General features: G+C 37.3%; 1 protein-coding gene and 1 long non-coding RNA gene across 4 annotated transcripts; one reads left to right on the forward strand and one right to left on the reverse strand.

The window, feature by feature from the left end:
• Positions 1–3,805: 3,805 nt before the first annotated feature.
• On the reverse strand, positions 3,806–5,029 carry LOC129756960 (uncharacterized). Its single transcript, XR_008739578.1, has 3 exons — positions 4,604–5,029; positions 4,304–4,539; positions 3,806–4,241 (listed from the first exon to the last, which is right to left on the reverse strand). It is a non-coding gene; the product is annotated as an uncharacterized LOC129756960 (long non-coding RNA).
• Positions 5,030–27,613: 22,584 nt separating this feature from the next.
• Positions 27,614–47,493, forward strand: LOC129754856 (uncharacterized). 3 transcript variants are annotated; one of them, XM_055751093.1, is made up of 7 exons: positions 27,614–27,739; positions 39,899–40,646; positions 44,458–44,598; positions 44,672–44,869; positions 44,939–45,139; positions 45,201–45,976; positions 46,035–47,493. In XM_055751093.1, the coding sequence occupies exons 2-7, from the start codon at positions 40,539–40,541 to the stop codon at positions 46,708–46,710; spliced, it is 2,100 nt and encodes a 699-aa protein (XP_055607068.1). In that variant the 5' UTR covers positions 27,614–27,739; positions 39,899–40,538; the 3' UTR covers positions 46,711–47,493. The 3 variants fall into 3 exon arrangements, with proteins under 3 accessions (XP_055607068.1, XP_055607067.1, XP_055607069.1); XM_055751092.1 differs by having other exon boundaries at positions 27,642–27,739; positions 39,896–40,646; XM_055751094.1 differs by having other exon boundaries at positions 27,714–27,826.
• Positions 47,494–72,089: the final 24,596 nt, after the last annotated feature.

Below are 72,089 nucleotides of genomic sequence, written 5' to 3' on the forward strand. Positions count from 1 at the left end.
ACGGCAAAGGACTTAATTACACACTGAGTACCTACAACATTCAACTAGCAGAAGAATTGAAGAAAATAAAACAGTTGGATACCAATACGGCTATAGAAATTATTGACCATCCCGGATTGAACAAAACGCTGGGCATGGTTTATCTACAAGAATCCACAGATATATCAGAAGAGGAACTACTAAATCAACTGAAAAGTCAGGGTGTGACAGCGGTTCGAAAAATCACTAAATTTATCGAAAAACAAAAAGTGAATACGCCGATGATGGTCTTGACATTCGCTAGTACTAGATTGCCAAAAGAAATATATTTTGGATGGATTAAAGTGTCCGTACGAACATACTATGACAGTCCAATTTTTTGCAAAAACTGCCTCAATTATCGACACACTAAGAAACGATGTGATCAGCCCAGCCGATGCACACGTTGTGCTGGAGACCATTCGAATAAAGACAACAATTGCAATGAGGTTTTTCGCTGCCCGCATTGCCCTGAAGGTAGTAATGAGCATTCCGCGGCGGGACGTAAATGTCCATTATATCGCCATGAGGAAGCGGTCATCCGTTGCAAAACGGATGAGTCAATTTCCTGGGCTGAAGCTCGAAAGAGGATTGGCCCGCTAAATGCCAAACCCACTTACGCGTCGGTTACCGATGCTGACAGTGCTCAAAAAGACAAGATCATTGAAAATCTTATGGCAAACGTACAAAAACTTACTGCTCACATAGAACAACTGACTAAAGAAAACCGTAAAATGGCAATGGATCACAAAACATTCAAGGAAAAAGTACAAAACTATTTCCGAGAAAATAACTTGGCTGCATCAATGACGACACCCGCAAAAGATCGCAGTCGATCTGTTACCCCTATGAGCCGATCTGAAAACTCAACACCCACCACAAGTCAACAACAAGAACAAGAGAATGCTTCGTTTCAAGCACCAAAACCATTCACCAGGCAGTCAAGAAAAGCACAAGCTAATCCAACTGTAAGCCTACCAACAGAGAAAAAGAACACTGGAAAACGAGGACCACAATCTCCCCTGGCAGAAAAAGTATCCAATAAAAATGTGAAGCAAAGCAGAAACCAAGAAGAAGACAGTACAGAAGAAGTTCAACTCTCGTCCGATGAAGAAGCAGAAGAAAATACGAATAAAACCGCCAAAGGAAAATTTTTTCGTAGCCAATAGAAACGCAGAAATTACATCCCCTACCAGCCTTACCACCACACACAGTATATCGTCATCAAATATTACACCAACTGCCAAACAACCATCGACCAACAACAGCCAGGAGGAGATTCCACCCCACCTGAGGTTCGAGGGACTTGAGCATCAGTCCCTTGCTAATATGTGGAAAGAATCGGAAACCATCCAGGACGTTATCCTCATACCTGTTGAAGGTGATCCGACTTCCACTTCCTCGGTGGGGGCAACGTTGTCCCAAAGCCTTCGCCCCCCGTCGACTGCCCAACATGATCCTGGGACGCCAGATGTGCGTTGGAAGCATGTCGTACGGGGGCACCCGGGACACTTGCGGGTAAGTTCCTCAAACTCAACTTTCCGAACAGTTTCAAATGCGAATCAATTCCCCAGGTCATTCCCCACTCTGCTACGTCCACTGAACATAAACCAACCGACAGTACGACACATCCACACGACACCCAGATGGGATCCTGGCGAAGGTACGAGCCGAGGACCCGTTTCCAGAAACCCACCACCCACGCAAGTATCACGATCACGACCCGTTCGTTCCCGGGGACAGTTTCTTGTCCTCCAATGGAATGTTCGTGGTTTCTGGTGCAACGAGGCGGAACTAACACGGATGATCTGGGGTAAGTTGCCTATTTGCTTGATGCTACAGGAGACCATGACCGATTCTTACAACGCGCTGTTAACCAAGAACTACAACATTTACTCCTCGAAGTTCTATCCGGGAAGAAGAAAGGGTCCAGCTGTTATGGGTATTTTGAAGGAGGCTCCACACGATTTGATCGAAATCGAAACACAAATCCCAGCGGTAGCAGTCAGACTACTTTCCCCTGTGAAAGTAACTCTGATCTGTATTTACAATCATTTCAAGTCAGGCTATTACAACACAGCGGACAGGGCGTTGAGAGATCTGATGACCAACCTCTCCCCCCCATACCTTGTTGGAGGAGATTTTAATAGCAGACATTTCACTTGGGACAATTTCACCAACAACATGGGTGAAACTGTTGCCAAGTGGGCAGCTGATTTTGAAATGGCACCGCTAAATGACGGTTCTAAAACGAGATTCAGTCCCCATCAGAATAAACAGGACACCTCAATTGACGTCTCTTTCGCTTCAACCAACATCATAGGCAGGTTCAAATGGTCCACCGATTCAGATCCCAGCAACAGTGATCACATTCCTATCAAAATTGAGCTTGATAGTGCTTGCCCTTCCGTTCCTGTAGTAAAAAAGTGGAAACTGAAAGAAGCCGATTGGGAAAAATATTGCCGAGAAATAAGTGACGAACTTCTTTCCATTCCACATCCGAATGTAAACAACATTACATCAGCCATAGCCCAGACTGCTAAACGCTCCATTCCACGTACGACTGGGAAAACCGCACCAAAGTTTGCCTCATGGTGGACCGAAGAAATCGGCGAGCTCATTGAAAACCGGAAGAAAAAGTGGAAAATTTTACGAAGAACGAATAAATCAGCTAGTGAATGGGAAGAAGTAAATGACGATTTTCGCAAAGCCAGAGCCGAAGCAAGAACAGCTGTTGAGAAGGGAAAGAATCAATCCTGGAGTGATTTCTGCGAATCATTCAATCCTTGTACTTCGGTTTCTGAAATGTGGCAAAGGTTCGGTAAAATTACCGGAAGAAAAGCGATCCGAACAAGGAGGATGTCGATCGAAGGAAAATTTACCGATGACCCACAAAAAATAGCGAATCACCTTGCAGACACATTCGAAAAAAGCTTCAACTTAAGCGAATACCCTGATACGTTAGCTGGATATTCGCCTCCACCTTCAATTCCAGAGAACATTGATATGGATATAGATTTCTCAGGAATAGAACTGACCATAGCACTCAGCAAATGCTCCGGCAAATCAACGGGTTTAGACGAAATCACGTACAGCATGGTTAAAAATATGCCCCCAGAAGCAAAAAAAGTGATTCTGGAAACATTTAACAGCCTTTGGCAACGAGGTGAATATCCATTGGAATGGAGAAAAAGTATTATCGTTCCAATACCGAAACCAGGAGAAATTGGCAGTTTCCGACCAATTGCTTTAACATCCTGTCTAGCAAAAATTTACGAAAGAATAGTGAACCGAAGACTGCAACATTTTTTGGAGAAAAACAACATAATACATCCAAACCAACATGCCTTTCGAAGTGGCAGAGGTACTACCAGTCACCTTAGCCAACTCAAAGACGTACTTACCGAACATCGACATGCTAAATTACATTCCGAATTAGTCTCGCTGGATCTTTCAAAAGCTTTTGATCGGACATGGAGACCCGGTATCCTGAAAGCGCTTAAAAAAAGTTCAAGTAGGGAACCGAATATACCAAGTAGTCACAAATTTTCTTAGAGACAGAACATTTTGCGTATCAGTTGGTGGTACTTTTTCTACAGATCGGCCCCAAGAAACCGGAGTCCCGCAGGGATCAGTGCTATCTCCAACACTTTTTATTTTGGTAATGAATGCTGTGTTTCAATTCATTCCAAGAAACATATCGGTTCTAATCTATGCAGACGACATCCTGTTGGTTTGTGGCAGCAAATTTGTGGCAATTTGTCGAAAAAGACTACAAGTACACTGACCGAAATCGAGCTATAAGCTTTATTGGAAATTCTAGTGTTTTTGCACTAAAGGAAAATCCAATACTTTTTACTATTTGACGGTCGAAATCGGGGTGATTCATTTTATAGGAATTTTCAATGAATTTCAAAGTGCGCCAGGATGATTTGATTTATAATTTAAAAAAGTAAAATTAATAGTTCATAGATTCCATAAAATATGCCGTTGTTCAATTTATTCTGAAATTAATTTGTTTTTATTCACTGCAGCGTAAATGAGAAACATTATGGAGCTTGATTAAACATATTTATTGTTATAACTTTCCGAAACTTTCCGTTCCAATCAATTGGCCATGTACATTTGGTGAACATTCCGGACTCGGTTCTATTGTTCTCAGCAGTACTGTTCCAGTTTAAGGATTCCACACGTCATTCCAAGCTCCGTTAATATGTTGTCACCTGCAATCAATATTTATTGAAAATTACTATTCGTTGAGGAACCTTAATTTATTTAAACTTACCGATTAAAAACTTCTCATAATCGCGAAGATCTGTTCAACTAGAATCGGTGGCAGGTCCGGAAGTACTTCTGGTTCCTAAAGAGTCTCGCGGGCCGGAAATGGAATGAAGGAACAGCGAGCGGTATTCATCAGATTTTTCAAATTGTAGCTTAATAATTATTATTATTCTCAAGTTAATGTGTGTTAAATATGATGAACCTCCAGTGAGCTTTTTCCGGATCATAATCATGCATTAGCTGGAAAAAATAAATTCATTGAAAAAACAAATTATAATTTAATTTAGAAGCTATGTTTACTTACGACGAGTTTTAACATTCTTGAGGAAATTTTTTATCACTAGCTGTTTGATTATTCGCTGCATAAGGATTTTCCGATTCCGCACCACCCTGATGAACAAACTGGGGTCATAAATACACCAGACGTCCTGTTTAAATTCATTTTACGTTTGCCGGCTGCTGGTTTACTTACTCTGAGTCTGAACAGGTATCGAAAACTCAACGAACAAATCTACTGGATTTCCCAATACATTTCAAAAACTGTTGAAAGTTCTTAAGATTTATTGGATTTTCTAGTATCTTTCACCGGATACTGCCCGATATCGACGAACTGGTAGAAAGTATTAGATTTTGATATAATTTTCAATGAATTTACCGATAGTTTCTATTAGACATAGTATTGGTAATTTTTATTAAAATGATCTTATACATTTTATAGCCCGATTTGGTTCAGTGTAGGAATAAACCGCATTCTATCGTGGGCTGAGAAAAATGGGTTTGTCATTAACGCCAAAAAGAGCACCTTGTTGCACACTTGCCAAGGCACAAAAGGTCGACATCGTTTTGGAAAATTGAAGAAGTTGTCGGCTGATGGATTGGAGATATCGCAAACAAAGACAGCAAAAATTTTGGGAGTACATATGAATCAAAAAGGAAACGCTAATCACCATGTTAAAATACTCAAAAAAGAATGCAATGCACGAATCCGTTTCTTAAAAATTATTACTGGCCTAGGGAGCAGGGAAACCTTGTTGAAAATTGGGTTTTCCACAGTTATGTCAAAGCTGTTCTACGGGTGGGAAATATTTGATCCTGTCGATATCATGGGCTTGAAAACAACATATAACAATATGCTACGAATAGTGTCTGGCGCATTCTGCTCAACACCCGTAGAAGCTCTTTATGCAGAGAATGGCGTAGCTCCTTTTGAATATCTGGTAGCTGAAAACTGGGCAAGAAAGGCAATTTGGATTGCAGAAAGATCCAATCAATAGTGAAAATTTCTTACTAAACCGAGCTAATCAAGTACTTACAGCAATAATTAACCAACGTATTCCACCGATACATCGCCTCACTTCTGAAATAAACAAATATTGGAACGTCACTTCCATCTGTACCGTTGAGCCGTCAACACGTACGCCGGAGCATCGTATCGTTGCTGTGTATCTGCAGGAACATTTTTACATTATTTATTTTTTCCTTACCTGTTTTTCAATCAGCACTTTTCAGTGCTATAATTATTTTTATTTTCTTTTATTCATATTTTTCTCTTTTCTTTCCAGCATGGGGAAGTCTTCGGCCGGCTCAAGGGCCGGGAGAAAACGGATTGCCGAACCTAATTCAGGTCCATCGCCCAAAAAAGTTGAAATTTCCAATTCATTCGATGTCCTTCATAACATCGGTGATGAGGAAATATTCATATTTAATTCTGATAAGAGTACTAAGAAACCTTCTTCTTCTTATACTCTTAAAAACGAAAAGATTCCACCAATAACGGTCACGATTCCTGACTTCAATGCCTTTCGAAAAGAAATCGTCACTTCCGTCAAGGATGTGAAGATTTCTTTTCAGATCGGTCGAAGGGGAACTGCTCGTATATTGGCGGAATCTTTTAATGATTTTCAAAAGGTTTTAAATTATTTGAATAATAAAAAACACCAATTTTTTACGTACGACACTAGAAGTGATCGTCCTTTTAAAGTTGTACTTCGTGGTCTCACTGGCGATCAGACACCGGATGAGATCACAGCTGAATTAAATTCTTTGTTAGGTTTTTCTCCAATTCAAGTAATTCAAATGAGGAAAAGAACCAACACGAATAATACCAGTAGTGTTGGTTTTGCTCCTGAACTTTATTTGATCCATTTTAAAAAGGATCAGGTTAATAATTTGCAAATTCTTGAAAAGGCTCGTCTTATGTTTCATTGTCGAGTCAAATTCGAACCTTTTCGTAAATCTTCTACCAATTTTCTTCAAAATATTACGCAATGTCGTCGTTGTCAAGCTTTTTGTCATGGCACTAAAAATTGTAGAATGAATGCCAGATGCATGTTTTGCGGCTCATTCGATCATGAAAAATCTAAATGCCTTTTTGGTGGTGATAAGCCAAAAACAGAATTTTTTAAGTGTGCGAATTGCGCAGGTAATCATTCCTCGAATTCTCTAGACTGTCCCGTTAGGGCAAAAATTGTTGCTTCTAGGAAAAATCCCAAAGTTTCCAGAAAAGTTTCTTCTCCTCCTTCCTCTTTTTCGTCTTCACACGTCAGACCGGCAAACAACCTGCCTGTTCGCGGTCAGCCTCGGCCTACATTGGAATCACGGCTGGGTAATACCCGAAGTGATTTTAATGTTACCTGGGCTGATTCTGCGCCTCAGACTCGTTGTTTATCGTTCTCAGAGGTGGTTGAAAATGGGTTTCCCTCTTCAGGTTTAACTAATAAAAATGGGAAAAAACCGAGTCTCAACGTTCATGCGAAGGCTTGGGAAAATCCCAGAAATTCAAATACTTGTTCTTCTCCTTCATTTTCTGATCCTAACAATTTTGTTGATTTGGGTGAGATAACTGAGGAAAAATTAAAATTTTTGCATCAAAATTTAATGGAAATGATGCAACTTATGTTGAAAGCAAATTCAATGTTTGAAGCTTTCCAAACTACTTTTAATTATGCTAACAAAATTATTATGACTTTGCGATTCCCTCATGGATCTAAATAGATGTTTAAATATTATGAATTGGAACGCTAGATCTTTGCTGGCTAACCAAGATGAATTCTTTTTATTTTTGAAAACTCAAAACATACATATTGCTGCCATCACTGAAACTTTTTTAAAGCCAAACAATAACTTGAAAAGCAATGCTTTCTTTAAAATTTTACGAAATGATCGACTTGATCGACAAGGTGGGGGTGTAGCTATTGTCATCAATAGTCGTCTCAAATTTAGACTTCTTCCTTCTTTCAATACAAAAGTCTTAGAAACAATTGGAATTGAATTAGAAACTTCTATGGGGAAAATTATAATTGTTGCCGCATATTTGCCTTTCCAATGCAGCGGTGAACAGAAAAATTTTTTGAAGGGAGATTTACAAAAACTCACCAGAAATAAATCTAAATTTTTTATTATTGGTGACTTTAATGCCAAACACCGATCTTGGAATAATATTTCATCAAATTCTAATGGGAAAATTTTGTTTAATGATTGCTCTGCAGGTTATTATACTGTTGAATATCCTAATGGGCATACTTGTTTTTCTTCAATTAGAAATCCTTCCACAATTGATTTGGTTCTAACGGATTTAGGCGAGCATTGTAGTCAATTAGTTACTCATGCGGACCTCGATTCAGACCACCTTCCAGTAACTTTCTCTTTATCCCAAAGTCCCATTGAAAACCCTTTAAAATCATCTTTTAACTTTCAAAAGGCTAACTGGGAGCGATATATGAATTTTATTGAACGTAATTTAGATGTAAACGTTCCACTGAATTCAATAGAAGATATTGATTTGGCTGTAGAAAATTTGACAACTTCAATAGTCAATGCTAAAGCCGCCTCAATACCTAAAGTTAAACATAAATTTAATCAACCTTTAATTGATGATGATCTTCAGTTTTTGATACGACTGAAAAACATTCGTCGACGCCAATATCAACGTACTAGAGATCCTTATTTGAAATTTATTTATTGCGACCTTCAAAAAGAGATCAAACGTCGTTTAAATTTCATTCGTAATGAAAATTTTGCTAAAGCAGTAGAGGACATAAAACCCTACTCAAAGCCATTTTGGAAATTAACTAAAATTCTTAAAAAGCCCCAGAAGCCAATTCCTACTTTGAAAGATGGGGATAAACTTCTTTTAACTAATTCAGAAAAAGCTCAAAAATTAGCCCAACAATTTGAGTCTGCTCATGATTTTAATTTAAACGTTGTAAGTCCAATTGATGCTCAAATTTCCCTAGAATTTGATGATATTCTTTCTAAGCAAAATGTGTTTGAAAGTTCTTCTGAGACAAGTATTGATGAACTTAAATTGATTTTCAAAAAATTTAAAAATATGAAAGCTCCAGGGGAAGATGGGATTTTCTATATTCTTATTAAAAAGTTGCCTGAAAGCACTTTAAATTTTTTAGTTAAAATCTTCAACAAATGTTTTCACTTGGCTTATTTTCCCAATAAATGGAAAAATGCCAAAGTAACTCCAATTTTAAAACCTGGAAAAAGTGCTTCAGAGCCTTCAAGTTATCGACCAATTAGTTTGCTTCCTTCTTTAAGTAAACTATTTGAGAGAGTTATTTTGAATAGAATGATGATTCACATTAATCAGAATTCTATTTTCCCTGATGAACAATTTGGTTTTCGTCATGGACATTCTACTACACATCAACTTTTGAGTGTAACTAATATGATTAACGCTAGCAAATCTGAAGGTTATTCAACTGGTGTTGCTCTTCTTGATATTGAAAAAGCTTTTGACAGTGTTTGGCACAAAGGTTTAGTAGCTAAATTAGCTCGATTTGATTTTCCTGTATATCTCACCAAAATTATTCAAAATTATTTGACTAGCCGAACCTTACAAGTAAGCTATCAAAATTCATGCTCTGAAAGGACACCCATTAGAGCTGGTGTCCCTCAGGGTAGTATACTTGGGCCTATTTTATATAATATTTTTACTTCTGATCTTCCTGATGTACCAGAAGGAAAAGGTAGAAGATTATTTGCTGATGATACTTTGCTTTCAGCCAAAGGTCGAAATTTACGGGTGGTACGCAGTAGATTGCAACAAAATTTAAATTCCTTTTTGAATTACTTGAAAATGTGGAAAATTTCTCCTAACGCTTCCAAAACTCAACTTATTTTATTTCCCCATAAGCCAAGAGCAAATTTTTTAAAACCTAATGAAAATCATTCCATAACTTTTAATGGGGTTTCATTAGAATGGTCTGATCACGTGAAGTACTTGGGACTTACACTTGATCGGAATCTTACTTTTAAAAATCACATTGAAGATATTCAATCTAAATGTAATAAATACACTAAATCTCTTTATTCTCTCATCAACAGGAAATCCAGGTTGTGTCTGCGAAATAAGATGTTAATCTACAAACAGGTCTTTCGACCAGCGATAATGTATGCAGTTCCGATTTGGTCTAGCTGCTGCGCGACGAGGAAAAAAGCCATCCAGAGGATTCAGAACAAGGTTCTGAAAATGATTTTGCGGCTTCCACCTTGGCACAGCACCGAAGATCTTCATCGGATTGCGGGCATTGAATCGATCGGAGAGATGGCCAACAAAATTATCTCCAACTTCAGAGGCAAATCGATGCAGTCTTCCATCGCAGAGATTCGTTCTCTTTACAATTAAGTTAGTTTTTAGGATTTAGGATTAAGTTTATACATTTTTTTTTTTAACTCAACAGGATATTCTCCTGTAAATCAAATTATTTATTGCTAAAGCAAATTTAAATCAAATAAACAATGTTTAAAATTAACTGTATCAAAGAGTTGAACTGATCATAATTGATCTGAACACTTTAATTTAACTTTAATAATGTAACTTAAATGTAATGATTAAAAGACTAATAAAGACATATGTATTAAAAAAAAAAAATAAAAAAAAATAAAAAAAAAATATTGGAACGAAAATCCGCCAAAGATCGATTGGACAATCAAACAACATTTTAAAACAGGTGGCAATAAAAGATCTGCAGTTGCTATGTTTGCCAATCTAAAAGCCACAAAATACCAATTCAGAAGAGAAGTTTACACCGACGGTTCACTAGCAAGAAGAAAAGTAGGTTTTGGCATTTACAACCCAACGGAAGAAAGCATGTTCAAAAACCTACCGGAAAAATTATCAATCTTTTCGGCGGAAGCTGTAGCTATCAATATAGCAATCGAACGAGCTAATTCACCCACGGTTATATATACGGATTCCGCCAGTGTGTTATCTGCCTTGGAATCTGGAACAAAACATCCGATCATCCAAAACATACTGCACAGCAAAAATCTTCAGAACATCACATTGGTCTGGATTCCAAGTCACGTGGGTATTTCTGGTAATGAAGAAGCTGATCGACTTGCAAATCTAGGTAGAAATGGAGAAAGGCACACAACAAAAATTCCAAAAGCGGACGCGCTGAAATGGATGAAGATGGAACTGAAAATGCAACACCAACAGAACTGGCGTAACCAGCAGAATATTAAACTTAAAGAGGTAAAACTAACAACGGAGAAATGGAATGATGTGAAAAACAAGAGAGAGCAGAAGGTCCTTACCCGCTTAAGGAACGGCCACACATGGATAACGCATAAACATCTGATAGAGGGAACTGAAACACCAATATGTGAAACCTGTGGTACCGAGCTGACAGTGAAACATATTATATTAGAATGCCGAAAATTCGATAAACAGAGACGAGATCTACTACCAGAAGGCAGCCTTGCAGATAAACTGGAGAACAACCGAGAAAAGGAAAAACAAGTGATTCGTTTTTTAAAACAGTGTGATCTATTTAATGTAATTTAAACTACCACTTTTCTTGAGGGTGAAAACGACAGGTTAATCCCTCGTTAAATAAAGCGTACAAAAAAAAAAAAAAAAAAAAGATTTAAGATTTCGGATTTCAGATTCAGATTTCAGATTCAGATTCAGATTTCAGATTCAGATTTCAGATTCAGATTTCAGATTCAGATTTCAGATTCAGATTTCAGATTCAGATTTCAGATTCAGATTTCAGATTCAGATTTCAGATTCAGATTTCAGATTCAGATTTCAGATTCAGATTTCAGATTCAGATTTCAGATTCAGATTTCAGATTCAGATTTCAGATTCAGATTTCAGATTCAGATTCAGATTTCAGATTCAGATTTCAGATTCAGATTTCAGATTCAGATTCAGATTTCATATTCAGATTTCATATTCAGATTTCAGATTCAGATTTAAGATTCAGATTTCAGATTCAGATTTCAGATTCAGATTTCAGATTCAGATTTCAGATTCAGATTTCAGATTCAGATTTCAGATTCAGATTTCAGATTCAGATTTCAGATTCAGATTTCAGATTCAGATTTCAGATTCAGATTTCAGATTCAGATTTCAGATTCAGATTTCAGATTCAGATTTCAGATTCAGATTTCAGATTCAGATTTCAGATTCAGATTTCAGATTCAGATTTCAGATTCAGATTTCAGATTCAGATTTCAGATTCAGATTTCAGATTCAGATTTCAGATTCAGATTTCAGATTCAGATTCAGATTTCAGATTCAGATTTCAGATTCAGATTTCAGATTCAGATTTCAGATTCAGATTTCAGATTCAGATTTCAGATTCAGATTCAGATTTCAGATTCAGATTTCAGATTCAGATTTCAGATTCAGATTTCAGATTCAGATTTCAGATTCAGATTCAGATTTCAGATTCAGATTTCAGATTCAGATTTCAGATTCAGATTTCAGATTCAGATTTCAGATTCAGATTTCAGATTCAGATTTCAGATTCAGATTTCAGATTCAGATTCAGATTTCAGATTCAGATTTCAGATTCAGATTTCAGATATAGATTTAAGATTCAGATTTCAGATTCAGATTTCAGATTCAGATTTCAGATTCAGATTTCAGATTCAGATTTCAGATTCAGATTTCAGATTCAGATTTCAGATTCAGATTTCAGATTCAGATTTCAGATTCAGATTTCAGATTCAGATTTCAGATTCAGATTTCAGATTCAGATTTCAGATTCTGATTTCAGATTCAGATTTCAGATTCAGATTTCAGATTCAGATTTCAGATTCAGATTTCAGATTCAGATTTCAGATTCAGATTTCTGATTCAGATTTCAGATTCAGATTTCAGATTCAGATTTCAGATTCAGATTTCAGATTCAGATTTCAGATTCAGATTTCTGATTCAGATTTCAGATTCAGATTTCAGATTCAGATTTCAGATTCAGATTTCAGATTCAGATTTCAGATTCAGATTTCAGATTCAGATTTCAGATTCAGATTCAGATTTCAGATTCAGATTTCAGATTCAGATTTCAGATTCAGATTTCAGATTCAGATTTCAGATTCAGATTTCAGATTCAGATTTCAGATTCAGATTTCAGATTCAGATTTCAGATTCAGATTTCAGATTCAGATTTCAGATTCAGATTTCAGATTCAGATTTCAGATTCAGATTTCAGATTCAGATTTCAGATTCAGATTTCAGATTCAGATTTCAGATTCAGATTTCAGATTCAGATTTCAGATTCAGATTTCAGATTCAGATTTCAGATTCAGATTTCAGATTCAGATTTCAGATTCAGATTTCAGATTCAGATTTCAGATTCAGATTTCAGATTCAGATTTCAGATTCAGATTTCAGATTCAGATTTCAGATTCAGATTCAGATTTCAGATTCAGGTTTCAGATTCAGATTTCAGATTCAGATTTCAGATATAGATTTAAGATTCAGATTTTAGATTTAAGATTCAGATTTCAGATTCAGATTTCAGATTCAGATTTCAGATTCAGATTTCGGATTCAGATTTCAGATTCAGATTTCAGATTCAGATTTCAGATTCAGATTTCAGATTCAGATTTCAGATTCAGATTTCAGATTCAGATTTCAGATTCAGATTTCAGATTCAGATTTCAGATTCAGATTTCAGATTCAGATTTCAGATTCAGATTTCAGATTCAGATTTCAGATTCAGATTTCAGATTCAGATTTCAGATTCAGATTTCAGATTCAGATTTCAGATTCAGATTTCAGATTCAGATTTCAGATTCAGATTTCAGATTCAGATTTCAGATTCAGATTTCAGATTCAGATTTCAGATTCAGATTTCAGATTCAGATTTCAGATTCAGATTTCAGATTCAGATTTCAGATTCAGATTTCAGATTCAGATTTCAGATTCAGATTTCAGATTCAGATTTCAGATTCAGATTTCAGATTCAGATTTCAGATTCAGATTTCAGATTCAGATTTCAGATTCAGATTTCAGATTCAGATTTCAGATTCAGATTTCAGATTCAGATTCAGATTTCAGATTCAGATTTCAGATTCAGATTTCAGATTCAGATTTCAGATATAGATTTAAGATTCAGATTTTAGATTTAAGATTCAGATTTCAGATTCAGATTTCAGATTCAGATTTCAGATTCAGATTTCAGATTCAGATTTCAGATTCAGATTTCAGATTCAGATTTCAGATTCAGATTTCAGATTCAGATTTCAGATTCAGATTTCAGATTCAGATTTCAGATTCAGATTTCAGATTCAGATTTCAGATTCAGATTTCAGATTCAGATTTCAGATTCAGATTTCAGATTCAGATTTCAGATTCAGATTTCAGATTCAGATTTCAGATTCAGATTTCAGATTCAGATTTCAGATTCAGATTTCAGATTCAGATTTCAGATTCAGATTTCAGATTCAGATTTCAGATTCAGATTTCAGATTCAGATTTCAGATTCAGATTTCAGATTCAGATTTCAGATTCAGATTTCAGATTCAGATTTCAGATTCAGATTTCAGATTCAGATTTCAGATTCAGATTTCAGATTCAGATTTCAGATTCAGATTTCAGATTCAGATTTCAGATTCAGATTTCAGATTCAGATTTCAGATTCAGATTTCAGATTCAGATTTCAGATTCAGATTTCAGATTCAAATTTCAGATTCAGATTTCAGATTCAGATTTCAGATTCAGATTTCAGATTCAGATTTCAGATTCAGATTTCAGATTCAGATTTCAGATTCAGATTTCAGATTCAGATTTCAGATTCAGATTTCAGATTCAGATTTCAGATTCAGATTTCAGATTCAGATTTCAGATTCAGATTTCAGATTCAGATTTCAGATTCAGATTTCAGATTCAGATTTCAGATTCAGATTCAGATTTCAGATTCAGATTTCAGATTCAGATTTCAGATTCAGATTTCAGATTCAGATTTCAGATTCAGATTTCAGATATAGATTTAAGATTCAGATTTCAGATTCAGATTTCAGATTCAGATTTCAGATTCAGATTTCAGATTCAGATTTCAGATTCAGATTTCAGATTCAGATTTCAGATTCAGATTTCAGATTCAGATTTCAGATTCAGATTTCAGATTCAGATTTCAGATTCAGATTTCAGATTCAGATTTCAGATTCAGATTTCAGATTCAGATTTCAGATTCAGATTTCAGATTCAGATTTCAGATTCAGATTCAGATTTCAGATTCAGATTTCAGATTCAGATTTCAGATTCAGATTTCAGATTCAGATTTCAGATTCAGATTTCTGATTCAGATTTCAGATTCAGATTTCAGATTCAGATTTCAGATTCAGATTTCAGATTTCAGATTCAGATTTCAGATTCAGATTCAGATTTCAGATTCAGATTTCAGATTCAGATTTCAGATTCAGATTTCAGATTCAGATTTCAGATTCAGATTTCAGATTCAGATTTCAGATTCAGATTTCAGATTCAGATTTCAGATTCAGATTTCAGATTCAGATTTCAGATTCAGATTTCAGATTCAGATTTCAGATTCAGATTTCAGCTTCAGATTTCAGATTCAGATTTCAGATTCAGATTTCAGATTCAGATTTCAGATTCAGATTTCAGATTCAGATTTCAGATTCAGATTTCAGATTCAGATTTCAGATTCAGATTTCAGATTCAGATTTCAGATTCAGATTTCAGATTCAGATTTCAGATTTCAGATTCAGATTTCAGATTCAGATTTCAGATTCAGATTTCAGATTCAGATTTCAGATTCAGATTTCAGATTCAGATTTCAGATTCAGATTTCAGATTCAGATTTCAGATTCAGATTTCAGATTCAGATTTCAGATTCAGATTTCAGATTCAGATTTCAGATTCAGATTTCAGATTCAGATTTCAGATTCAGATTTCAGATTCAGATTTCAGATTCAGATTTCAGATTCAGATTTCAGATTCAGATTTCAGATTCAGATTTCAGATTCAGATTTCAGATTCAGATTTCAGATTCAGATTTCAGATTCAGATTTCAGATTCAGATTTCAGATTCAGATTTCAGATTCAGATTTCAGATTCAGATTTCAGATTCAGATTTCAGATTCAGATTTCAGATTCAGATTTCAGATTCAGATTTCAGATTCAGATTTCAGATTCAGATTTCAGATTCAGATTTCAGATTCAGATTTCAGATTCAGATTTCAGATTCAGATTTCAGATTCAGATTTCAGATTCAGATTTCAGATTCAGATTTCAGATTCAGATTTCAGATTCAGATTTCAGATTCAGATTTCAGATTCAGATTTCAGATTCAGATTTCAGATTCAGATTTCAGATTCAGATTTCAGATTCAGATTTCAGATTCAGATTTCAGATTCAGATTTCAGATTCAGATTTCAGATTCAGATTTCAGATTCAGATTTCAGATTCAGATTTCAGATTCAGATTTCAGATTCAGATATCAGATTCAGATTTCAGATTCAGATTTCAGATTCAGATTTCAGATTCGTAAGTTATCTTTCGGCATATCGGTGAAATGTATATTCTTGGAGAAAGAATATCAGAAATGAAATTTTGATATTCTTTCTCCAAGAATATACATTTCACCGATATGCCGAAAAATAATTTACAAAACTTAATTAACGGTGGTTAACTTATCTAAAAAGATTTCAGATTCAGATTTCAGATTCAGATTTCAGATTCAGATTTCAGATTCAGATTTCAGATTTAGATTTCAGATTCAGATTTCAGATTCAGATTTCAGATTCAGATTTCAGATTCAGATTTCAGATTCAGATTTCAGATTCAGATTTCAGATTCAGATTTCAGATTCAGATTTCAGATTCAGATTTCAGATTCAGATTTCAGATTCAGATTTCAGATTCAGATTTCAGATTCAGATTTCAGATTCAGATTTCAGATTCAGATTTCAGATTCAGATTTCAGATTCAGATTTCAGATTCAGATTTCAGATTCAGATTTCAGATTCAGATTTCAGATTCAGATTTCAGATTCAGATTTCAGATTCAGATTTCAGATTCAGATTTCAGATTCAGATTTCAGATTCAGATTTCAGATTCAGATTTCAGATTCAGATTTCAGATTCAGATTTCAGATTTCAGATTCAGATTTCAGATTCAGATTTCAGATTCAGATTTCAGATTCAGATTTCAGATTCAGATTTCAGATTCAGATTTCAGATTCAGATTTCAGATTCAGATTTCAGATTCAGATTTCAGATTCAGATTTCAGATTCAGATTTCAGATTCAGATTTCAGATTCAGATTTCAGATTCAGATTTCAGATTCAGATTTCAGATTCAGATTTCAGATTCAGATTTCAGATTCAGATTTCAGATTCAGATTTCAGATTCAGATTTCAGATTCAGATTTCAGATTCAGATTTCAGATTCAGATTTCAGATTCAGATTTCAGATTCAGATTTCAGATTCAGATTTCAGATTCAGATTTCAGATTCAGATTTCAGATTCAGATTTCAGATTCAGATTTCAGATTCAGATTTCAGATTCAGATTTCAGATTCAGATTAAGATTTCAGATTCAGATTTCAGATTCAGATTTCAGATTCAGATTTCAGATTCAGAATTCAGATTCAGAATTCAGATTCAGATTTCAGATTCAGATTTCAGATTCAGATTTCAGATTCAGATTTCAGATTCAGATTTCAGATTCAGATTTCAGATTCAGATTTCAGATTCAGATAAGATTTCAGATTCAGATTTCAGATTAAGATTTCAGATTTCAGATTTCAGATTCAGATTTCAGATTCAGATTTCAGATTCAGATTTCAGATTCAGATTTCAGATTCAGATTTCAGATTCAGATTTCAGATTCAGATTTCAGATTCAGATTTCAGATTCAGATTTCAGATTCAGATTTCAGATTCAGATTTCAGATTCAGATTTCAGATTCAGATTTCAGATTCAGATTTCAGATTCAGATTTCAGATTCAGATTTCAGATTCAGATTTCAGATTCAGATTTCAGATTTAGATTTCAGATTCAGATTTCAGATTTCAGATTTCAGATTTCAGATTTCAGATTTCAGATTTAGATTTCAGATTTCAGATTCAGATTTCAGATTCAGATTTCAGATTCAGATTTCAGATTCAGATTTCAGATTCAGATTTCAGATTCAGATTTCAGATTCAGATTTCAGATTCAGATTTCAGATTCAGATTTCAGATTCAGATTTCAGATTCAGATTTCAGATTCAGATTTCAGATTCAGATTTCAGATTCAGATTTCAGATTCAGATTTCAGATTCAGATTTCAGATTCAGATTTCAGATTCAGATTTCAGATTCAGATTTCAGATTCAGATATCAGATTCAGATTTCAGATTCAGATTTCAGATTCAGATTTCAGATTCAGATTTCAGATTCGTAAGTTATCTTTCGGCATATCGGTGAAATGTATATTCTTGGAGAAAGAATATCAGAAATGAAATTTTAATATTCTTTCTCCAAGAATATACATTTCACCGATATGCCGAAAAATAATTTACAAAACTTAATTAACGGTGGTTAACTTATCTTAAAAGATTTCAGATTCAGATTTCAGATTCAGATTTCAGATTCAGATTTCAGATTTAGATTTCAGATTCAGATTTCAGATTCAGATTTCAGATTCAGATTTCAGATTCAGATTTCAGATTCAGATTTCAGATTCAGATTTCAGATTCAGATTTCAGATTCAGATTTCAGATTCAGATTTCAGATTCAGATTTCAGATTCAGATTTCAGATTCAGATTTCAGATTCAGATTTCAGATTCAGATTTCAGATTCAGATTTCAGATTCAGATTTCAGATTCAGATTTCAGATTCAGATTTCAGATTCAGATTTCAGATTCAGATTTCAGATTCAGATTTCAGATTCAGATTTCAGATTCAGATTTCAGATTCAGATTTCAGATTCAGATTTCAGATTCAGATTTCAGATTCAGATTTCAGATTTCAGATTCAGATTTCAGATTCAGATTTCAGATTCAGATTTCAGATTCAGATTTCAGATTCAGATTTCAGATTCAGATTTCAGATTCAGATTTCAGATTCAGATTTCAGATTCAGATTTCAGATTCAGATTTCAGATTCAGATTTCAGATTCAGATTTCAGATTCAGATTTCAGATTCAGATTTCAGATTCAGATTAAGATTTCAGATTCAGATTTCAGATTCAGATTTCAGATTCAGATTTCAGATTCAGATTTCAGATTCAGAATTCAGATTCAGAATTCAGATTCAGATTTCAGATTCAGATTTCAGATTCAGATTTCAGATTCAGATTTCAGATTCAGATAAGATTTCAGATTCAGATTTCAGATTAAGATTTCAGATTTCAGATTTCAGATTCAGATTTCAGATTCAGATTTCAGATTCAGATTTCAGATTCAGATTTCAGATTCAGATTTCAGATTCAGATTTCAGATTCAGATTTCAGATTCAGATTTCAGATTCAGATTTCAGATTCAGATTTCAGATTCAGATTTCAGATTCAGATTTCAGATTCAGATTTCAGATTCAGATTTCAGATTTAGATTTCAGATTCAGATTTCAGATTTCAGATTTCAGATTTCAGATTTCAGATTTAGATTTCAGATTTCAGATTCAGATTTCAGATTCAGATTTCAGATTCAGATTTCAGATTCAGATTTCAGATTCAGATTTCAGATTCAGATTTCAGATTCAGATTTCAGATTCAGATTTCAGATTCAGATTTCAGATTCAGATTTCAGATTCAGATTTCAGATTCAGATTTCAGATTCAGATTTCAGATTCAGATTTCAGATTCAGATTTCAGATTCAGATTTCAGATTCAGATTTCAGATTCAGATTTCAGATTCAGATTTCAGATTCAGATTTCAGATTCAGATTTCAGATTCAGATTTCAGATTCAGATTTCAGATTCAGATTTCAGATTCAGATATCAGATTCAGATTTCAGATTCAGATTTCAGATTCAGATTTCAGATTCGTAAGTTATCTTTCGGCATATCGGTGAAATGTATATTCTTGGAGAAAGAATATCAGAAATGAAATTTTAATATTCTTTCTCCAAGAATATACATTTCACCGATATGCCGAAAAATAATTTACAAAACTTAATTAACGGTGGTTAACTTATCTAAAAAGATTTCAGATTCAGATTTCAGATTCAGATTTCAGATTCAGATTTCAGATTCAGATTTCAGATTTAGATTTCAGATTCAGATTTCAGATTCAGATTTCAGATTCAGATTTCAGATTCAGATTTCAGATTCAGATTTCAGATTCAGATTTCAGATTCAGATTTCAGATTCAGATTTCAGATTCAGATTTCAGATTCAGATTTCAGATTCAGATTTCAGATTCAGATTTCAGATTCAGATTTCAGATTCAGATTTCAGATTCAGATTTCAGATTCAGATTTCAGATTCAGATTTCAGATTCAGATTTCAGATTCAGATTTCAGATTCAGATTTCAGATTCAGATTTCAGATTCAGATTTCAGATTCAGATTTCAGATTCAGATTTCAGATTCAGATTTCAGATTCAGATTTCAGATTCAGATTTCAGATTTCAGATTCAGATTTCAGATTCAGATTTCAGATTCAGATTTCAGATGCAGATTTCAGATTCAGATTTCAGATTCAGATTTCAGATTCAGATTTCAGATTCAGATTTCAGATTCAGATTTCAGATTCAGATTTCAGATTCAGATTTCAGATTCAGATTTCAGATTCAGATTTCAGATTCAGATTTCAGATTCAGATTTCAGATTCAGATTTCAGATTCAGATTTCAGATTCAGATTTCAGATTCAGATTTCAGATTCAGATTTCAGATTCAGATTTCAGATTCAGATTTCAGATTCAGATTTCAGATTCAGATTTCAGATTCAGATTTCAGATTCAGATTTCAGATTCAGATTTCAGATTCAGATTTCAGATTCAGATTTCAGATTCAGATTTCAGATTCAGATTTCAGATTCAGATTAAGATTTCAGATTCAGATTTCAGATTCAGATTTCAGATTCAGATTTCAGATTCAGATTTCAGATTCAGATTTCAGATTCAGATTTCAGATTCAGATTTCAGATTCAGATTTCAGATTCAGATTTCAGATTCAGATTTCAGATTCAGATAAGATTTCAGATTCAGATTTCAGATTAAGATTTCAGATTTCAGATTTCAGATTCAGATTTCAGATTCAGATTTCAGATTCAGATTTCAGATTCAGATTTCAGATTCAGATTTCAGATTCAGATTTCAGATTCAGATTTCAGATTCAGATTTCAGATTCAGATTTCAGATTCAGATTTCAGATTCAGATTTCAGATTTAGATTTCAGATTCAGATTTCAGATTTCAGATTTCAGATTTCAGATTTCAGATTTAGATTTCAGATTTCAGATTCAGATTTCAGATTCAGATTTCAGATTCAGATTTCAGATTCAGATTTCAGATTCAGATTTCAGATTCAGATTTCAGATTCAGATTTCAGATTCAGATTTCAGATTCAGATTTCAGATTCAGATTTCAGATTCAGATTTCAGATTCAGATTTCAGATTCAGATTTCAGATTCAGATTTCAGATTCAGATTTCAGATTCAGATTTCAGATTCAGATTTCAGATTCAGATTTCAGATTCAGATTTCAGATTCAGATTTCAGATTCAGATTTCAGATTCAGATTTCAGATTCAGATTTCAGATTCAGATTTCAGATTCAGATTTCAGATTCAGATTTCAGATTCAGATTTCAGATTCAGATTTCAGATTCAGATTTCAGATTCAGATTTCAGATTTCAGATTCAGATTTCAGATTCAGATTTCAGATTCAGATTTCAGATTCAGATTTCAGATTCAGATTTCAGATTCAGATTTCAGATTCAGATTTCAGATTCAGATTTCAGATTCAGATTTCAGATTCAGATTTCAGATTCAGATTTCAGATTCAGATTTCAGATTCAGATTTCAGATTCAGATTTCAGATTCAGATTTCAGATTCAGATTTCAGATTCAGAATTCAGATTCAGATTTCAGATTCAGATTCAGATTTCAGACTCAGATTTCAGATTCAGATTTCAGATTCAGATTTCAGATTCAGATTTCAGATTCAGATTTCAGATTCAGATTTCAGATTCAGATTTCAGATTCAGATTTCAGATTCAGATTTCAGATTCAGATTTCAGATTCAGATTTCAGATTCAGATTTCAGATTCAGATTTCAGATTCAGATTTCAGATTCAGATTTCAGATTCAGATTTCAGATTCAGATTTCAGATTCAGATTTCAGATTCAGATTTCAGATTCAGATTTCAGATTCAGATTTCAGATTCAGATTTCAGATTCAGAATTCAGATTCAGATTTCAGATTCAGATTCAGATTTCAGACTCAGATTTCAGATTCAGATTTCAGATTCAGATTTCAGATTCAGATTTCAGATTCAGATTTCAGATTCAGATTTCAGATTCAGATTTCAGATTCAGATTTCAGATTCAGATTTCAGATTCAGATTTCAGATTCAGATTTCAGATTCAGATTTCAGATTCAGATTCAGATTCAGATTCAGATTTCAGATTCAGATTTCAGATTTCAGATTCAGATTTCAGATTTCAGATTCAGATTTCAGATTCAGATTTCAGATTCAGATTTCAAATTCAGATTTCAGATTCAGATTTCAGATTCAGATTTCAGATTCAGATTTCAGATTCAGATTTCAGATTCAGATTTCAGATTCAGATTTCAGATTCAGATTTCAGATTCAGATTTCAGATTCAGATTTCAGATTCAGATTTCAGATTCAGATTTCCGATTCAGATTTCAGATTCAGATTTCAGATTCAGATTTCAGATTCAGATTTCAGATTCAGATTTCAGATTCAGATTTCAGATTCAGATTTCAGATTCAGATTTCAGATTCAGATTTCAGATTCAGATTTCAGATTCAGATTTCAGATTCAGATTTCAGATTCAGATTTCAGATTCAGATTTCAGATTCAGATTTCAGATTCAGATTTCAGATTCAGATTTCAGATTCAGATTTCAGATTCAGATTTCAGATTCAGATTTCAGATTCAGATTTCAGATTCAGATTTCAGATTCAGATTTCAGATTCAGATTTCAGATTCAGATTTCAGATTCAGATTTCAGATTCAGATTTCAGATTCAGATTTCAGATTCAGATTTCAGATTCAGATTTCAGATTCAGATTTCAGATTCAGATTTCAGATTCAGATTTCAGATTCAGATTTCAGATTCAGATTTCAGATTCAGATTTCAGATTCAGATTTCAGATTCAGATTTCAGATTCAGATTTCAGATTCAGATTTCAGATTCAGATTTCAGATTCAGATTTCAGATTCAGTATCAGATTCAGATTTCAGATTCAGATTTCAGATTCAGATTTCAGATTCAGATTTCAGATTCAGATTTCAGATTCAGATTTCAGATTCAGATTTCAGATTCAGATTTCAGATTCAGATTTCAGATTCAGATTTCAGATTCAGATTTCAGATTCAGATTTCAGATTCAGATTTCAGATTCAGATTTCAGATTCAGATTTCAGATTCAGATTTCAGATTCAGATTTCAGATTCAGATTTCAGATTCAGATTTCAGATTCAGATTTCAGATTTCAGATTCAGATTTCAGATTCAGATTTCAGATTCAGATTTCAGATTCAGATTTCAGATTCAGATTTCAGATTCAGATTTCAGATTCAGATTTCAGATTCAGATTTCAGATTCAGATTTCAGATTCAGATTTCAGATTCAGATTTCAGATTCAGATTTCAGATTCAGATTTCAGATTCAGATTTCAGATTTCAGATTCAGATTTCAGATTCAGATTTCAGATTCAGATTTCAGATTCAGATTTCAGATTCAGATTTCAGATTTCAGATTCAGATTTCAGATTCAGATTTCAGATTCAGATTTCAGATTCAGATTTCAGATTCAGATTTCAGATTCAGATTTCAGATTCAGATTTCAGATTCCGATTTCAGATTCAGATTTCAGATTTCAGATTCAGATTTCAGATTCAGATTTCAGATTCAGATTTCAGATTCAGATTTCAGATTCAGATTTCAGATTCAGATTTCAGATTCAGATTTCAGATTCAGATTTCAGATTCAGATTTCAGATTCAGATTTCAGATTCAGATTTCAGATTCAGATTTCAGATTCAGATTTCAGATTTCAGATTCAGATTTCAGATTCAGATTTCAGATTCAGATTTCAGATTCAGATTTCAGATTCAGATTTCAGATTTCAGATTCAGATTTCAGATTCAGATTTCAGATTCAGATTTCAGATTCAGATTTCAGATTCAGATTTCAGATTCAGATTTCAGATTCAGATTTCAGATTCAGATTTTAGATTCTGATTTCAGATTCAGATTCAGATTTCAGATTCAGATTTCAGATTTCAGATTCAGATTTCAGATTCAGATTTCAGATTCAGATTTCAGATTCAGATTTCAGATTCAGATTTCAGATTCAGATTTCAGATTCAGATTTCAGATTCAGATTTCAGATTCAGATTTCAGATTCAGATTTCAGATTCAGATTTCAGATTCAGATTTCAGATTCAGATTTCAGATTCAGATTTCAGATTCAGATTTCAGATTCAGATTTCAGATTCAGATTTCAGATTCAGATTTCAGATTCAGATTTCAGATTCAGATTTCAGATTCAGATTTCAGATTCAGATTTCAGATTCAGATTTCAGATTCAGATTTCAGATTCAGATTTCAGATTCAGATTTCAGATTCAGATTTCAGATTCAGATTTCAGATTCAGATTTCAGATTCAGATTTCAGATTCAGATTTCAGATTCAGATTTCAGATTCAGATTTCAGATTCAGATTTCAGATTCAGATTTCAGATTCAGATTTCAGATTCAGATTTCAGATTCAGATTTCAGATTTCAGATTCAGATTTCAGATTCAGATTTCAGATTCAGATTTCAGATTCAGATTTCAGATTCAGATTTCAGATTCAGATTTCAGATTCAGATTTCAGATTCAGATTTCAGATTCAGATTTCAGATTCAGATTTCAGATTCAGATTTCAGATTCAGATTTCAGATTCAGATTTCAGATTCAGATTTCAGATTCAGATTTCAGATTCAGATTTCAGATTCAGATTTCAGATTCAGATTTCAGATTCAGATTTCAGATTCAGATTTCAGATTCAGATTTCAGATTCAGATTTCAGATTTCAGATTCAGATTTCAGATTCAGATTTCAGATTCAGATTTCAGATTCAGATTTCAGATTCAGATTTCAGATTCAGATTTCAGATTCAGATTTCAGATTCAGATTTCAGATTCAGATTTCAGATTTCAGATTCAGATTTCAGATTCAGATTTCAGATTCAGATTTCAGATTCAGATTTCAGATTCAGATTTCAGATTTCAGATTCAGATTTCAGATTCAGATTTCAGATTCAGATTTCAGATTCAGATTTCAGATTCAGATTTCAGATTCAGATTTCAGATTCAGATTTCAGATTCAGATTTCAGATTCTGATTTCAGATTCAGATTCAGATTTCAGATTCAGATTTCAGATTTCAGATTCAGATTTCAGATTCAGATTTCAGATTCAGATTTCAGATTCAGATTTCAGATTCAGATTTCAGATTCAGATTTCAGATTCAGATCTCAGATTCAGATTTCAGATTCAGATTCAGATTTCAGATTCAGATTCAGATTTCAGATTCAGATTTCAGATTCAGATTTCAGATTCAGATTTCAGATTCAGATTTCAGATTCAGATTTCAGATTCAGATTTCAGATTCAGATTTCAGATTCAGATTTCAGATTCAGATTTCAGATTCAGATTTCAGATTCAGATTTCAGATTCAGATTTCAGATTCAGATTTCAGATTCAGATTTCAGATTCAGATTTCAGATTCAGATTTCAGATTCAGATTTCAGATTCAGATTTCAGATTTAGATTTCAGATTCAGATTTCAGATTCAGATTTCAGATTCAGATTCCAGATTCAGATTTCAGATTCAGATTTCAGATTCAGATTTCAGATTCAGATTTCAGATTCAGATTTCAGATTCAGATTTCAGATTTCAGATTCAGATTTCAGATTCAGATTTCAGATTCAGATTTCAGATTCAGATTTCAGATTCAGATTTCAGATTCAGATTTCAGATTCAGATTTCAGATTCAGATTTCAGATTCAGATTTCAGATTCAGATTTCAGATTCAGATTTCAGATTCAGATTTCAGATTCAGATTTCAGATTCAGATTTCAGATTCAGATTTCAGATTCAGATTTCAGATTTCAGATTCAGATTTCAGATTCAGATTTCAGATTCAGATTTCAGATTCAGATTTCAGATTCAGATTTCAGATTCAGATTTCAGATTCAGATTTCAGATTCAGATTTCAGATTCAGATTTCAGATTCAGATTTCAGATTCAGATTTCAGATTCAGATTTCAGATTCAGATTTCAGATTCAGATTTCAGATTCAGATTTCAGATTCAGATTTCAGATTCAGATTTCAGATTCAGATTTCAGATTCAGATTTCAGATTCAGATTTCAGATTCAGATTTCAGATTCAGATTTCAGATTCAGATTTCAGATTCAGATTTCAGATTCAGATTTCAGATTCAGATTTCAGATTCAGATTTCAGATTCAGATTTCAGATTCAGATTTCAGATTCAGATTTCAGATTCAGATTTCAGATTCAGATTTCAGATTCAGATTTCAGATTCAGATTTCAGATTCAGATTCAGATTTCAGATTTCAGATTCAGATTTCAGATTCAGATTTCAGATTCAGATTTCAGATTCAGATTTCAGATTCAGATTTCAGATTCAGATTTCAGATTCAGATTTCAGATTCAGATTTCAGATTCAGATTTCAGATTCAGATTTCAGATTCAGATTTCAGATTCAGATTTCAGATTCAGATTTCAGATTCAGATTTCAGATTCAGATTTCAGATTCAGATTTCAGATTCAGATTTCAGATTCAGATTTCAGATTCAGATTTCAGATTCAGATTTCAGATTCAGATTTCAGATTCAGATTTCAGATTCAGATTTCAGATTCAGATTTCAGATTCAGATTTCAGATTCAGATTTCAGATTCAGATTTCAGATTCAGATTACAGATTCAGATTTCAGATTCAGATTGCAGTTTTATATTTTTTTTTACTCTGTTTGTTTGAAGTTTATTTCATTTTTTTAGTTTTTTTTTGTCTTGATAACATTTTTTTCTAACAATTTGTTAAGTTTATTTTATCGCTTCTCAGATTGAGCTTCGTATGAAATTCAGAATTGGTATTCAAATTTTAATATGAAATTTTTTCTTTGAATCTAAATAGAGGATTAGTTTTTTGTACTTTATGTTGAAACCAGATTTTTTCACATACATTCATTTCACAGATAGATAAATAATCTTAGTACCAAAAGAAGCAAAAGGTTTTTTTTTAAATAACGATCTGATTGAAATCTGATGGTCAACGAAATTTTTTTCAAGATTATAGATATCGTGTCTTTTGAAAATATTGCTTTCTTTCACATGTTTGTTTATGGATATTCCTCATTGCTATTTTTTAAATTTGACCCACAGGCGCATGTCGTTTTTACATTTTTCTTGTTGATTTTTCCTCAGTGTAAAAGTTGAACTTAAAGCTTTCCAAGATGCGAGCTTTCAGAAATCGTTTAAAGCATGCAGGTGTTGGGTTCAATTTGGGCTGTCTTTTCTAACGGGATTGGAAAGAGTGAACTTTATATTTGGTTCGCAAGTTCGAATCATTTTCTGACAGCACTCTGTTCAACTTTGCCGTTTGTCGGGCTCGTTGTTGAGCAAATAGTTTGCTGTAGAATGAAACGTCAAAAGATTTCTTAGATAGGTTTTCGAAAGGGGCAAAACGTGATTTCATTTTTTTAATATGGGAAAGTATTTTACGTTAATCGAATGTATGAAAGATTTTTCTTTGTTTGTTATCCATTGTCCTCTCACAAACCTTGGAAATGTAAAAATATAATTCGCTCTTTTGAAATTTTACCAACCATTCAATAAACACGTTGTCGATGTGTGAGTGCCAGCGTGTCTGCGAGGCGCTTTCGGAATGTCAGTTTTGTGAGTCAAAATAAAAAAAAGTGTCGAGTTCTTGTATGGCAAATGAACGCGAATACGGAGAAGCCTTCAGTAAATTGCATTATTATTGGTAAATATCGTTACTGTTTGTTGCCGGAGTGTTGTTAAAAGTTGCACCGGATTACCGGGAATCCGTTTCGGGTGGAAGTGACCTCGGGTGGGTTGAGTGCGGTGACAAAAATACGAATTATTCCACTTCCGTTCTAGTGCTGCCACAGTCTGTGTCGACCGTGTTCGATTTTGCCTTGAGAAAATGAGAAAATATGAAGCAAAAGACGGAAGCGGAATGTCCCGTTTGCTGAGCTGATTGGCTTAGCCTGTGTGCTCAAAATGGAGAAATAAGTCGGTGGATTGCTCGTGTGCTTTGTGTGTGAGCCGCAGGGTTATGGTTCGTGGAAGAATCATTTCATTCGCTAATATGTGATGAGGCGATGAATTCCAGCGCTCCGGAAGTGGAAAATCCTTGAACTGTGACTGCTCTCGGTTGCTACAAATTAGGTTATAATTGATGTTAAGTGAAGCCCTACAATGAGTCATACGGGAACGAATTGAACCAGTTCGACTAATTTTACGTTCAAATCCGGAATGACAGATTGTGCAAAGGGTAAAAGTTCCTGCCACTGAATCTGGTCATTGCTCTTTCTCCACATTCGAACTCCAGCCAAAGACCAAAGCAAAGGGAATAAGTTCAATTCGACCTACTACCTACCACAAGAAATGAAACTAGCTGAAAGTACATCATCAAGCAAAGCACGGAAGAGCGTAGCAGAAAAGAAGTGAACTGAAACCGGTTTTCCGGTTTGGGGATGTTTTCCCCCTTGCGCGTTGGTTCTGCCGCCAGCAGCAGCAGCAGAAGCACCAATCTCAATCCTCGTTCATGCAACGTTGGTTCCTGGCTGGCAGTTTGATTTCCAGCCGTCTTCCCGCCGAGAAACTGATTTCCGTTTCTTTTTCTTTTTGCTCGCGCACACTCCCGGGCGCCCGGTCTCAAGTTATGTTATGGTGCTCATCTTTTTCTGCACTCGGGCCAGGGGTTCCCAAAGGGCTTCCAAACAGATTCAGGCCCGCATATTTGCATCGATGCAATTTTCTTTCTTTATTTTGATGCTGTGCTCGTAGAACCCTAATCATTTTTGTTTTTACTTTGTGGTTCTTAATCGGATTTTAATTTTTCTGATTACAATTCGGCCTCTAAATAAGTTTTGATATTTTATACTTAGGACTTTAAGCTATTAAGATTCCATGACAATGGCCAATAGTTCATCCTAATTGATTGTTTGGATCAATCGAAAACTGAGGTTGATCATTATAAGGTTTCTACCCCCTATAATCTGAATTATTTTTTTATTGGGCTCTATTTAATATTCGACACGAGTCGATACAAGATACACAGTAAGTAGTATGAAATAGAGGAAAGGTTTATATGTAGAACAATGACAGGTGTAGATAAGTTTCTTGCAAACCACTAATTATTCCCCAGTAAGAATGCATATTTAAAAAAATTAAATATTCGATATCTCAGAAACCGCTGGATCAAATTTGATGAAATTAGTACTTATAAGTTACCGAAAATGTAGTGTTGAACTTTGTCTGATATAGTTTCATTATTAAATTTATAGCATTTAAGTTATGCTTCTAGATATAGCACACTAGGGCGAGCGGAAGAAGGAGATATCTCGTATTTGGTTCTCAATGTGTTAATAATATTTTGACACTATGAAAATAAAGTAAATAGCAGCCTGATATGGTTTTTGTTTGGTAATTCAATCTGTAAAGGATTTAGAATTTTTTCATGTATGTTGAGAACAAAGTTATGAAAGTGTTTTAGTGTTATGAACTTTGGTGTTTAATATATTTTATTATTTTGAAATCCCCAACAGTATTAATATATTATCCTATGGTTATTAAGTACAGTTTTATAACTCGTTTACTGCCGTTCTACGCAAGAATGTCCCATGTGACTTTTGGGTCATTTTTACTTTTTTGCTGGAAACGGTCTCTTTTAGTGTTAACTTTCGAATAAAAACACAAACAAGTATACTTTGTTCTGAACTTATACGAAATTTTCTTCAAGGTGGTTGTCTCTATGTTCATAGTTCTACGCAAGAACGTCACACTAGAGAAAATTCTATGAAAAATGCAAATTTTATCAAAAAATTGTCTTAAGATGAGTTCAAACTGTTGAATTTAATGTTATTCACTGAAAAGAATACTAAAATAGAGGGCAGAGGAGGAGCGAGAATTATTCAGAGAAATTTTCACTAACACTTTTCAGTAGGCACTACTACAAGATCCATACTCAACTATACATTTTTATAAACAAAGAGGAACGTATTTCTCAAATTACGGTTTAGCATGAGTTTTTGGCAAAAAAATAAACTACGCAAGCTTTTAAAATGATAGAAAAATTGTAGCCGTGTGACAGTTTTTCGTAGAACTAGCATCGGCATGCGTTCTGATTCTACGCAAAAGTGTCACACGGAGCATTTTTGGCTCTAATTTGCTGTTTTTTTTTGTAGGAAATGTAATTTTTTTTGGCAGAAAACATTGTAAAATGATCAACTTGAACTGTTCACTACGAAAAAACTGTCGGTGAATTTTTAGTTTGAGAGAAAAATTGGAAATATAGCTGATATTTCAATCGCGTTTTTCTCGTATGCACGTTTTTCCGCATGGGACAATCTTGCTTAGAACGGCAGTTTACTTATCAGTAAAGTGCATATACAATACCCTCGAGTGCTATGCTGCATCATATTAGAATAATATACCACTCTTTTAAAATGCAACTTGCATTTTATCAGCATTGCACAATGCTTTCGAAAAGCAGCATAACTCTGAATCAGAATAACAAATGACATCATACAAGCTTACTTTAATGCTTTTTAGCACTATGTTAGCACTACAGTGGTATTATGCCAAAGCAAATTAGCATTGATTGATGCTGAATTAACGCAAATTTAGGGCACGTGTTGCCAGACATTTGATTCAAATAGGGCTTTTTTCCAAAGATTTAACGCGAACCTGAAAGTGGATCATAGAGTCACTGAAAATGTCCGAGCCATATAGATGTCATGAGTTCGATTCCAGGCCATCTCCAGCGGATAAATAAACAAAATCATGTAAGAAATTCAACCCGATAGAGCGGATATTCACAAAAGACAAATTCAATATCATAGCATAAAAATGAAGCCAAACAAAAATCGTCGTATCTCATTTGAACGCCAATCGCATTTTCGCAGCATTTTTCCCGCCAACGCTATAGTATCAACCAACGCTAATACAGTGCTTTTATAGGGTTACTAGCTGACCCGGTGTGCTTTGCTACACCTTTCAAAAGTAAACGAATTTTGATTGTTTTGTTAGCGCTGTTTCAAATCGAATTACAATATAAATCAAAAACAGTGCAGCTGGAGTTTCAAACTGGAATACAAAGAAGACTTAAACTAATTTTCTGAAACTTCATATCTTAATTTGTTTTCAAGATTTGAAATTTTAAATCTATTTTTATAAGCTTCATAAGTTCTTTGATTAACTATTTGATATAAATTTTCCACCCTCTCCCCCTTCCAATGCGAGAAGGGCTCACAAACTATACTATAGAAATATTTCGAGTATTTGAAAAACGGCACATGCCACATTTCTCTCCATTTGTTTGATAAGAGTTTTGCCAAATAAAATATGAATAAACCCTGCCTTCTTCCCGACCCCACTCTGAAAAAGGATGGCCTCAAATTGTTCATACGCAAACAACCTAACTTATAAAATATGGTCCTATTGCTTGATATGTTTTCGACTTATCCCCCACTGCTGGAATGAAGTCGGGGTCTCAAATAATCATACCCATTATTTTCGTACCCTGAAACTCTCTCATTCAAAATTTAATCCCATTGGTTGATAAATTTTAAGCTTGACATCGAAATTTACACTGAGGTTTTTTTACGCGGTTTTTTTACACGGTATTTTTTACGCGGTTTTTTTTACGCGGATTTTCGAATTAACGCGGTTTTTGAGAGAAAATATTCTAAGACTTTTTTAAAGGAAAAAACTCAGAATCTTTTTGTAGTTGGGAAAACCTTAGCTCTGAGACTAAGGCTGATGTCAAGCTGAGGCGACAAGCATCGCTTTGCGTTATTAATTCCTATAAGAAAGCAATGCAACGCATTGGTATGTCATGTTGGCGCGCCATGGCGCTTTCAAAATTCACTACAAATTATCACTTCTCTTCATCTGATAATGCTTGGAATCGTCTCCTTTCTTTAGGGAGCAATTAAAAACTCATCAGATCATCATCCGGATTGCGAAAATGCCGAAATTTCAACCGACAAAATTCTTTGTTTTTTGCCGGAACTACGAATTTATGAAAATTTTCTCGTCGATTCAGATATTATTTAGCTTATTATCACAAATTTGGACGGATCTCCCTACTATTGTGCTTTTAACCGAGAAAAAACAATATTCCCATTGGATTTTCTACTTGTCGCGCTTCAAAACACCCTGGCATCAGCTTTGTCGCGCTTTCCAATGCGCTCAGCTTGACAGGTCTGCGCTTTTTCCATGGAGATCAAATGAGATCAGGTATGTCGTGTGAACGTGTTGCGCTGCTTGTCGCCTCAGCTTGACATCAACCTAAGAACGCGATACATGAGATCTGAGACCTGAGACTTGAGACCTGAGACATGAGACCTAAGACTTGAGACCTGAGACCTGAGACATGAGACCTGAGACATGAGACCTGAAATATGAGACACGAGACATGAGACCTGAGACTTGAGACCTGAGACATAAGACATGAGACATGAGACCTGAGACATGAGACATGAGATCTGAGACATGGGACATAAAACATGAGACATGAGACGATCTGAATTCCACACTGTCAAATAAGCCTCACTATATTCTACAATTCTATTAATCTAATTGATTTTGTTTTTTATCTTTAAAATAAACTATCATTGTACGCATATTTAAAAAAAATCATGGTTCTTACGCGTTTTTGAGTAACGTGCTTTTTTGCGCGAATTTTTTAATTAAAATGGATTTTTTACGTGGATTTTAGAATTACGGGGTTTATTACGCGGATTTTCGAATCAACAAGGTTGTTTTTACGCGGATTTTCGAATTAATGCGGTTTTTTTACGCGGATTTTCGAATTAACGCGGTTTTTTTATGCGGTACGAAACCCCGCGTAAAAAAAACCCCAGGGAAACCGTTCCTTTCCTTCCTTTTCCACACTGCAAGGCGTAGGGATCTATAACAATCGTACTCAAATACCTTTCTATGCCACAGTTGATTCCATTTGCTGACTTTCTCAACATAAGTTGAGAACTAATGCTTACAAAATTGTATTGGGCCATCCTCCTCTCTTCCTATGTTCCTGCTCACTCAAGAAGGGTGAGAGGGAGGGGGCCCAAAACATTATAGGAACCGTCCCCGGTACCAAGGTGTGTATATATCCAGGAGGTGTTACCGAATATCGAATTCCCGATTCAGCCATTTTGGCTATGTAGGCTATGCAACTATGCGGAACTCATGAAGTTTGTTTACCAACAAACCACCGAAAAGCTGAGCGAAAAATAAGCAAACTTTGAGAGTCCCGCTCACTCCTCGCCTACTTACTTTGAAAGTCGGAGAACCTAGTGTATCAAAAGACCTTGCCCGGTTCCAAAACCCTTCACCTGCCAAGTTTCACGTAAATCGGTTCAGTAGTTTTCGAGTCTATAGAGGGAACAGACAGACAGACGGACAGAAATTCAGCTAATATGATGCACAGAATCAAGCTCTATATAACTGACGTGACTTTAGTGCAGAATTGGTGCTAGTTTTTGGAGCTTATGGTTACTTCACAGATAAAGTTACTTGGGTAGTCCAGATTTGAATTTGGCAACCTTATCGAGCACGGGATGTTTTTCTATTACCGGTGTGTAAAAATTTAATTTAGAAGTGAAATAATGAAAGTTTGTTCGTTGCCTGTAATGGAAAGGTCTCTCAAAATTTTATTGCAAGCGTGTTAAGTGAAGTTTCGTTTAATTAACAATTTTTGTTCGACATATGTGTGATTGAAGTACTAGCACTGATCACACTGACATGACACTTATTACAATAACACAATTTACCGTTCATAATGTTATAGATAAGAGAAGATTCATTCAATTTAAGCGCTGATGTGGTCTAGTGGATAGGCTGGCGCGAGTCTGGTAACCCAGGCGTACTGGGTTCGATTTCCGGTATCGGCAAGAAAAACTTTTGGGTTCGAATCCTATAAGTTGCCGACAGGTGAGATGTTTGGGGAGTAAGTAGAGGCCAGTCTCGAACCCACCCTTGTCCTTCCTCCAACTGGTATCAGGAGGGGTTGGTTTATTATCTTGAACTGCATTCTGTCCATATCCAGCCGGAATGGATATACATAACTGTTTTTACCGTACTTTGAAGGTATTGGGATTTCGGGGGTAATTAATTTCACATTCATTGGCTGGACAAGACTTATATTCAAAATCGCGCTGATAAACAAAATACGACGACCAAAACGCGATCCCGGAGGCTGTACATGACGATGCTGACGAAGTTTGACTGCGTGGTAATGGACGACGAAACCTACGCCAAAGCCGACTACAAGCAGCTTCCGGGTTAGGAGTTTTATACGGCAAAAGGAAGGGGAAAGGTAGCAGATATTTTCAAGCACATGAAACTGTCAAAGTTCGCGAAGAAATATCTGGTGTGGCAAGCCATCTGTACCTGTGGCTTGAAAAGAAGCTTGTCAACCAAGAAATTTACGTGAAAGAGTATTTGAATAAACGTCTGCTGCCTTCCTGAAGAAACACGGTTGTTCCGCAATGTTTTGGCCGGATTTGGCATCTTGCCATAATGGTTAAAAGGCCATGGAGTGGTACGCCGCCAACAACGTGCAGGTGGTTCCCAAGGACAAGAACCCTCCCAACCCCAACACGCCAGAGCTCCGCCCAATTGAGAAATACTTTATTGTCAAGCGGAACCTAAAGAAGACAAAAAAAAACTGCTAAGTACGAGCAGCAGTTCAAGGCAAACTGGCTTTCTGCGGCGAAGAAGGTGGACAAGGTGGTTGTACGAAATCTGATGGCAGGGGTAAGCGTAAGGCCCGGCAATCCGGATTTGGAAAAGTGGAAGCCTGACTGAATATTTCTCCTGAATTTTATACTAATTAAACTTGAAAAAGTTATTTATTTTTTTATTTTAAATAAACGATTTAACCGATTTACACGCGTTTTCCCTTGACCAAATTTTGACCGTATCACCCTTTACCTTGTGCTCTCTCACTTTTTTTTAAATCGGAATTTAGATTTTATATTGTTTATTCGATTGTGGAAATTTATTGAAGATTATTGTAACCATGAACATGCTATGTCCTTAAAACTTAATGTTATCTATAATCGTTTAAGACATTTCATCTGTTGTTTTGTATAAATTATGCTTTTCAAATGCAGTTTTTAAGTTTTACTTAAAAAGGGCTCTGCTTTGCAGCATGGATGACACATTTTTAATATTTTCAAGCTGGTTTTAAAAAAAAAACGTGTCAATTTCTTATAGAATTAAAAACGTAAGATCTTACTAGGGGAGGGGGGAGGGGTTTCGAAAAATCTTACTTTGTCTTACCAGGGGGAGGGAGGGTTGAAAATTTTCAAAATCGTGCTTACGTAAATAGTGAACGGCCCCCAAGGAATACAATTTAAAATTACAGGTTTTGTTAATTACAGGTGATTTATTTTAAAGGTTGCAGTTTTCAGTGACACGTAATAGTCAAAAAAAAAATTTCTGTGTAGTCTTTTTCCGAAGCATGTTATTTTCAGAGTTTTTTTCCTCGACTTTGAATAATTTAAAAATGAATTGTTGTAGCTCAATATTGTCTGAGAAACATATGTGTGTTACATGATGATTTTACGGTTTCAAAAACTTTAAATTCTGTACAGATCGGTTGAAAATTTAAAAACAAGAGAAATATTATGATTTTTGTTAGGAGTGTCAAATTGACACTCCAGGAACTCCAGGTAAAATGTAAGTTAGTTTTTGGAAGAATAAATTATCTAAATTCTTATAACAAGTTGGTGTTTTTTTCTCTTGAAATGACTGCGGAACAATTTGGTAAAGGATTTACAAATATGCTTGAAGCATCGCGATTGCAGAGCATTCATTTCCCGTGTCAAAAACCTCTTACAATCGGTTGCACATATGGGGAATAAAGGGTGATACGGTCAAAATTTGGTCAATATCAACTTGACGTATTTCTTTCAATTTTGCATTTAAAAAAACCTGAACACCCCTCATTTTGAAGGTGTGTGTGTGTGTGTAGAATGTTGTTCCTATTTTGATTTTGGAATTCACTCTTCAGTTGTCAAAATGCCGTCCAAGGAAGAAGAGCAGCGTATCAAAATTTTGCTAGCGCATCGCGAAAATCCGAGCTTACAAGAAGGTGGTGACTCCAAATCGCGATGATAAACAAAATACGACGACCAAAGCGCGATCCCGGAGGCTGTGCTGACGAAGTTTGACTGCGTGGTAATGGACGACGAAACCTACGTCAAAGCCGAATACAAGCAGCTTCCGGGACAGGAGTTTTATGCGGCAAAAGGAAGGGGAAAGGACAGATATTTTCAAGCACATGAAACTGTCAAAAGTCGCGAAGAAATATTTGGTTTGGCAAGCCATCTATACTGCCGCTATTCGCAAGACTGTCCCATTTGCATTTTCGTCATTTTTCAGTTTATCTCAAAAATCGTTCAAATACAGTTAGTTCTTCAATTTAGACTAAAAACTTTCATAACTTTGTTCTCAACATATATGAAAAAATACCAAGTCATGTCTGTCCCATATGAAATATACCCGCAAAGCTGTCGCATATGTCTATTTTTACAGAACGCTTCAAAATTGCTCATCTAATAACGTTAATTTTACAAATATTCATACAATGTGTGCGACAAAATAAGCATTCATTGAAATTACGAAAGTTAGACTAGATAAAACAGTACAGTAAAGTCAAAAATAACAATTTCCATAATTTTTACAAGCTATGATTAGCCTATAGGCTAATTATAATGGGTAAATTCCGCACAATTGTTTTTTTTTTATCTCGCATGAGGTTTATTGAATTGTTCGTTATAAAACATGGAAATAGTCAGCTTCAAAGCCATATTTTTAAGGTTTTTGTCATGCTGTTTCTTGCTGCTTGGACTTCCATAAAATCTATGAACCAAAATACGCGTACCTGGTAGCACACGCGTAAGTCATATTGTATTGATTTTTCTCATTATATATTTGCAGCCAAAATGCTTTGCTGTTTCTGATTCAGCATTAATTTAATTTGTTGGTTTTTATAGTCTTTCTTAAAGATAATCGACAGAGAAACTTTCCAAAAGATGAAGGTACAGGTTTTTTCATTCATGGAACGTTGATATTGATTTTATTTTGGACCTACTCAATTCTTACGATAAACTTAAGTAATCTTTATCTAAATATGTTATAAAATCATTTTAAACTTATTTTCATCAGTAAACAACCACTAATGTGAATAATACAGCGCAGATTGAGAGAATAACATGATCAACTGACAAAAGAAAAGCCAAATATGGGACAGCTTTGCGGGTACATTTAATACGCATGCGAAATATACTCGCAAGGCTGTCCCATTAGACTGAGTCGATTTGGGGTCATTTTCGAATTTCTCAAACCCTGGGGTCTCGAAAGCTTCGTTTTGGTCCAAAACTCATCCATGATTTTTTGCAGAATTTTTAAGTAACGTTTACATGAGTAAATTTGGACTTTTAGGTTTGTATGGGAAAATTGAATATTTTGTACTGAAAAATCAACATCATTTTTGTTTCTTCTGTGCAACCGATCCAGCTGGTGGTTTTTGTGCCAATTTATAAAATTCCTAAAGGAAATTTTTCGCCGAACAACTTTGTCGAAGACCGTAAATTCGTATCTTATTAGACAAAAAAGTTATTAGCTGTTCAAAAGAGGTATGACTTTTGGCATTGATAAACAATAAATTCAATTGACAACACTGCTTGTGCCCCGCGAAGTATTGCATGAAAAGTAGTTATGCAATACCTCGCAAGGCACATAACAGTGGTGTCTATTGAATTTATTGTTTATCAATGCCAAAAGACATACCTCTGTTGAACAGCTAATAACTTTTTTGTCTAATAAGATACGAATTTACGGTCTTCGACAAAGTTGTTCAGCGGAAAATTTTCTTTAGGAATTTTATAAATTGGCACAAAAACCACCAGCTGGATCGGTTGCACAGAAGAAACAAAAATGATGTTGATTTTTCAGTACAAAATTATTAATTTTCCCATACAAACCTAAAAGTCCAAATTTACTCATGTAAACGTTACTTAAAAATTCTGCAAAAAATCATGGATGAGTTTTGGACCAAAACGAAGCTTTCGAGACCCCAGGGTTTGAGAAATTCGAAAATGACCCCAAATCGACTCAGTCTACTGTCCCATCATTATTTTCTCCTCTGCATCAACAACTTCCAAAGCAAAAAAACATTGGACGAAATTCTACAACGATTATCTTAATATCTGTGAAGAAAGAAATAGAAAAGGTAAAGTTTCAACCGAGAAATCCATGAAAGTTTATAAAAATCTTTAAAGCCGTTTTTCTCGGTTCGTTGTTTTTACATATGGGACAGACTTGCCGGCAGCGGCAGTATACCTGTAGCTTAAAAAGCAGCATTTTCATAGCTTCCGGGACTGTCAACCAAGAAATTTACGTGAATGAGTGTTTGAATAAACGTCTGCTGCCTTCATGAAGAAACACGGTTGTTCCGCAATGTTTTGGCCGGATTTGGCTTCTTGCCATTAGGGTAAAAAGGCCATGGAGTGGTACGCCGCCAACAACGTGCAGATGGTTGCCAAGGACAAGAACCCTCCCAACACGCCAGAGCTCCGCCCAATTGAGAAATACTGGGCTATTGTCAAGCGGAACCTAAAGAAGACCAAAAAACTGCTAAGGACAAGCAGCTGTTCAAGGCAAGGAGCTGGCTTTCTGCGGCGAAGAAGGTGGACAAGGTGGTTGTACAAAATCTGATGGCGGGGTTAAGCGTAAGGCCCGGCAATTCGGATTTGGAAAAGCGGAAGCCTAACTGAATATTTTTCCTGAATTTTATACTAATTAAACTTGAACAAGAAATTTAATTTGATTTCTTAAATAAACGATTTCACCGATTTACACGCGTTTTCCCTTGACCAAATTTTGACCGTATCACGCTTTGAATGAAGGTACGTAGTGACAACATATTTGAAGACTCAGCATAATCGCTGTCGCCCATTCGTCATTCGGCTGAAGCAGAACTCTGTTTAAGCTGACCACAGCGTTTCTCTCAAACATATCGCGCTGCACGTTCTGCAACGTAATGAACTCGGTCGAACTGTTCGCCATGTAAAACGATATTCGAAACAGAAAGATCCTAGAACGAAAGGTTCCAAAAAGACCATTCGAGTTCTGAACCTTTAAGGGAAGACATACTGTGTGATAAGTGATTCCAATAAACTGAAAAGTATTCAATTTAAAACGTGGCAAAAGATTTTCATTGTGGCACCTGAAGGTTTACGATTTGAACATGTCTGCAACGGATTATTCTGATGTTTCGGTGAAATACGAGGGGCATCCTCTCAGAAAATATTGTGAGTGTTGCGCATTCAACGTTTAAGATAAAAATCTGATAAATATATTACGGGGAATTGTTGGACTTCTTATTTCAGAAAAAAAAATTGGGATAATACACTTTGGGTCATATAAACCCTAACTCAGCAGGACAAATAGAATTCTTCTAATAATCATCTAAACTTTTTTCTTAGGGTAATCTAAGTGCAAAAGAAAATATCGTTACAAAAAGTATATTTCGTGTTAAATACGGTTATCGAAAAAAAATCTAATACTGTATAAAGTTTGAAGACGCCGATGATAGAATTTAATTTTCTATTTTTTCTGAATACGATAACTTTGCTGATCATCATGATGGTTGTTACAATTTGAATCGTATCAGGTCTAGCTAGCTCATAGACTTGGATCATAATTGATATAGCATCGTGATGCACTTTTTGCCCAACCGAAACACTCCAAACCTTACTCCGGTCGGTGGTTAATCTCGCTGCAACTATCCTTTAGTACCTATACTATATTCAATGTAAACGCCAGTTGCAATAACAAAAATCTTTCTCTTTATTGCAAATTTCTTTCGTTCCAGCAGCCACAATCAAGGGTTTGGTTTCGCAAATTCCATCTTCACCACAACAGCAGCAACAAGTCTCCAGCGGAGCAAAACCTCCAACTCTATCGGCAGTGAAAGCATCATCATCATCATCAAAAGCAACAACAACGACGAAGCGATCAACGACTGTTATTATTGTTGTTGGAAGTAGGAGTTGGACAAGAAGTAGTACCAGCAACAACAATTGCTACGGTGCTGCTGCCCTTGAGGGGAAAGTTGTGAAGGGGGAGGAAACAGCCAAAGTAGTCGAAGAAGTCAGGGAGCGGAAACGGCAAAAGGCATCGTCGAGTGAGAAACCGGTGCGCAAAACAAACCTACCAAATACGATCAAGACGAACGCGATCGGCTCGGTTAACATCTCACAGATCTGCGAGGGGTTTGCTGGTTGCCTCGTCTTCGTCGGTGCGCAGGAGCGGAAATTGTCAAGGGGCCAACAGCAGCAGCAGCAGGAAGCTGGTGGGTACCGAGGCGGTGGGGTCTGGTTGCGGAGACAGTCTTCAACGGAAGCGGTTGTAGTTGAAGAAACAGCCGAAAGCCAACAACAGCAGCGACGGCTTCGAAGGGGACGGCGGCGCTGTCGACGACGACGACGACCACGACGATCAGTGCCGTGGAGAAAATGTTCGCCGCCGAGAAGCTGCTCGCCAACGTCGTCAAGGCGGATATGATGATAGCCAACAGTGGCGATGCAGAGGATCTGCTGGAGAAACTGGTACCGGTTGGGATGGTGAGTTTTTAGCTTAGTGTTAAGTTCGCTCGATAGACTTGATCTTGGGACGGTTTTTTCATGAACTCGTTCTCTTTATATCTGCCTCTGGTAGGCAGTAGGTATTATGGTTGTTTTTTTTTCGTTGCGCGATTCGTGTTGCTTGCGGCCAACCGAGCATGTGTTGGTGCGTTTCGCTCATTTCCTGCGCGCGATCTGTGTTCTCCTCTGTTGGCTGGGGGATTTTATATGTTTCCGCTTTTTTCTCTCCTATTCGTCGTTGTCGATGATGCTGCCGATGATGATGATGGGTCCACGACTTTGGATGCAGTTGGACAATTGAGCACCTTCGCATCAGTTTAGTTGGTAGTTCGGAAAAATCGCTATTAGTTTATTTAGTGTTTTACTCGTCTCAGTTCTATGGATAATGCCATATTGGTTAATTAAGTTGCGTTATATAGTTCGTCTATTAAGTTTGAAGATAGTGAAGGTCAAGATTCAGAGGTTTGTTATGACATTGTTTATACCGTCTGTGGTAAGGAAAGTGTTGAGGTGTAATCGAGGGTTTTTTCTCCTGTTGACAGATGCTTAAGGAAGCAGTTTGACCGACCAAATTATTTAAAACCCGTTTTAGGAAAATATATTCCTGAAGCTAAGAATTTCACTCCGACTTCGTCTGTGTTTGGTAAGATCGTCAAGTTGATCATCTCTGTACCTTGTTGGGAGAGTAAAACAAAATCAAGATCTTTTATCTAAAGTTGTTTATGTGGGCTTAGTAATTAATCCGCAAAACGCTGATATTAAAGTCCAGATTATATGCTACAAGTACTTAATGCAAAAATTGTTTTTTTTTGAGAATTTAATGGGAGCTGTCACTTATCTCTCTATAAAGCAAAAGTTTGGTTGAAGCACGGTCTGTTATTTATTACTGTTTAAAATCATGATTTGCTTAATTCGCGTGTTGACGATCGCTGAAGGCTGAATAAAATAATCTTCCACTGAAACCTGCGTTTTCGACAGGTTTTAAGTCCAGACTCGTCCGGTAGGAACTACCAGCGCAGAGGAAGCAGCCAACGCAAATATTTGCGGTTAGCACAAAAGGTACAGCACCAGCCAGCATAGAGATTATGCTCAGGCGACCACCAGCGTGAATGAGTGCCAGTGCAAAGGTCACGAGACGATCCAGTTCAGCTAGAAGGTGCCAACTGGAGTTCGAAGTCGGGAAAACGGGTTCGAAAGCGTTACTCTTGATGCCGTCACAAGCTACGCTGTGGTTAGTAGCATGAGTTCATTTCCGGATCGATCAGCGCAGTGGTCGAATGTGCTAGCTGGAAGATAAGCCCAGAGCGGAGCTTGCGTTTAATTTTTATATTTATTTGGGGGAATTCTTCACACGCCAAATCGCGCTCCACTTGGTCGCAAACTCAACTCCGCCTATAAAAAAGCCAGTCAACGTAGCTATCAAAACCATCTTAGTCGAATTCAGCAAAACCGCAAGACTATATTGCCATCGGAAATCTCGCGCGTTTAGGATTTTGTGGATCTCTTATTGGCAGGTTCCGCAGTTACCTTCCTGGTCATAAATTGACAGTTCGTACGGGTAACTGTTTTTCCAGGCAGTTCTCAGCTTCATCAGGCGTGCCTCAGGGAAGTCATTTAGGGCCTTTTGTATTCCTAATCTACTTCAATGACGTGCTGCAACTTCTCGATGGACCAAAATCAGCGTATGCCGACGACTTGAAACTGCAATACTCTATCAATGGCCCCGAAGATGTGAACTTCCTGCAGAACCAGTTTAACCTCTTTGCCCCCTGGTGTGATGCCAATCGCCTACCTTTAAACCGTAGTAAATGCGTAGTAATATCATTTTCCCGCAAACGACGCCCCTTCTCAGCCGTTTATTTCCTTGGAAACGTTGCAATCTCTCGAGCTTAACACGTGGAAGATCTTGGTGTGATCCTTGACGTGCGGCTGGATTTTAAGAATCACACCAACTCTATCGTTGGCAAGGCCTCCAGGAGCCTGGATCTTCTTTTCCGCATGTCGAAGGACTGCCTGAAGAGTCTTTACTGTAGTCTGGTTCGATCGATCCTTGAATATGCTTCTGCTGTTTGGTGCCCATTTTATCAAAACGGTTCTGATCGCATTGAAGCTATCCAACGACGTTTTTTGAGGTATGCCCTTCGACACTTAAACTGGCAAGACCTTTTCGACTTCCCAGCTACGAAAGCGGCTGCCACCTGATCGACATCGACACGCTGCAAGCCCGCAGGACCGCCACTCGTGCGTCTTTCGTCGCTGATCTGCTTTCATCAAGAATCGACTCTCCCGCACTTTTGGAAGTTCTTCCACTTAGTGTCCGACCTCGTGGTTTGAGGAATCGGGATCTTCAGCTCTTCGTTCCTGTTAGACCATACAATTATGGGGCCAACTTTGCAATAATTGGCGTCATCAAGACTTTTAACCGCTTAGAGCATTCGGATTTTGACTTTTCGAAGGTTGTATCCCGAAGAAGAATTCTTAGTGTTCAAAGTTCAGTGTAGATTTGTATTTGTAGTTAGTCTCTTAATTTTTAAATATCATGTGGATCAATATATGACCTCGCTCTTTGCGCCTCTGCTCGTCTCGTTCCTATTGGATTGGCAGTGAACACCTGTTTTGCAGGACAATTGTCCGGCATACTTGCAACATGTCCTGCCCAGCGTATCCTTCCAGCCTTCACCATCTTCTGGATACTGGGTTAGCCGTAGAGTCGCGCGAGCTCGTGATTCATCCTTGGTTGGTTCTTAACACTCGTCGCTATATCGAATACTCCGAGTGTGTGCAGGTCCTCCTCGAGCAATATCCACGTCTCGTGCCCGTAGAGGACAACCGGTCTAATGAGCGTCATATACAGGTTACACTTCGTGCGAGGGCTTCCCTTCCGCCTCGACGCCATTCCTAAGCCTGACGCTTCTAAGTAGTAGTCCAGCTCAAAACCTTTACTTGGCTTTCCAGTCCGATGATTTTTCATCTTCAATTGCTTCCTGTCCATCAACCTACCAGCGATTCTGTTCCGCTCCTAATGGCTCCAACCCAACGACCTCCCAGTGGCTTCGGTCCGACGACCTTGTTTGGTTCCGGCTCTACGCTCTTATTTTGGACCGATGCCTTACCAATACCGATGCCGACCTTCACTGGCTCCCGGCTCGCCGACTTTCCAATGGATTCTGGTCCGCTGCCAATGGATCCGACCCTGTCCGACGTACCTGTCTTACGACTTACGACCTCCCATGATTCCTGGTTTGTCGATCTTAACCTGACTTCCCACGACCTTCCAGTTGGCTCCTGGCTCGACAACCTTCCACGGTTACCGACTTGTTGACCTTCCTTGGCTCAGGCTTTTTGTCGTTCCACCGAATCCCTGGTTGGAGGACTGTCCAGGTGTCGTTCTTAGAGTTTTCGACACAACACTTGTGCAAATCTTGGAGAAAACCCTATTTTATTAAAGCGCAAGAACAAGAACTGAATTACGATAAGTTTTTCCTCCGGTAGTATATCGACTATTGGCGTTTCTTATTTCTTATTATTTTAACGAATATTTCAAATAACCGTCGCAAAAGGCTTTACAATCTCGATAGCGAGTATCCAGAACAGCAAGATCGGGATTTGCGCATCGATGCTTACCGGATAGGAGCAATAGACATCAGTATTGATAAGGGACATCATCCGTAAACAGTTGACAACCAAACTTGATTGTTGCCGATCACCTTCGGGCATCAGAAGATCGTTTCAACTCTTGGGTAGTTTTATAGAACCCCATACTAATCAGACATCTCTTCCATATTTACAGATTAACGGTTCCATGGGTCTCCAAAAGCCCCAGAATGCCATCACGGATCTGGGTAAAGCCTTGCTCCAGGCCGCCAAAACAGGAAATACCGAGAAAGTACACGAACTAATGAGCCGAGGAGCACCGTTCACGGCAGATTGGGTAAGCTCATGGATCATATTCATATTTTAGTTTTTCGAACCAACTAATCCACTGATAATTTTACTGTTTGCAGCTGGGAACATCTCCGCTCCACTTAGCTGCCCGTTACAATCACATCGAAACGTGCAAGGTTCTGCTGCGGGCCGGGATCAGCAAGGATAGCAAAACCAAGGTGGACCGTACCCCGCTGCACTTTGCCGTTTACTATGGAAACATAGCAGTTGTGGAACTGCTACTTAGCAATAAATGCGAAGTCGACGCTAAGGATATGGTGAGACGTTGTTGAGTTTAGCTCGTTGTTTCCGGACGGAACTTTATCTTTTTAAATTTATCGTTTTAGTTGCGAATGTCGGCTTTGCACTGGGCGGTCGAAAAAAGGCACGATAAAGTCGTAGAAATGTTGCTACAACACGGAGCAGATCCGAATGCGGTTTCCAAATTCGGTAAATCACCAATCGGCATTGCGATGGAAGCGGGCCAGGTGGACTTGGTGCGGATACTGTTGCTGGCAAATCAGATGCGAGCTGCTAGCCGGGATCAGGTAGGTGTATATTTTTGGTTTATCTTTAGATTTTCATTATTGTATTTTTGTGTTTGGCCAGGTACAGGAAGCAACGGATAACTTGATGCAGGAACTGCAACAGCACAAAGAGCGCAACACTGTTCCCATCGAGGATCCTGAGGATAACATCACCATGGATCTTAGTAACGATGGCAGCCTTTCTAATTTATCGGCAGCTCAAAAAGCGGGCGCCGAATTCCAGCAGCAAAACCAGAACCAGTCCCATATGGATAGCAACGAAAACACCAATGACACGGACAATCTAATCGAAAAAGAAGACAGTTTGCAAGATGCCATAATCAATCTGGAGCAGAACACCGAACAGGACCCTAAAAATCTGGACTCCAATACAATACAGATGCTGAAAGAGCACGGTATAGCAATGATTCCTTCAGACGATTCCGCTAGCAGTTTAATCACGTCGGCCATTCAGAGTGGGCGGAAAATTGTTCTCTCGGAAGCGGGCAAATTCGCGCTTAAGGAAACAAGAGTGCAACCGGCCTCGACCAGTCAGCAGACGACATCCAGCTCGACCGTGTCAGGCGGTTCGACGATGCCAACAACTACTAAGAAAACGATAAAAATCATCAAGAAAAGTTCCCCGTACGTGGTTCCCCAGCACGGTCATCGGCAATCGATGCTGGGTGGTCACGGTCATGGCGGGGGAGGCGGAGGAGGTGGAACGATAAAAACAAACAAAGTTATCAAAATTCTTTCGGCCGAAGAATTCAAGCAGATTTGTGGCGGCGAGGTCAGTGGGATCAAGAAGATTTCATCCGGTTCGGAGTATCGGAAATCGCTTCAGTCTACCATGCGGTAAGTTCGCGTTGAATATTGAAAATGAGAAACCTCTATTTAAAATTTCGTTTTGCAGACCGCATTCCTCATTCCATCGGCCAACGGGCACGATCAGCTCCAGTGGCAAACCGATCAAGAAGATTGTGATGACCAAGAATCGGTTGCCGGGTGGGTCGAGCGAGGGTCACATCATCTCCAAAACTAGCGGCTATGCTAGCAGTAGTAGTAGCAGCAGCAGTATCCTGGGAAGCAATAACAGTCTACAACAGCACCAGAATCGACATATCATAACATCGGCCGACGGCGTCAAACGTCTCCGAACCTCGGCCGGTATGGAGATAATCTCGAAACTGCCAACCAAACTACCCCAGGATACGGTTGTTTCGGTCGAGGGAGGTGGACTGGTGCAGCGGCAGCCCACGGGAATCGTGCCGGTTGTTGCAGGTGGCGCCGCCTTAGGTATTAACAATGGTCAGCGACTGGTAAGTAGTAATTCTTCTAATTATTCTTCAAATGCCATCGCATCGGCCACATCGACTTCCGGTGGCACCGGCCTAAGTTTATCGGAGTTGGAGCGACACTTTTTGGAGCTGCGGAAACAGACAGACGATTTGCGGAAACAGTTTGAACTGTCACAAAAACAGAACGAAGAATACCGCGCTAGAGTTGACAAGCTGGAGAAAGAAGTGCAAACGCTGAAACAGCAAAGTAGCAGTAGTAATACCAACAACAGTTATATAGAAATTATTTAACGTTAGTGGTTAAAAGTGAAGGCAAAAGTTTAGAGATTATTTGTTGTTTAAAGTTGAAATATTTTCAAACTTACCCAAAACCCACAAATGCTCTGTTTGTGGAGAAGAAACAATATCGGTTGTATTGTTAATATACCCCTAACTATATTTTTAAAAAACTTTTTTAGGTTTGACCTGCTCTCGAGAAAATAGTAATCTACAATAGATTTAGTAAATAACCCAGCGAGGGAACGTGTTCTGATTATGACAAAAGTCTTTTTCTTGTCCGATGAGTGCTGAAATTTTCTACCTTACGATTCCACTGTCAGTAAAAACACTCGGCATCACACCCGTAGACTATTTCTTGTTTTCCACTTTTAGAAATTTGTTCGAATATTAGGGATTTTAAATGAAAATTGATACTTTTTTGAGGTTTTATTTTTGACACTTTAGAAAAAAAAATTGATACTGATAGTCGTGCTGGTTTTTACGATCTTTAAAAATTAGTTTTTTGTTTTATGGTAATTCTCGATTTCCTTTCCCTTGTGGATTGTCCTATGTTTTTTCCTACTGCTTTCTTTGAAGTATCTTGCGTTTTCTCCAACTCAATATTTTAAAACTTCTGCATATGCTCTGAAAATTCATCAATTTGCATCACGAAGGGTTGTAATTCCTTCGCTTTTCCATAGAACTCTTGAATGACCCACGAGGCTTCCAGCGTTGGAATTTTGTAATGGGGTGGGTTTGACATTTTGCATTGAGTTGTAGGTATTAAGAGATCGAGTAGAATTGAAATTATCTATTAAAAAAACGATTTTTTAATTTTTCTAAAATAAACTGAAATCTAGTTTCATTGAGGTCTAAGTCAACTGTTTAACAATAATTGTTTAATTATTGAAAAAACTATTGTCTGAATGTTCTTCACAGTCTTGCTAATGGTTTTCAGAAATTTATTTTCATGATTCTCTTTCTTTTTTAATGAAGACGAAAAAGGAAGGTCTTCCCAAGTTTCTTCTGAGTAAAATCTCCATTCTTCTTTCCTCACCAATCCTTTGGAAGTTAAGGGGGTATTAGCGACATCTCCAAATATCCTGGGAGCCAGGGGTCTTGGGACCCTGCACTAAGGATTCGAGCACTACCTAAGGCGCAGTGAAATGTCAAAAAGATTGATTCTCCATCTACATCTTGACCGCTGTACCAATCTAAGAAGACAAGATAATGTTGAGCCGACTCACCCAAGGTAGGTCTTTCTATTTTTGGTAGTGCTGTGAAATGTTCCTCATAAATTGTAATTAATTTGTTCTTGAGTTCGTCTTCTGTTTCAAGAATCATTTATTCACATATTTGATTACAGTTTATATATAGTTTTACAATCTGTTCAATTGCTATAAAATATGTTTGATTGACCGAGACAGAGGGAGTGACAACACAAATGTTCTTACAGTTAATTAGGTGCACATCAAACCTAGCTGGTTATGTAGGTAATTTTAGTCCTGTATTTTGACTACTCATGGGCAGGGGTGTTATACTCCTCAAAACAGCACAATGTGTTCTTAAAGCACAATGTGAACGCAAGCTTTCTAGAACTGCGCGCACGGCGATCGAATATCTACTGCTCGCTCTCTTACTGCGCGCCTATAATCGATTTCTTTGAGAGGTTTCTCACAATGATGAAAAACACAATGAGCTGATTCACTCCGCTCAATGTGCTGCTCAATGTGAACTCTGGCTTTAGAAATTTACCAAGCACTCTTCTTCGTTTTATTTTTTCTGCTCATCGAAAGAAAATAAAAACGATCATCGTTCGTCCAGTCCGGCACGAAGACACACCGGCTGCTTGCATGGAAGAAAATAACTCATAAACAAGCAACAGCAACAACACAAACAAAATTCGGTCGGGCTCGGCCTGCCGGCTGCCGACCAGCGATGCCACGAAAATCAGCACCATCAGTGTATTTAGTTCTGTTAACCCTTCATTTCATGATTTTTTATTTTTCCTTAAAAATCATTTTTTTCAATTAGAAATGATGAGTACATCAAGAAAAAAAAATTAAAATAAATACCGATTTTTCACTTTTTCCATACATTAATTGTTGCAAATTTGTTACTTTATGAAACGAAGGGTTAAATTGGGACATGTATGGACGAAGATCAGACTCATTTATGATACAGATTTTTTTGTGGCAACGGTGTTCGGCAGCCGGGAGGCCGAGCCCGCCCAAATTTCGGCTGTGTTGTTGCTGTTGCTTGTTTATATAGGAAGAATTCGCTTTCGTTTGTTGAATTCAGCGTTGTGGTGGTATACTGGTACACATTGTGCAGCGCAATGTGCTGTGGGCTACCGCTGCGTAGCTCAGTGATTTCCTTCAATGTGGCACATTGATGGACAGCTAGCTCAGGCAGTGCTCGGTTTTGCTCTCTCAATGTGCTATGGAAAAAATGCACATTGAGCTCATTGTGTGAGCGAATGACACCCCTGCTCATGGGTGCGGACCATCGTAGGCGGGAGCTAAAGAGTGAAAACAAAAAGCTTCCCATGGCTTGTGTGCATCTTTTTAGGCTAAAGACCTGTATAATTGTTTAACAGGGGTTCTCAACTCTCATTCCATGACACTGTCTTACCATTTCGATAAAATCTTCGTAAGGATCCGACCTTCACGATGGAAGTGACAGCTCAGATGAAAACGACATGTTTGTTGATTAAATTCCATTGGGCTCCTTTTCTTAACTTCGAATGCTTCGAACGACATGTCTTCAAATGCAGTCCATTATACTTTAGAACGTAGCCGGGGCATTTTTAAGCCCGAATGACTTGCCTTTAACAGGGGTTCTCAACTCTCATTCCATGACACTGTCTTACCATATCGATAAAATCTTCGTCAGGATCCGACCTTCGCGATGGAAGTGATAGTTCAGATGAAAACGACATTTTTGATGATTAAATTCCATTGAGCTCCTTTGGGGCCGTCCATAAATGATGTCATGCGTTAGGGGGTTTCGATTTTTGTGACAATTTGTGACATGGGGGGGGGGGGGGAGGGGGACTCAGCTTGAGCGTGACATCACTTATCATTACAAAAAAAAACACGGCAAAACAATAACAAATAATTTTATCCTAAATTCAATAAAACTACACTTGCACCATTCATTTAATGAATAATAATACTCACGTAATCGCTTTTGGTAAATTTTATTAGCATAAGAAAGTTCACAAAAACAATTTCCTCACTCAACATTTTGTCCACTTGCTTCATCTTTCTGAGTTTGAGGTAATCAGTAAGGTTTGGAGTAAACTGGACTACTCCATTACTGATCTGTCCTTATCATTAAGTCCAGTCAAATTCAATTCTTTTAAAAGTTCCTTGGCTCTAGCAGCATCATAATTAGATGTGCTCTCAATTTCAATAACATCGTAATGTTTAAAAAGTTTTGTTTGGGGTTTTAAATTTTCAATTTTTACTTCCTTCTTTTTAACATTCAATAGCTTAACAGGAATTTTTCCTTTTTCAGGTGTTACTACTGCACCTGCAATGTATACATGCGGTTGGATTTGTTGATTCAAAATGACCATCTGATCCAAACAGTCAGTGTCAATGAAAGTTATTATTTCCGTTCGAGGAGGAATTATGAAATTCTCCTCGAATCGTGGTTCTCTTAATGTTAATCTTGGAACTTCAAAATCTATTATAGCTCTAAATTTGTTCAGAAAATTTGTTCCTCTTAGTCCAATAACGTTGGAAGGTAAATTTTCCATTATTTGGAATATGATGGGATACACAAATCCATTATGTTCCATAAAAGTTTTTACTGTGCCTAAAGTAGTGGTGATTCCATTTACACCACACACCTCTATGGCTTGCGAAGTATCAATAGATGAGCTTAATTTCCTTGTGAGATAACGTTTATCGAGCAGACAGCATGATCCGCTATCTACTATTAAATTTAATGCAATGCCGTCGACTCTAAATTTAAACCGAGGAGCTCGTGTGTTACTTAGGTTATTAACGAAAAAGTTCTCCTACATTTGCTTCCTCTCTCTGCTGATTTTGTGGCTCAGCATGCGCGGCTTCCTGACCCGCATGGGCACAGTTGCAATTATGTTGTCTACCTCGTGTATTCTGATTATGATTGTTATTATTGTTATGGTTGCTGTTATTATTGTTATATCTAAAAGAGCCTCTATTGCCTCTTCCTCGATTTGCACCTCTCTGTGATTGATAGTTGTTATTATTGTTGCTGTTGCCCTTGTTTCTGTGCTGGGAATTGTACCTACCTCGAAATTGCCGGGAGGAATTGAATCCTCCTCTTACTCCGTCACGACCAGAGCTTCCGGAAGAGTGTGACTGATACCAATGCACCTCTTCCTTCGCTGGCAAGAGTTCCAATGCGTCCGAAATCGCTCTGTTAAGAGTTGGTGGATTTCTGGCACGCACGAAGAATGCCGTTTGAGAGTTGTTTAGCCCACTAATGAAAGCATTCACAGCAGCAGGCTGCACAACTGCACCAGCCGCCGCCTCATTTGGGAACGTTTTGGTGGATACATGCGCCGTCGCAAGACGTGCGGCAAGTTGCTCCGCCTGTTTACCATAATCGGTAATTGATAGTTTTTTCTGCGTAACCGATTTTAACTCGGCTTCGCAGGCGGTGGGTGTTAATTTCACCGCAAATTTGTCGCGAAGGGCCTGCTTCGCTGCCTCCAGCGTGGCTGCTCCTTCTATGGCACCGTGTGCCGGCCCGACCAAGCGGGTTTTCAAAAATATGAGGATCGAAAATATGAGGATCGAAAATATGAGGATCCAGTGACAGCTAGGAAACGGGAACTCGACTCCTATTGGATGGCTTTCCCGATACTTCTGGTACTGTTCTTTACATTCGGTCGGACTAGGTAGAAATCGCTCACTCGTCCTTTCTATCGAATCGTAAGAAAAGAAGCTGCTAGAACATCTGGTCTTCTTTACTAGCCCGTAGCATGAAAAATTATATGTCTTTTTGACCTCATTGAGTTTTTTTTATTGGCGTTGATGCAAGATATCTCCTATTTGGAGCCTTTTATAAATTTTAGAGTAAACTATTCAAGGTTTTAAATCCATTAGTTATATTCATTCACTGTTTTTTCCATATCCCTAACCTAACGGGGAAAAAAAATGCTATTTTTCTACTTTTAACTTACTTGGAAAATTTGGCATTCGATTCTGCTATCCGTTGAACTATAAACGTTGCCGGCCGGATTCTTCTGCTGGAGTTCTTTTCTTCTTTTCGCCAGTTGCCTTTAGCGCTGCCGCCAACTTCTTGATATGTTCGATATCTGGGACCTTCCGCTCGCCCCACATCTTATTGGCAGACTTTGATGTTATTCAATTGTTCCTCTCGCTGTGCCGCCTGTTGGATCCTCGCTTTCTGGTATTTGCTGTGTGTCCTTAAGCAGAAATATCATAGGACACTACCAACGAAGATGATGATGGCTCCCGCAATGAATCGTAATTCCGTTGGTGCCAAATGATGAGTGTCTCCAGTGAACCATCCCATGCTCCTATGTGATATATAAGTTTCTTTTTTTATGATGATCCTGTCACGGTCGCCAAATAGAGGCTTTACCCTCTGGGACCAGGTTCGGATTGAAAGGAAATGTAGTAACAAGTTTCAACTCTCATCCTCAACTGATGATGGTCACTTTTTATTTTATTTTATTTTATTTATTTTTTTTTGGCAAGGATTTTCATCCGTTTGGATGATTCATCCCAACTCCGTCCGTGTCTAGTGTGATTTGTTTGTTTTAAACGATTGAATACTTTTTCTAGATTGTGTAGATGATGGTTTGTGGAGCACCCAATAACCACTATATCATCAATGTAAACAAATGCACATTCTGGACTTAATCCGGCCATGGCATTGTTCATCATTCTTTGAAAACTGTTTGGACTGATATTCAAGCCAAACGGTAATCTTTTAAACTGAAAATGTCCATCTGGGGAAGAGAAAGCTGTATATTTTCTTGATTCTTCCTCCAGAGGTATTTGGTGAAACCCAGCCATAAGGTCTAGAGTACTAAAATACTTAGCTCTTCCTAGCTGGTCTAAAATTGAATCGATACGTGGCAGAGGAAATTTATCTGCCAGTATCCTTTTATTATCCACCTCCATTTTCGAGTATTATCATCCGATTTTTTTGGTACAAGTAGAATCGGAGAGTTAAAAGGTGATACGGACGGCTCAATTATGTCGTCTCGTATCATTTCCTTTATTTGAGTTTGAATTTCTTCCGTTTGGGAATGTATTTGTTTGTAGTTTGGTATATAAACTGTTATTTTATTTTCCAGTTCTATATTTTGTGAATAAAAATTATTGGTTGTTAAATGCTCGTCAGGTAAGTTAAAAATATCCTGATAATTTTTAATCAAATTTGTTAATTTTACCTTAACATAGTTGGGTTCATTTTCAAAATTAATTTGGTCAAGTATTTTATTACATCTATCATTATTTTTACTAGTGCAATTAAAAATTTTCTTATCATGCATTTTTAATAAATCTACTTTGGGACAGAAGTTGCTCATTACAACATGATTTTCTGTCGTATTTACAAATTTAACAAACTTAGATTTTGGAGTTACTATCGTATTTCCACAGAAAACACCAGGATGTATTTCCTGTGAAAGTACTAAAGCGTCTTCCATTACTGCTAAATTTGGGACTTTTCTAATCACTTCACATCTTGCAGGTATTGTGAAGGCATTGTTGGTATTATCTTCTATAGTTAAAGATATTATTTGGCTCTGTATACTTATATTATGAAGCCAATATTCGTAATCGATAATACACTTAAACTTGACCAAAAAATCACGTCCAATTATACCATCGGTCGGTATAGGGAAATCGTCGTTAACTAACTGAAAATTATGTATAATTGATGTATTTCCCTCTATCACGAGGACTGTTTCAGTCTCGGCTATAGTTTCGATGGTGTTGGTTGTAATATCATTGATTTGGTATTTTTAATTTAAATCGATTTTCTGGTTTGGTAAAATTTTCTCACCTTTGAAAATTGAAATGTCAGCTCCACTGTCGACAATGAAGGTACATTTGCAATTAGTCATCAGTGATTTGATTGTCACATAATTTGACGCATTTAAATTCATTGAGAGAATGTTTGTCAATCTCTCTGAATTTCTCCAAAAAAAATTTGTTGTTGATTTGGTGTTGGTTGTGGCTGTGGATGAACAACCTGTGGGATTTGTTGCATATCCGGTCCTATTGTTAGTCCGGGTAGCATTTGTTATACTTGGTTGATGTCTGGTTGTGGTTGACCAGATTGGATATTAAATACATGACGAGTGTTTCCTCGTCTGCCTCGGAAACTATTTCCAAAATTTTGAAAATTATGGCTGTGGTTATTTCTGAAACGGTAATTATTGAAACTACCGCGATTGTTAAAGCCATTATTCTGATAACCGTTTCGGTTATACGTTTGTCTTGGTCCTCCTCTGCTCCCTCTGGCAGAGTAACCACCTCGGCTTGTTTGACCTCTCGGCTTCGATATTGTTAATATTTGAGACCCACGAGCCGGTTCTGCTTCTGATAAACTAGCAAAAGTTCCAGCTTTCAAAATTAATTTGATCTCCGGGTTATTAATGCCGGCGATCATTGCATCTATACCTGCTTTCCTTGCCATGGAATCGGCTAGATCTGCGGGCATTCTTTTATTAATTTAAATTAATTTTAATTTTAGGCAGCATTTTTCGATGCTGTTGCAGTAATCCTTCAAGTGTTCATTTGATTTCACTTTTAAAGCTTTAATTTGAGCAATCATGGTTTCGGGAGTGATGATATCTCTGTTGGACATCATTGATTAGTTCTTGAATAGTGTTGAATTCATTCGGTAGACCAATTCTTGCTTTTTGCGTCAATCTGGTTTTAATAAATTTAACTGCTATCGGTACGTTTTCTGCTTCCGTAACATCAGCGATTAAGTTTACTGCATCTATGAATGCATCTAGATTGTCTGCTGTTTTTTTTTTTTTAGTTGGTAACCACAGGTGGTAAATCCCGGTTTACGGATTGTATTCCAAGGCACGGCGAGCCACCGCGTCCCCCCAGTTTGCTACTCTGGGTCCATGGGTACAATGGGAAGACTCATGATATACTCCGTGTATACCCCCTACTCCCTAAACTCCACCTGGGGCCGCAGACCTGGTTCCCACCTCGAACTGTTTAGTACACTATACTTCAATAGTGGGAGGTCTATTCGCGCTAATGCGCTCCAAGGCAATACTCATTAACGAGACCCCTTTCAGCAAAACCTCTCATTCTTACGACTCGACGCCTGAACTCTCCTCTAACGACTTGAGAACCGACATCTCCTCGCAATGACTCGAGATTCCCACACAAACCTCTCCTCTTCGGCCTGATCTCTCCTCTAACGACTTGAGATCCGGCCCCTCCTCGCATCGACTCGAGGTTTACCTCTCCTCTGCACGATTCAAGGCCCGATCTCTCCTCTAACGACTTGAAATCTCACCTCTCCTCGTAATGACTCGAGGTGACCACTTGTACCCCTCATCTTGTTGGTAAGGGGCCTGGTCCCTCCTCTTACGACTCGAGACCCGACCCCTTATCATAAAGACTCGGGGTTTACCACACAAACCTCTCAGCCTGAAGGTTTGAGGCCTGACCTCTCCTCTAACGACTCGAGGACCGACCTTTTATCTTCAGGGTTCGAGGTTTGCCACCTTGCCCGTCGTGTGCCTGATCGAGAGCAGCTTATCCTAGACTCGCGTCTGTCACGGCACACGCGCGGGACTTAACACAACGACTCAGATGATTCCCGACGAAGACGTCATCCTACACCGACTCGAATGGCTCGCCCGGCGTCGAGAGCCACTCTACCCGTGGGTATTCCCCGAACGTGGAATAACCCTAACGATTTCCACTGCGAAGAAGGTCAAGTCTTATCCCCGCAGCTTCTGTCGTTGAGAACCGCTCTACTCGGATACTCCCCGAAGGTGGAGCATCCTAATCACGAACGCGGCGCACCCACGGCATCCGCTACGCAGAAGGTATTGTCTTATCTTTGTAACTTCAAACCGTGGGGTCGGACGCACTCTACTCGACAGCCCCCCGTCGATGGGGTCAGTCTACTCCGACCGTTGTCCGGTCTTCTTTATCCCCCTTGGTTGGCAACCCTAGGATTTTTGGCCCGCGGATTTTCCTGCCCGTTGTGTGCCAAATCGAGAGCAGCTTATCCTAGACTCGCGCCTGTCACGGCACACATTCGGGATTTGGAACGCTACGACTCTGATGTTTCCCGACGGTGACGACTCCTTCTATGCGGGCTAGCTTGGCGCTCTCCTCCAATTGCCTCAGCCTGCGTTGGCTGCGCCGCCAGTGGAACACGATCGCGGCGATGATGATGGCAGCAAGGGATGCCCCATCCAACGAGTAGGATGCAACGTCGTGCATCGTTATGGAGTTCTCCACGGTGGTGTCGTCTCCGAACGGCCACATGATTCCAAGTTATTGTCGAGCTGCTTTCTGGATCGATACTTGCTCGATATTTTATTGCCATAAACTGCTGATGGCATTTCAAGCTGATGCCGATTCGTCGCCGCTGGTGTGCCGGAATTCGATGGGAGTTTGCTTAAATAAGCGTTCCCGGGTTTAATGAAACCGTGGTTGGTAGCTGTCCAGCCAGGGCTTCTCAACCAGCAGCTTATAACTTCCACTCTGGTTTCTTTTACGTTTACTGGGGCTGATTGGAGGTCGTGAAAAAAGGTTTTCAGCCGCTGCAAGAAGCTCTCGATCAGGCGGTAATGAATAGTTATTGTTGAAATTAGAGCTAACACGGCCTTGTGGGCGATTACGCGCCTTTCGCTGACGGATTTTCCGTTTTTTTTTATTTATCCGCGTTTTTTGTTGCTCCTTGCGACGCAATTGCCGTGCATCGTAATCTGTCCAGTCAGCTTTCCACATCTTTCTTGTTCCCAGAGTTCGCCAACCTGAGACAATTTTAGGATTCAATTCCTCAGCCAGGCTCATTCCTGGTTCAGGTGAAGGAACGACATGTATCGCTGTTACAGCGTCATGGATAGATCGTAATTCATCAATCAGGTCCACGTTAGCCGTTGGATTGAGTACTGATGCTCTTAAGGCATTTATTTCCAAGGCAATAGATTGGAGCGCGAAAGAGTGAGCTCCTGTTCCAAATTCACGAGGCAGTTTCGATGTTGTTCGTCGACCATGTTCATGAGGCTGTTCCTCAAGCATCTCAAACGTTTGTGCCGTCTTTCTTTTATGTCCGTCAAAAGATGACACGTCCTGCTCTTTCATTGATGATGAAAGCGTATCAATAAAATTTTCTTTTAACGGTGGTGGTCGCAAATCCTGTTTTAAAAGGGACGAGATCTTAATGTTTTGGCCATTAATCTGATTGGAGAGTGTGTCGATACCCTCAATCAGAGTCTCGAGGCATGAGAATTTTGCCACTTGAGCCACCTAATCTTTCATGGGAGGTGTTTTGCATCTTTAGTTGTTCCAGTATTTCCGTTTGCTGTGCCATCAATTTTGCCTGATCGATTTGCTCCGATATTAAGTGTTGGCAATCACGACAGACCGGCAGCATGAACCGCCTCGCAATTTCTCTGAACTCCAACGCAAGTGGCGTGAAACCTTCGTTTGCATGGGCCCGTACACGTCCAAAGGTGAACGCTATCGACGACATCACAAGAGGAAATGTGACACTTTGGCATGTTTTTTTTTTCTTTAGCTTTAACACAATAACAGCAACACAAAAATAAATTAAACTGACGAAGGCACTTTGAAGCACTTTTCGGCGTTGACAACTTCTTATTAGTTGTAGAAACCAACTTCTTTAGACACTATGATCCATTGGTTATTTGATCTTTTGTTACCAAAATGTTTTTTTTAAACCTCTTGTATTTGACCCATCAAGGGTTCATCAGTTAATAATCCGTTTACTTTAGCGATATTGAAATGGTTTATGAGGACCTGAACAATAGAATTTTCGTTTCGTTCCCACCTCTTAAGCTTTGCATTAGTATTTTTCGGCGATAGAGCGAAAGTGAGAGGCTGGTGGTCTGTTAGAATTTTGAATTTTGCACCATAGAGATAATTTCTAAAGGTTTGGAGTGCCCAGAAAATTGCTAGCATTTCTTTTTCAGGAACTGAGCAGTTTTCTTCTATTTTAGATAAAGTCCTTGAAGCAAAATGGATTGGCTTATCTTTCCCCATCTCTCCTTGTGACAAGACGGCACCGATTGCAAAATCGGAAGCGTCGGTAGTAAGGATGGATGGTTTGTTAAAGTCTGGATCAATAAGGATGTCTGAAGACGATAGTATACTTTTCATTTTGGCAAAACATTGTTTTTCTTTGTCGTTTAGCGAAATTTTTTTATTAGATGATGGTAAACTCTCCCCTCTTAGAAGGTTTGTCAAGGGTTTTGCAATTTTTACAAAGTCTTCGACAAATCTGCGATAATAACCCATCATTCCTAAAAATCCTCGAAGTTCTTTGAGGTTTTTCGGCTCTAGGTGAAGGTTAATTGTTTCTATCTTTTTTTGGTTAGGCTTAATTCCTTCTGAGCTTATTATATAACCAAGAAATTCCACCTCTTGGTGAAGGAATTCTGACTTATCCAATTGAATTTTGAATCCTGCTTCGTTTGGAGTTTTACAAATGACGATGACGATTTTCGAGATGTTCAACTAAATCTTTACCGAAAACTATTACGTCATCGATATAAACGTAGCATATCTTTCCGATATGTTCCCTCGAAACATCATCAATTGCCCTCTGAAACGTGGAGGGAGCATTCTTCAATCCAAATGGCATTCTAGTAAATTCATACTTGCCATTGTTAATTGAGAATGCTGTTTTTTCGATGTCGGATTCTTTCATCTTTATTTGATGAAAGCCCGACGCAAGATCTAGAGTCGAAAAATATTTATGACCTTTCAATTGGTCAATTACATATCCGATCTCAGGCATTGGATAACGATCGGAAATAGTTTTACTATTTAGTTTCCGATAATCGATAACCATTCTAAATTTTTTCTCGCCAGATGCATCTGCCTTTTTTGGCACTATCCATACTGGTGATGTCCAAGCTGATCGGGACGGTCTAATTATACCGTCCTCTAACAATTTATTAACTTGTTTTTTATCTTCCTCTGCATATGCTGCAGGGTAAGGATATACTTTCTGATGAACAGGAATATCATCAGAAGTATTAATTAAGCATTCGACGGTTGTACCGCATGTAAGTTTTGAGTTGGGTTGATGAAAAACTTCTTTGAAACTTCTTCTTTCATAAGTTTACTATATTCGTTTACTGACAAATGATCAGTTGGGAATACATGATTCGATGCTGAATTTTCAGAATTATATTGTAAAAGCGGAGCGTTTAGAATTTCATTGCCTTTTTTTCAAATGAATCATATTATTTCCTAGGTCTATTTTTGAATTTAAAGCTTTTAATACTCCTGTTCCTATGATACCTTTAAAAAACGGGTGAAATTTATGTAAAAGGAATTGTGCAGAATGATTAATTTTTGGGTAGAAAAATGTTATGTCAATGGCAGAGGTTTGCTTTAAATGTGCCATTTGCACTAGAAATATTATTTGCTTTAAAATCGTACGGTTTGGAGATTTTGTAAGTGTAAGCTAATTTTGGTTCTATTATGTTAATGTTTGCTCCAGTGTCTATTAAAAATGGAAATTCCCCTATGTTCGTTTTCAGATTTATGTAAGGAAGAGTTGGCTTTAGCAACTCGGCTTCCATTCTAAAAAAATTGTTTGTGATGAGGATGGTTGAGGTTCATCTTCTGATTTTTTCTCTGAGTTATACTCATATTTTCCTCTCGGCACTTGTTCCTTACCTCTGTATAGATCGTAGAATTGATCATGCTCGAGATCACGGATTTCATCTAAATTTTGTCCTTTGTAACCGTAGGCCTCTGTCGAAATTGTTCCTGGTCTGAATAGTTACTAGTGTATTCAAAAGGGTGTGCAATCCGTTTGAAATTATGTATTTGACTCGAATGTTGAAAGGGTCTTCTTTGATTTATAGGTGGTCTGTTACCGTAATTAACGAGCCGAGATCGAATGCTCTGATCTATTTCCATGGGCTCGGGTCTTGGTTGAGGTTTTGGGCCCCAGGGTCTAGGTGGTGGTTGGAAGTTTTGAGTACCTGAATAAAATGAAGGTTTAGGAGTTGCAGGGAATTGGGGTACAGGTTGAAAGCTTTGTCTGAATGTATGAGGAACTTGGAATGGATGAAAGTTTCTAGGAGGTGGTGTAGGAGGTAATCTCCTTGGTGGTGGTCTAGGAGGAATCTTCGAAAATTCGAAACCTAGATCTCTAGGTTTGGGTATATTTATGGTTTGTTCATTTCTATAAGGAGTGGATCTTGAATCCATATTATAGTAGTCCAAGCAGAATTGGTACGCTTGGTTCATGTTTTGAGGGTTAAATGTTTTTAAAAGTTGACACAGAGGTTTTTCTAATCCTCTGATAAATGAATCAACTGCTTTCTCTCGGAAGAAGTCTGTGTGTGACTCTATATGAGGGAAATATTTTTCCTCCGTTTGAATTTGGGCTATGATTGATGATAGTAATTCATTGACTCTTGAATAATAACTTCCCATGCTTTCGTTTCCAAATTTTCTTATTGATTTTTGATAGAAGTTTCTGTTTTAATTTTTCAAATGTCTTTTTGCAGTTATCGTTCCATTCAAATTTTACGCCTTTTCTCAAAAGTTTGTTTAAGAGAGCAGTAATCTCAGAAAAATAAGGAATAAACCTTCTGTAGTGATTACAGAAAGCAGTGAATCGCCTGACGTCGTCCGCATTCTGCGGTTCTGGATAGTTAAGAATTGCTGAAAATTTTGATTTATCGAGTGCTATTCTTTCACTATATATGTGATGGCCAAGGTAAGTCACATCACTTCGGAAAAACATGCACTTAGATGGGTTCAACTTTAGGTTGTATTCTCAAAGTTTTAGGAAAACTTTTTCAAGGTTCACTATGATGTCTAATTGAACATCCAACGATAATAATATCGTCGATGTATAGGAAAGCACATTCAGGAGGAAGAGCACTCAAAGCTATGGTCGTCATCCTTTGGAATCTGTTTGGAGAAATGTTTAATCCAAACGGTAGTCTATTAAATTCATAGTGGCCGTTAGAAGTGGAGAAGGCAGTGTATTTTTTGGACGATTCATTCAATTCTATCTGGTGAAAACCAGACATTAAGTCTAAGGTTGTAAAATATCTTGCTCTACTCAGTTGATCGAGAATATCATCGATTCTAGGGAGCGGAAATAAAATCAACTACAAGTCTCCAATTTTTCTTTTAATTTCTTTGGTACGAGCAGTATTGAAGAGTTCTTGACTTAGCCTAGCTCTTATTTACTGGAGTTATCTGAAATCTTATATATTAAGTAACCAATCAGTGATCGATGCACGGATCCGGAGAGAGAGAAAAAATGCTAGGGAGAACGTGCATAGCCGGTGCTGTCGCACCATATGCGGCTTGGGAACAGGTATAAGGTAATATGTCTGTAAAAGGACACTTTCTCACTGAAAGTGCTTATGCATGTTACTCGAACGTTGTCCTTTGGAGGGTTCAAGGTTTCACCCCTTATAAACTGGATAACTCGTTTGCTTCTGGGTTTACTGGGGCCGGCTGGCAGACGCGAAAAAAAGCTCTTGATCAGGCGGTAGTAGATGTTTACCGTTGTGATTTTTATTATTATTTCGGCTGTTGATAACGTTCCTCTGTCTCCGGTCGTATGTAGCAATACGTGACTTTCGCTTTTTTCTCGCCTTATCAGCTTTTACTTGTTGCTTCTTCCGGCGCAACTGTCAATTGTCGTACTCAGTCCAGTCAGCTTTCCATACCTTTCTGGTGCCAAGAAGGCGCCAGCCTGAGATTATTTTTTCACTTAACTCCTCGGCCAATTTTGATGGCCAAGAATCATTTCCTCCAACATTTCAAAATTTTCAGCCATCTTTTTCTTGTGGCCGTCAAAAGTTGACAAATACTGGTCTTTCATCGATGAGCTAATTGTGTCAACCAAATTTTCTGCTGACGGAAGTCGCGCTTGAGCGTGCATAATTTTGTTCACCTGCTTCGCGATACCGCTTATGTCGCCTTGGAAGGTGTTCAACCGTTGTTCTAGACAAATAATAGTCTCTTGAACAATGTTCAACTTTTAAAGTTGGTTAGATAATTCATAGATTGACTCAATTTGTTTTTGTATGGACGTTTTCATCTCCAGGTGCTCCAGTCACAGTCTTCACAGTCCTTGCATAACGGCAGCATAAAACGCCTGATGTGGTCCTCCCAGTCTCGTATGGCGCCAATACACCCGGCGTGGAATACCTGACCACACTTGCCACTGCATTTCCAGACGTGGTTTCCGTCGGTGATGACACAATTAGAAATATTGCACTTCATTTCACTTTAACTTTGGAGCACGCGGCGAATTTGAAAGCAGCAAAAAAAAAAAATAATAATAAAAATATAAGTATAAATTTACGGAGGAACGCGTAAACACGACTGTACGGTTCAACGGTTTAGACTAGACTCGATTTATACAACGGTTTAGACTAGAGTCGCACCACGTTTGTGCCACACTCGGCACGCAGCTCGTCGGCGGTGTGTGACGAGTAGTTCTCTTGGCCGTACGCCTACAGGTGACGAGTCTGTAGACACGTTTCCACACGGGGAGGTAGAACTACTTCGCAGAGCAAAGTAGTTCTAGTAACACCTGGTAGACGGGCTGTCGAAAACATGTAAGACTCATCAGTGCACGTAACTAAGCCATTCTCGACATAGAAAGGATAGTCTTTACGGGTATTGACAACCGTAAAATTAATTTTTTTACCTTTACCTTTCACCTCAACCTCTTCAATACAATTAGAATGTACAGATGCGATCTGGTTGAACAAAGATTAATACTTAGCCATGTCACGAGGAAATAGATTTCTGGCATAAGTAGCGAAATCATACGGCATTTTCTCATTAGGATTCGTGAGCATACCGTTATCATCAAAGATTGCACCGGGAATTGGGTTACGTTTCTTCCAAATGAAGCGCAAGTTGCCTGGAAAGTCTGGGCAGTTTCACGTGAATTGAAGATCGTCACGAAGTAGTATAGGTTGATAACTCTTGCAGTGTTGGTAATTCTAGCCCGCTTATTGGGCATATTCGGTTCAGTAACAGAGGCTCCAGCTCTAGAATCAGGAGACATCGCCCGATAAACAGGAGATCCTGGAGCTTCGAAAACCGTGTCACATTCTAAACATTCAGTGGGTATGACACAAGTATAATCAACTGAATCAAAAGTAACATTTCCGACTTGGTTAATAGCGTCAGCGACAAACAATCCGTTTGTATCACAAGAGAACGCTGAAACACGGGGTCGTTTTACATCATTTCCTTGGATTGCCTGTGGGTGAACATTTCCGGGTTCGGCTAACGTCAGTTGTCTCGCTAATTGCATCAACGAGAATCTATAAAGTTCATTAACATCGGCCTTAGCAGGTTGTTCAAAGCGTGGAAGATTGGTGTTAACGTCTTCAATAAATTTACACAGTGTAAGCCAATTCCGCGGGTGGTTACTGGAACTACCTTCTTAACGGTGGTACCGGCTTGGTGCTGTTCGGAGTAGGCGCTGAAAGTTTCCCCGTAGATACCTAAACGCTTAAGCGCTGCGGTGGTCGGTGCAGTACTGGTCTCAACATTCTTCTTCATTCGGAAATTTTCAAAACGGCGGTTAGCGGAGGGCTTCCCTCTCTTCTTTGTCTTGTCCTTATGGACAGGTAAGTCAATATTATCTTAGGTGGGATCAGACATATTTGTCTTCGCTCGAAATCTGGCGATATTAAAAATTTTAAAAGTTTGTCTGGCGTAAACGTTCAAATACCTCTGAGATATTTTTACTATGATCTTCCAGAGTTTTCCCGCCTCATCTACGGTTAAATTCACCATCTTTCACTAAGTTCGCTACATCGAAGGTAGCCTCATGGTTGAGTTAAATGAGGATTGAAGCGTCTATTTGCGCCTTAATATCGTCCCAACTTTCAGCTTTTAATGATTTTTCCCATAGGATTGTTTTCGTGACTGCTTCTGTTGTTTTCTTGTCAAAGAGATTTCTCTTTGTCGTTGGTGCTGCTGCTGTTTTTTTACGCAGTTTTCGCCTGGCTTTGTCTGCGGCCTTCACTTGAGCCACACGCTTTCTTTTCCTTTCGTCGTATTCCTCCCAGTACTGTTGCGGTTTCCAAAGCATTTTGTTTCCAATTCGTCTCCAGCCGCTAGACGAAGTTGATGGATTTACCCTGGATGACGGAGCAATTTCTTCGACTAGACTTGGTTCTGAGTGGTGTTGAGGATCAGCCGGTTTGGTTTTCACCGCGTCGTGTATAGACCGCAATTTATCAATAAGGTCCTCGTTTGAACCAGGATTACTCACCGTAGCTCTCAACGCGTTCAGTTCTACAGCGATTGGCGTAAGAGTGAGCTCCAGTTAAAACTTACATAGCAACTACGGTGTTTTTCCTCTTTTTCCAGCCTTAGGCTATCAAAATCCGCTTCTATGTCTATTGGTGATCGACTGGCTGCTATTATCGTCGATACCGCCTGGCTGAAGTCAGCTTTCAATAGACGACTATCCTCGTTGCAGGACTGGACAATTTCATGTATTGTCGCCGTGTTGAAGAGCTCCAATTTTTTGAGACCTGATAGTCCTTTTTTCAGACCGTTTATTTGATTTGAGAGCGTATCTATACCCTCAATCAAGGTCTCGAAAACACAAACAGGTGCGCGAAAACACGTCTGTACTGTACGACGACTGAACTGAACTATGAACTAATTCCCCTCCGGCTCCATAACCGAATCAACCCCCTTTGTCTCACAAGGGCGTATCACCCATCGTTATTGGGTTGGTCAATAGCTCGACAAACATCTTAGCCAAGAGTGTCCCCTGACCTTACTCCGTGTATACAGGTTGTTCGGTGTGTGCACCTCGGCCACCTTCTCGACCGGGATGACCTCCACCATCTCTAGCTGGTCCGACTACCTCAGCATGGGACTCGGTAAAGCATGAGACTCCTAATCTCAGGGTCTTGGGTTCGCGCCCCACGTCGGGCGCCATTATTACAGTTCTTCATTACCGGTGAACTTTCTTCTTATATAATTATAGTTACATCTACAAAACGTACCGATCCCACAGGAGGAGCGGGCAGGCAGTGGTTGTCTGCGCTTGCTTCAGGACAGGGAATTTTGGCATAAATGCGGGTCTGAAAGGACCTGCTTCGGATTGTTTGAAGGGGTTAGGAATTCCAAATGCCAGAGGTTGACGAAATGGGGATGGACATGTTGGGGGTTGGTTTTGGTGGCCTTTGAGGAGCTTCAATTTTGAATGGATTTGCTTTTTTAGAAAATTGCCTTGTTGCATCGCCGTATCGAAGGCATCTTATAAATTTTTGGGTTGTCTTGCCATAACATTACCTCCAATAGGCTCTCTCAAGCCTGCTAAGAAGACTTGTAACGCAAATTCTTTGTGCGTAACAATTCTGTCTACCCGCACTGCACTATCATCTGTGCTTTTCGTTACATTATTTACTAAAAGGGAAAATTTATTACATAAACTTGCATAAAAGTCTTCTATGTTGGTTTGTTGAACAAGACAGAAAAGTTCTCTCGTCAGGGTCACTTGGTCCCTCTTATCGCTGTAATAGGCAAATAAATTCGCCTGGATTTCTGACGATGCGAGCGGTGTTCCGAAAAGTTCTAAGACCTGATCCGCGGATCCCATAATTTTCGATCTTATGGCTTGGAGTCAAATGTCGTAAAAAGGCGTACTGTCCTGCTTCCAGTCCCATTTGGTGCCCAAAAATCTCCAGCCTGGAGATGTATCAGGTCAGATTTTGGATGGAGAAATTTTCAGCTTATTTTGCAGATTTTGACGGCATGGCATACATGGGATACAAATTTTACCTCTTCAAGAATCTCTGCAAGCTTCGATTCTGGGGCTGAGTTTTTAGAAGCTTGAGGTTTTGATGACTCAATTTCTACAATTTTGACAATTGACAACCTATCGTCAAGTTGATTTTTTTTAAACTATTAGGTATGGTTTCACACATACCAGTCAGTGTTGCGGGCAGTTGTTTGTAACTCAATTTCAAGTGCTGTCCTATTGAACTGCACATGTTTTGGTAACCATTGCTTGTTTTTTTGCAGACTGTCTCTAACCTCATTAAGCAGGTGCTCAATGCTATCAAACAATTCTAAAATTTAACAGAATTTTTTCATGTCTGCAGCAATGCGATGGTTGGCGTCTGTCTGTGCGTTGATTGTTATCAAAAGTTGCCCCCTTCAATGGTGCTATATTATTCTTTTTTTTTGTTGTTGCTGTTGTTGTTGAAGTTCCAAAGATTGGCTGCGGTTTCCTCCCCCTTCGCCACTCAGGTTGAAATCGTTTGGGAATCAGTTCCACCTCGTCGGGATGGTTCCATATCGTCTATCGTATATCGTATATCGTCTCGGTTTCGAAGTTCAGGTTGGGTCTGTGAATAAACTCATTTTGTTTTCTATTTAATAACAGAGTATAAGAATTTAAAAACTCGTGTCTGAATTTCCATTTAAAAAAAGCACTATCTCTAAACAGTTTGTTTCTTGTATGGATGTCACCTTTCAGCAAGGGTCATCTTAAAATCTCATTTTTTGTTCATCATTCTGAAAAGCAATTGAACAAACAATCAGTCCAATTCGCAAACAAACAATCCTAATGTTCTTCATTTATTAAGAAGATAAGTCTGTTTATTTTTTCCAATTAGATGCGGATATATAGAAGAATTTATTATGAAACATTTTTGATTACTCAGTATTGAAAATGGAAACCTACACTTTTTGTTATATCATTCACAACGATATTCCTACGGAGGCTATGGAATACTTTGTCATCAAAACATGTGAACGACAACTGTTCTGTAATTTAAAACCTCTCACGTCGCTTCAAGAATGCAGCAAATGCATGGCGATCAGATGCCCAGACCTATTATCTTTAATAAGTCATTAGGCGGTTTTGCAATTCCCGCGAAATTTGGTACAAATTTTCTATAATAATTACAAAACGCAACAAATCTTCGAATATCGTCAGAACTTGTTGGTACTGGAAAATTTTCAACAACAGAGAATTTTGAGTCGTCGGGGTAGATACCTTTGTCGGTTATCTTATGCCCTAAATATGTAACTTCTCTTTGAAAAAATTTACATTTACTCAGGTTAAGTTAAGTCAATCCCACCATAGCTATTGTCATCATACGCTGAAAACTGTTTGGACTGATATTGAGTCCAAATGGCATTCACGTATACTGATAATAGCCCGACTTGTTGTTGAAACGCTGTAAATTTACGTAATTCTTGTGTAAGTGGAATTTGATGGAAACCTGATATAAGGTCAAGAGTACTGAAATGTTATATGGAACAGGATGAAAATCGGCTGAAAACTATGTCCATAATTCTTTTAAAGCTAGTAGGATTTATTTTCAACCCAAAAGACAATCAATCAAAGTCACAACGTCTAAATCTTATAGAACGAGCCACATTCTTACAGAGTAACTCTAAGCTATCGTCCCAAGTAACATTTAAAGTTTTATAGCAGGCTGCTAGATAAAGTTTCGAGGAGTTTTAAGCCCAAGTAACACAAATAGTTTTATAAGGCTCCTCAAGTGCCTTATAAAACCAAATCTTTATGCGTTGAAAAGTGTTCGGTGGTATATTTAGTCCAAACGACAATCCGTGAAACTCGTTTTTCTTTTAACCGTTGTTTGTTCCAACGGTTAAAAGGTCTTTTTTTATCGATTGTGTATCTTTATTTTTTTTAATCTTGTAGTAGTGGGTGCTTGTTTTCAGGGAAGTCTTCGTATTGTTGGGATTTTTTTAAATTTATTTTTTCATCCTTTTTGAGTCATTTCTCTTCTTCTAGTACCTCACAGTATTTCAGTCTTCTACCATATAGTCGTTTTCAATAAATATCTTAATTATTCTACGCTTGGACTTCAATTTTTTTTTAGTGAATTGCTTTAATAATAACTGAGCTATTTTTCATAGTTACACCCTTAAATGATGACATATTACTTGTTTCATTTGCAAACATAATCTAGGGAATATTCTACGGGTTGGAAGCCAGTGTTACCATTTTTTTTAAATTGGAATTTCATCTCGCATGCAATTACAAAATAATTGATCGGTAATTTTTAATTACAAACTTAAAAAATAAAAAATAAAAAAAACAACATAGGAGAAAATGTTTCTCGATTTTACCTCGGATAGCAGAAGAGCAACAAAAAAAAAGAACACACGCTGTAAATCGTTACGAAATTGTTATTCATGGTCAGTGTTTATATTGGTTAGATATTTTTCGAATTTTGCTTGAAATAAGAAAAAAAAAACTACTTTAACATAATTCAGACGAATAAAAACAAGAATTTATAAATCAGAGAAACAAATCGTTTGTATATACGAAAATGCTTTAATGGAATTCAGTTTAAGTATGAACGAAAAAAAAAACACATTTTTCTAGATTATCTAAACCCCATAGTAGATTCGGTCGATAAGTTATGTAAGCCCCATAAGATTGTTCGTTTACTTTTGTGTGTTTGGTCCTGGACAAAGGATTTTGTAAATATAGGTAACTTTTCACATTATAACTGTATAAGATACTGTAAGTCTCTAAGATGATATATTATATATATTTGTAAGAAAGATAACTATAGAAGCGATGAAAAGTTGATAATAAAAAAACACATAAAGATTGAAAAACTGTGCACTTGCTGTTTGTGTTCTTACCGATGACAAAGGTCCCATTCTTTCGTTGATTTTCCACTTTTCCACTTTTTAGGCTCTCACTTCAATGCACACGTATCGATTGCTCTACTAATTTCTCACCTTTTCCTCGAAGATTGATAAATGATACGAGCTACGACAAAACATATTACTCCCCTCTCTTTACGGTTAAATAAAAGGGCAATTAGCCGTTTAGGGTAGGCTTACCAGACACTTTTAGAAAAAAAAAGCGGAACATTTTTAAAACTCTTAAAAACATAATTTTTAATGACCATTCCTATACATATGTAAATGTTACTTCAGCAAAAATAGTTCATAGAAAGTAATAAAATATGGATAAATCAAAATTGTTAAAAAAATTGAATTCTCAAGATAACTTCCATCTTTACGGACACTCAAGTCGAAAATGTTGTAGTTCAGAGAAATTTAAAATTCGGAACTTGAAGAAAGTTTTTAACAGCTTTTTTTCGATCATCTACCAAGTATATTTAATATAGGCAACTCATCCATTCATACATTGTTTGATTGAATTTAATTTCTGGCGATCGGTAGTCCTGTTCTATTTTATCCGAAATTTGACTTTTTTCTTAAGTTTTACATTCAAGGGCTTCTGCTAGGATTCCGGAGGAACATCTGGAGCCATCATAATTTGGAAGCAACTTAAAGAGTATTACCTTCGCTAGAACGTGCGCAAACTGTGCTTAACTGAACCAGATTGTTATGGGGATGCTAAGATAAGCTTGCCAGATTGCCCGGCTTAAGGAAAAGTTAGGTCCGGTCTGGAAAAACGCCTGGATTTCGCACAGATTTATTTACTTTATTTCCAAAATTGAACAAACAAACTTAAATGGATACATTTTTTTAGTTTTGCGATTTTTGTTCAAACGTTTTTTTTGAGCTAGTTGAATCTAAATAATCATGAATAGTTTTTCGGAAACCTCAAATATGATTAAATCAGCTGATGTATTTGGAAAAAAAAAATTCAAGTGTATTCCATTCATAATTAAAACGCTATTTTTTTTAAAAATCCATTGATTCTTTCTCAATAAAATAGTAGATGATTGAAGTCGTTCCGTCATAAGGTGTTATTTGTTTCAAAACTACACTGGTTTGAACAAGGTTTTTTTTTATCGAAATAAGACGATTTTCGAACACGCCAAAAACAATTCCTTGACATTCCTGCTCTTTCCAAACTAAACGGGAGTGATCAAGAAGTTCAAATTTTTTTTTTCTATAGGATTAGTAATTAAGAGACCTTACAAAAGATTTGGAACAATCTCCAAAACAAATCTTTGAGCTTTCCGATTTCATATTGACCACTTCAAAATGGTTCACTAAGTGGGAAATAATAAATTTACAGGCTAAATTAGCGATTGTATCCCATTTACCCGAAAACCATTGCCCAGAATGAATTTTTCCCAGAATGACAAATACCCGAAATCAAACCCCAGAATGAACCATTTCCCAGAAAAAAATTCCCCAGAATGCACCATTTACCAGAAATTTTTTTCCCAGAATGGACCATTGCCCAGAATTTTTTTCTCCAGAATGGAACATTTACCAGAATGGCACAAATCCCAGATTTTTTCCCCTAGTATTTTTATTTGTTTTTTTCTAATGAATTCTTGAATATTTCATATGATTCGAAATTATTTTTTTCAAAATGATTTTTTAAATGAAACTACGACTTTGAAATTTTTCAACTAAATTTATTTTAGAACCAATATTGTGCTTTGTTTATGGTTTGGGTACTTTAATTGATTCAATGTTTACTATGGTCCTTTAAAAAACTGTTTTGGTATCCGACTCCTCACGCTGCGCGTTCGAACTTGAAAGACGTTTTGTCCTTCACGCTGTCGCGTGGCGGACGGGGCTAAGGGATCACCCCTAGCTTTCACGCAGACCTAGGAAGCCCCGGCAGACCTAGACCAATGTCTTAGGGCCGCCGCTTCCGACGGCGGGTCAGCGGCCTCCTCGGATTTGGGAGCTTCGGCGGCTTTGTGCCGCCTCAGCCCCTTCATCCTCGTTGGTTGCGGCCTTGCCGCAAAAGAATAAAGTTTTGAAACCCCCTTTTTTTTGTAACAATCCTTTTTTTCAAATAATTTCTAGTAAGGATAAATGTTTTCAATTTTCTGGGAAATGGTCCTTCTGGCGAGAAAATTTCTGGTACATGATTTATTCTGGTGAAAAAATTTCTGGGAAATGGTACATTCTGGCGAAAATTTTTCTGGGAAATGGTTCGTCTGGGGAAAAAAATTCTGGGGAATGGTTCTTTCTGGCGATTGGCATTCTGGGGATTTTTCATTCTGGGCAATGGTTTTCGGGTAAATGGAGTACAACCAAATTAGCAATATGATTACTAGAAAAGAATTTATTTATAATGCATTTAGCTTCTTACCAAAAAAAAAAAATCAATTGTCAATTACTCCAAACTGAAGAAATAAATAATTGGTGTATGGGACATGATTATTTCAGTAATTTTCTTTTTACATGATGCGCTGAATAAAAAGCGTGTTTCATTCTATACACAAAACAATTAATTAGAATGATTCTTTGCATCATGAAAATGATTTTTTTCAAAGTAAGATGAATAAGTTTGACCGTTTGTCTAGAAAATACAAACCACTGAATGCATTTAGGAGGGAAAATTATGCAATTTCTTTATTATATTACGTTTGGTTGATAAATGCTTTTCACATGTTATCGATTCCAGCCGATTGCCAAAGCTGGGATGCCAGACGTTATTATTGGAATGGTTTATTCGTTGATTAGAAACTTTTTTTTATTTTCATCTGTTTCTTAGCTAAATTATTTGTTTGAAAAATATAGAATTATTTTTTTCAATAATATTAAAACTCTACATAGCTTCGTGAGAATTTCAACTCCAAATGACTTTTTAAATATTCAAAATAACCAAATAACTATTCATATTTTGATAATTTATACTTCAGTTTGAGGTGATGCATAGGGAATTTGAAATAATTTACTGGCAAACAAATGAAGTGATTGTGTTTTTTTTATAAATAGTTTTCAGCTGTGGAATCACAATATTTACGATTCTTAGTCCATGATGAAAATGCAAACATTTTGCGTCCACGTTTTTAACAGATTTAAAAATTCATTACTGTGGGCAATGTAATTTTATAAACTGCATGTCTTCAATCTTCCGAACACAATGTGAGACTTATCTCACCAGAAAAACGTAATTATCCAAAGTGTGGTTTTCGTTGTTTATCCAGTAACATAAACGAAACATTGATTTGCAAACTATGTCAAGAAACAAACTTATTCACATGAAACAGAAATATGATGAATGAATTCTTATGAAATCCAGGTAAAACTCAATTTGCGAATGTATGTTCTTTAGAAAGATGTTTAAAATGGTGAAACTTTATATTTAGCAATTGACAGGTATAAACTGACGGTAATAAAAAGTTGGTATGTCCAGTTTCTTCTGGACTGGAACACTTGTTTTAGTTCTAAAATTTATTTTTCAAGATATTGCGCAAATAGTATCTTTTATTCCTTCGATGCCTT

The sequence above is a fragment of the Uranotaenia lowii genome, chromosome 3, assembly GCF_029784155.1.
Source record: "Uranotaenia lowii strain MFRU-FL chromosome 3, ASM2978415v1, whole genome shotgun sequence".
NCBI classification, from domain to species: domain Eukaryota; kingdom Metazoa; phylum Arthropoda; class Insecta; order Diptera; family Culicidae; genus Uranotaenia; species Uranotaenia lowii.

Bases quoted from the DNA above. Each gene is read 5' to 3' on its own strand.
- LOC129754856 (XM_055751093.1), top strand. From the start codon at position 40,539: ATGTTCGCCGCCGAGAAGCTGCTCGCCAACGTCGTCAAGGCGGATATG. The intron at 40,647-44,457 runs GTGAGTTTTTAG...CCATATTTACAG, and splicing joins AACTGGTACCGGTTGGGATG to ATTAACGGTTCCATGGGTCT. The intron at 44,599-44,671 runs GTAAGCTCATGG...TACTGTTTGCAG, and splicing joins CACCGTTCACGGCAGATTGG to CTGGGAACATCTCCGCTCCA.